The 72,089-nt window shown below is 38.8% G+C and overlaps 1 protein-coding gene across 1 annotated transcript; it reads right to left on the reverse strand.

The window, feature by feature from the left end:
• Positions 1-24,860: 24,860 nt before the first annotated feature.
• PI15 (peptidase inhibitor 15) lies at positions 24,861-52,951 on the reverse strand. Its single transcript, XM_026115238.2, has 6 exons — positions 52,592-52,951; positions 51,697-52,034; positions 34,812-34,930; positions 34,395-34,527; positions 34,137-34,252; positions 24,861-31,044 (listed from the first exon to the last, which is right to left on the reverse strand). Exons 2-6 carry the CDS (start codon positions 51,967-51,969, stop codon positions 30,909-30,911), a joined length of 777 nt encoding a protein of 258 aa, XP_025971023.1. The 5' UTR covers positions 51,970-52,034; positions 52,592-52,951; the 3' UTR covers positions 24,861-30,908.
• Between the last annotated feature and the right edge of the window lie 19,138 nt (positions 52,952-72,089).

The following is a 72,089-nucleotide window of genomic DNA, read 5'->3' on the forward strand; positions in this document are numbered from 1 at the left end:
CACAGTAAAGCTCTCTCAACAAATGTACAAATAGTGAATAGGGCTTTCCTTTTTTTCAGAATTCCTTCCAGTTGCCTCATTCCAGCAGATAATTTCTTTATCTTCTACTGATGTTAGTGGGAGCTACCTATTTTAAAAGACAGGCTTATTTACTGTTTATAAACTGCAAAGAGAAATTGTAATAAAAATATCTTAAGATTGTTTATAGCATTTTCGTATTTGGGAGTATGTTTTCTATGATATTTATAGCTCCATCATTAATCAGCAGATGAACTTTATAGCAGATACATCCACAGAGATCCAGAATGCATTAGAGTAATGGTTACATACAGGTTGTTATGACATTCTAAGGATAAATTCTGGCTTTGCTTTTCCTATATGCAATGCAAAAAAAAAGAAAACAAAAAAAACCAAAACCACCACCACCAACAAAAAATGTTATTACTGCCTAGCTTTTCTTGGTTTAATCTCTTGGAAAGTAAGGAAACCCTGTCTTACCTACATTTTCACAAAGAAAATAATATCTAAGGATGCCCCATTTTTATGTTCTCCCGGGGCTTTATGAGCTCCCCCTAGCAGCAGAGGACATCCATTCTTGACCTCCTAACATACCAGTTTCACACCAGAGCATGTGTGAAGACTTTCACTTGCATTTCCTGCAAGATAACCATAGAATTTTTCCCCACTTTGTGGAGAGATCAGTTTCTTTCATAGATGGAGTTTCAGCCTTTCTTCTTTTAGTACAGAAACACTGGTTTTAAGTTGTTTGCTCATTTCTTCAATTAGCTTTTATTCTTTAAATTATAAAGAACCCTTAAAGCACTTTATGTCCAATAGATGGCAGTGAAATACTGAAAATGCACCAACCTTTTTTTTTGTTTTTATTTTTTAATGCCTCCTGAAGTGAAAATAATAATACTGCCCAATGCTCCTTCTCAGTAGCAGGAAAATTTACACTTTCCCACCAGAATCCCACCAAAGCTGCTATTTCATAAGACTCTGAACATTTTCATATGCATCAGAATAGTCTTTGCTTTCTGACTTCTTGGGGGGATTGGGTTTTTTTTTTGCTTCTATGGGGGTTTGGGGGATGGTGTGGGGAGGCTGGCTCTTGCTTCTCACAAAGGCTGTACCTCTTTTTTGATTAGATGTTGATCACTCAAAGGCAAAGTGATGAGAGATTCCTCCTAGCACAAATCTCCTCATCAAAGTAACATCTACTCAGCGTCTACAGGATGGTGGCCAACTGACCTTCTCATGTATTTACAGAAGATCTCTCTCTCTCCCTGTTGGCTCTTCTGAGGAATATAGAAGCCTGTACTGCATTACCCAAAGTTCTGTATCAACTACATAAACCTTTGCAGTAATCAAGGGATGGAGTTGCATTTGGAGTTTGGAGGAGGAATTTTATTGTATGTAAAATTCTACAGTACAGTTGGTAGCTCCAGGAGTTTGCAGTTGACTGATTGTCCAGAAGGGTCTTGGTGTTGCCTTTTCACCATGAGACTTCATATTATTTATTTACATTTCAGCAAAATATTAGCTACAAAAATTGGTAATGTCCTATTTTCATTATCATGCTTTTGGTCTAGGGACATCTTCAAAGAAAAGTATCATCAAAGCAACACTTACTAACTATTCAAGAGCTACTTGAAAGGATATAAGGTGTGAAATTATTCCAAAAGGGTATACATATGATGTCTGATAGACAGAGAAATGATGCACCCACTTTATAAATATATTTATGATTTATGCTATACAACTCAAATCTTTTTCCCTCCCAGTGGAACATATGCATGCTTAATGAAGAACTTGTATTTATAATTCCAGTTACTAACAGAGTTGTTTTATGGCTTAATGCAGGAGTCTACAGCTTCTGGAAAGATTTGAGGTTTTGTCCTCTCTCATTTCAAATGTCTGACTAAACTTTATAAGAACATACTCGTGCACAGAACAGCCCTTGAAAAAAAAATTAGTATGAGAGAGGAAGAGAAGAGAGGACAGTTGAAATACTGTGGTAGAGAAGGTTCCTAAATAATGATTTTACCTCTCACGTGCTGAAATCCTCTGCAAAAGAAGTTTTCTATTCACTGATTTCATTGGTAGGCCTCTGTTGTCTCCATAAGGACTAAATTTAACGTGTAGCCTAGTGATCTGGATTGCTTAAGGGGCAAATGTTCTCTATGTACTCAAAGATGTAGAAGACCTACCACTGGCAGCATCTACCAGTGTTGCCATTTTAGCAGCAAAAGGCCAGAACACATCTGCTATTTCACAGTCTTTTCAGTGCAGCAGCTATTCCACCATTGCTCCAATCCCTAAAGATTATAGCTTGCAATAGGGATTCAGCTCTTTTGCTTTGGTAGTAAAAAAATTAATAAAACTGACCATGTCTTTGTTTGAAAATGAGCTACTATGCAGTAATATTTTCCTAACTTCAATATTCATATCTTTTTGGCCCACACCTCTTTCCTATAACAACATTGTAATGGGTCAGTGGTTTGGATGGAGATGATACATCTCTGAATATCATGTCAAAGATCAGCATAAATAGTTCAAAGAACTGTTCTGGCATTAGATCAAAAATCACTTGAAAAAATATGAACTTGTATTTATACAACACACTATGCTAAACAATGTAATTATGGTTCATCATGTCAACTTGAATAAACTTGAAAGGTTTTGCTATTTTTAATACCATTGTAAAAATGTACCAAAAGCTAAAACTGAATACTCTGTATTTTCTATTAAACCACAAAAGAAGTGTAAGTCCAGATAATACTAAGGGTCTCATTTAAAACTGCAAACTCCTGAGAATTTAGAGTTAAGGCTAAAAATATAGTCTTAACTTACTTTGTTGTGTTTAGGTATTGAGGAGGTGGAACTGCAATACCTACACAGAATGGGGTTAGTTAAGGACCCTAAACAGAGTTTGAATATATCCACAGACACAGCATTATATGTCGCCAGTCCCATTTATGGATACTGCTATAATAATGACACAATATTTGTTTTAGAGGCCACCAAACCTCTTTGCCAGATTAAACATTTAGAATCTGGATCCAACTGTAATATACTCTTTCAAATGGGAAAGCCACAAACAGCTATAGGCAACATCAGCACAGTCTCCCTCAATCTGTTAGTCTGTCAGAATTACAGACAAGGTAGAGCCAATAATAATAAGCACCTTCCATGAGAACATTAATTAGAATGTTAAAGTAATGAGACTCCTTGCCATGATCAAATCTGAGCTGGGCATGCTGCAAGAAAATCCCACACTCTTTCAACAAAAGATTAGCTGTAAACTGAGATTGCTCCAGTGAGATCAGGGCAAAGTATAAGCTCTCTTCTCTCTTTTTACTTCAAGATGCCCATGATCCATAGCTCTTGAATACACCTGACTTTTTTCTTCTCTTTTTATACTCCACTCCTTGCTTATCATTTTGGGGATGTCTATAAAGGGAATCTGTTCACTTAAATATAGGATTTAATTATGTTAAAGGAGTCCACCCTACTTAGGTGGAACTAAGGTGAATGTGTTATATTTGTTTTGAGCTCTGTAGCCATTGGATTTGGCTTTGTGATTCCATGGATTTCTGATGCCATGGCAATAAGGCAAATGGAAGAGGAGCAGGGATATGAAATACAGCATTTATCTGAAGCAACTTAACCAGTCAGGGGCTTTTCTGCCTTCTCTATTTGCCATTGAAAGGAATATGTTTGCCTCACAATGAAATTGTTTTTTATTTTTTTTTTACACAGATACATCTTGATTTTCATAATCCTAGCAATTGGAGAAGGCTTGAGAGAGAGGGAAAAGGGGCAGGGGTGTGTGTGTGTGATGGGTTAAGATGGTTGAAAGGAAGGGAGAGTAAGCAGGAAATGGGTTGAGGAAGGAGGCTGCTGGACCAAATGCAGTGAGACTTGATTACGCAGGGAAATAAAGCTTGAAGTTTGACATGTGCAGCATTTTTAGCATGCAGAAAAAAGGTGCAGAAGTGGAAAATGGGGAGAAGAAAGCTACCTGTGGAGTACCATGAGAGAAGCTTTTACCTCTGCCTAGTCTGAACATAGATTAGGTAGAGCAACGTCTATATCTGCAAAGTCACAGAGTTTTGGGTTGCTCTGATTAAATACTTTGTTGCTGTGACCCACGATTTACGGGAAGAGCTCTAAGTGGGTTGGGGAGAGGGAAGTGGTTATGTTATGCTAAGGGATTCCCATATCAAAATTTACAGTAACGAAAATTTCTCCTGATTTGGTGCTCGAAAAAACTTGCAGTAATGTAGTGCATTTCTCCATCGTTTGGACAGCATAAGCTCCATAAATCTTGCCTTTTCTACCTTACTCTGGCAACATCTGTATGGGGTGTCTGCACCCTTCCAATTCTCCAGATGGTACTGAATGTGCTCCAACCCTGAACACGCTCCAACCAGAGCAATGAAGTCCAGAAACTGGGAGTTGGCATACATAGATGTAGGGGCATTCTGAGCAATGTTACAGTGTTCTGCCTCTGTGTTTTTAGACTATAACTTCCTGATCCTCTCTGGGCTACATACTGAAGGGAAAACATCTGGAAGAGCTGAGCAAGACCAGTCAAAGTACAAAGCAATGAGGAATAACTGTTAAGGACATTCAGTAGTAAGAGTGGCTTCAGACAGATCCAGATGGATAGACACAGGGCCTAATAATACTTAAAAGGGATTTATTTCCTTCTGAGACTTGCCAGACAGTCTTGTACTTCGGGTCACGTAGCAAATGATTAGCACATCACACAGCAGCAGAAGGACTGGGCCAACACTTGTTTTCAAAAATAAAAAAAGATATAAATGCAAGGAAGCCTCTTTAGAGCATGGGACTCTGTGCTGCTAAATGGATCACTCCTGCCTAAAATTTCACCTGTTTTGAACAGAAGTGTTGTAAACATAATTCCTTAACCTTAAAGTGAAGAAACTCACTGCAAAATGGAATGTCTTCTATTTGAATGAAGATTAGAGCCCTTATTTACTTACTTTATTTGTTAAAAAGCAGTTAAGTTTAAGGAAAGTGTGTGTGTGGAAATAAATCACTTTTTAGTGAACTAATTGTAATTAATCCATAATAGATAAGTTTTAGAGATGGTTTGGGGGAGTTGAGATACATTCTTACAGTGTGTAATACTCTGCAAACACTACAGTATTGTGCAGTCCAAAATATGTTGCCACTACTGTACCTGGGTTTTTTGGCTGGTTACTTGGTTGGCTGGTTGTTTAATGTGGTTACTTTATTAATAGATCCATACCATGAAAGATATAGGTCCCTTGAAAGATTATAGCTGGAGGGAGTGGTGTTGATTTATAAAATTTGAGTTCTGTTACTGATTTGCCTTCCTAAAAATATCTTTAAAGGATAGCACTGAGAATCCTGACAGATCTGTAAATAAATCATCTTGTTTATAACTTTCCATTTTGTTCTTTCAACTTTTTGAGCAGCTCCGATAAGCAAAAGATTAGCAGAATCAAATTCTGTTTAGGTGCTTTGAGCTCAAACACATACATTTGTACGCAGTGGTCAAGAGGGGATTTTAAATGGGATGAATTTTAGAAGTACCTGTATGAAAAAAATGAAATCCCACTATTCTCTTATTTCTTCATCCATAAAGGATGCTAGATAGCATACTGGCATATGCCAACCCATTTTAACCACCTCACCATTTGAATATATCTAACCAGCAATTACAGAAAGTTGCAGGATATCCAGAGACTCATAAGAAAGCTTCTGCCTCTTCTGGTAAAGCAGATATGTATTCCAGCAAACTAATATTTATTCAGATCTCTGAGTGGCAGATGCTGTAGCTTCAGGTTACAGCTTGATCTTCAGGTTTGCAAAGCACATCTAGCCCACATTTACCAAATAAAAGAGTCTGCTGCATGTGCTCTTTGGCTTTGCTCTGAAATAGGAGCTCTATGACTTGATTCTGGCTCTTTTACGTAGAGACATAGGAATCAGTTATGTAGAGCTCTTTGATGATGTCTATTCATGAAATTCATTAACTTTTCTAATATTCAATATGAGTACAAAGAGCAAGATTTGGCCCATAGTCATTTTTTGCATGATCAGAATTTGACATTGTGTTGTGCTCAGGGACTGATCTGACACCTCTTGGAGTTAGTAGAAGCATTGTGATCTTTTCTATAACAGATGTTCTGAAACTACTTTATTTGCCATGTATTAATATTAAATACTAACTTCTTCTGCTGTTCATCATCAAACTTGAGAAAATAATGTATGTAAAAACATAAAATTCATAAAATGTGTAAAAAAGTTAATTTTCATAAAACGTCTTTTCCAAGCCAGTTATCATGCATGATCTTCAAAAGAGTAATAACGTAAAAATGCTCAGATGGTTCAGAAGACACAGCTGTGTTCACAGGTATAATTTTTGGTGATGTGCTATGAGAGTTGCTGTCTGCAGGGTGTAATGATCTGTGACCACAGACATACTGACCCCAGGATCATCAGCCAACCACAAACACAGCACTCGGATTTAAATGTGGGTTCCAAAACCACAAACCTCCACCCACTGAGCTAAAACAGCAGCTCTACTAGATCAGCTAATAGAGTGAACTGATGAAGAAACACATGAGGTGCATCATGTTTTTATTGCAGCACATGTGCACTCCAGTGAGCACATCATTAGCAGGTACCAGAAGGTTAAGCAAAATAAAAGCTCCTTACACACAGACAGAGGCAGTACAGAGGGAGAGCTATATTTGACAGCATCCTTGGATACTTGATCTCTTTTTAAATAGTCCAGCGTTCTCCCTGGCTAGCGTCCCCTTTGGAGCCTCTTCTCAGTCCTGCCTAATTTATATTGATTCAGTGTTTTCTATCTTTATAACTAGAGGTGGAGTGCTGTGATAGAGCCAAATAAATAGGAAAGTGATGGACTGACTGGAAAAAATGAAAGGTTCAAAAGGCAAAGAAACAAAGCTGCCTAAAGAGGGAGAGAGGGTATAATTTTGATAAACCAAGTATTGTCACTCAGCATTATCAGCTCCAACACTGAACTCCTTCCTTGCCAAGGTTCCATAAAAACTTATTAAAACTGGAGACAATAAAAATGCTTCATCTGGCTAGCCTTCATCAGGAGCCTGTGTCACACTCTTCAGTTCATTTCTGCTTGCATTATAATAAACTTTCCCAGTGACAATATTTACACCACAGGCTGTAAATAAATATCATGGATACAAATGAAGAGAGGATGATAAAAAACAAGTCATCTTCGGTGTAAACTCTGAGACATCAAAAAACTCCTGTCAGCTAAAAGGAATTTTATAAACTAGCCTTCATGTACTTAAATGCTTCATCTGATGAAATCCCTATAGGATACTCTCTGTGATAATTCTTTGCATTCACAAATGACATATTTTATGAAAGCAGGTGGCAAACTTTTGAATGATGTCATATTGCAGAAATGTGACTAGCTGGAAATAACTGGGTTAAAAAAAGTTGGAAATAAAAGCCATCAAAAATGTACTGACATTCTCTCTCTCCATTAAAATCTGTAATTCCAAACTATTTGAAATAAATCTGTTCATCTTGTTTAATTAGTTTTCTGCTTGGCTGAGATTTATTAAGAGAGATCTGTGTTCCTTAAGGGCATTTTTCATAAAGCTTTCAAGTGAGTTTAGTGAAAACATAATAAAGTTAAGAAAAGCTGGATCTTCAATGAGTTTAAAATATCAGAATTCTATTGGTCCTGTCATTCTGGAACAGGAGAAAATAGAAAATGCTCAGTAGGAGATATTTAAAATAAAAATAAAAATAAAACCAGACTTAATGTTTGTTTCCATTTCCTGTCCCAGTCTTTTGACTGCCTGTTAAGTTGTTATCTGAGCATTAGATATACAACGGCTGCTCAGTCACCTAAAATCCAGCAAAACATTGTTTCACATCAACACTGGCTGTCACAAAACTACCATCTAACACTATCAGAGCTGAACTCTTTCAGAGACTGTATTTCCATTACTCATGTCGTTATGGCACCAAAAACTTTTTACTAGGTATGTATACATCTGCCTGTCATCTGACAACAGTAAACTGCAGAGTTCCTTTCTCATAGCTCGACTCTTCAGGGTTCACAAAATATGCATTCCTCCACTTCTCTCAAAACACGATCTGATCTGGCAGGGGATCATGTCTATCAACAACTCACTGTGTCTCCCCTTCCCACACACGTTCCTCATCTAGCTGAAAGATTAATTCCTGCTTTACTTGATAGGTCGGTGATTAAAGTTCTCGGTGCTTTCAGCATTTTTGATCCCTCCTTCACCGCAACTCTTCTCCCACTGCCTGAAGAGAAAATAAATAGCAAGGCTGTGCTATATTCCAGGATGGTCTCCCTGTCCCTGTTCCTTTTGCTGTATTTCATGCAGAATATTTAATTTTATGTTGAAGGAGAAAAGACATGAGAAGGTGAGAATGACTCTCCATGAATTAAGGGACTCCCTGGAAAGGGCAGTCTGGGACCCTTTACTTAAACAAATACTGCTCGTAAACTGGAGCAGTTTCACCAAGGGAGCTTGGTGAAGATAGAGCCTTACACTAAACCACAGCATTAAAGCAGCATCCTAGAGCTGTGGGTTTATGCTCTTTTCAGTCAGAGAGGTGAACTAGACCTTGAAATCAATCTTCACATGTTCAGAAAAGGACTCTGAGAAGTGAAATAAATATCTATTACTAAAACCATACCTTCTTTTGGTGTTTTGGAAAGAACTGATCCACATCACTGGGTTTTAAATGAATTACTCAGGTGTCCACGTTTAGAAGAGAGCAGAGGTCACACCATGCTTCCCTTTGAACACTTCTTACTGGAAAACAGAAACCTCATTGTTAGATACTGAACTCTCTTCCTGTATTTTGGAAGAAAGCTAGGCATCTCTCAGAATGACCCCAAAGAATAAATGCTGTAATGCTGAGCCTTGTGCTGCTTTTGTCTCCTTGTGAATCCTATTCATCTATGAAGATCTTGAGTTCCTTCTGAGAGTCAGATGTCAGAAGCCTTCAGTCCCCCAACAACAGCATTGTCTTATGACACCAAGCAAAGTGGTTTCCTAAGTACAATATCTATTTGTTTTCATGAAAGTCAGAGAATTTCTTTTTCCATTTAAGAAAGGACACATTTTTCCATCATCACACCTGGGACTTCCCATTCCTTTTGTGTTCTTCTACTTGAAGAAAACAGATAACCAAGAATACAAATTGATGAGACAACCTGCTGAGCTCAGAGCAGTGGTCACTGCACAAAAAACAAAAACAAAACAAAACAAAACAAAAATTACTTTATCCTCTTGCCCTTGTTCCTGCTTAACACTCACATTCTCCTTTTCATAAACCTGAACGGTGAGGTTAGTGGGGCATCCTCTAGGTCTTCATTTGTATATTGTCTAGCCCAGAGTAGTCCTGATGTTGGTTAGGGCCCTGTAACTCTATCGTTCTAGTATTGAAATGAGGACTTCAGCTCCTCTGCTATCGCTAGTAATCCAGAGTATGGATAACATTTTAGCAATGATATGCTCTGCGCATATTATCCATTCAGACTGAATACCAACCAGAAAAGTCTTGATAGTTTATTTTTGCCTCCAGCTTATATTTAATAGTCAAGTTATTTTTTCCAGTAATAATAAAATCTTTTTTGGCTTATGAAGTTAAAAAAGTCTCCTTTTTCTGTTTTGTACCATTATAAAAACAGTCAATATATTCATTTTTGGATATTGTTTTTGGACAAAAGTCTGAAAATCACTCACCAAAAAAATTCATAACAATGATTATATGCATTGGGTAGTATACACAAATGTGTTTATACCATAACAAAATAGTCCCCCAAAACACTGGACACAGGAACAAAAGCAGAACTTTTTTTTTTTTTTTTAAGCAACTTATAAGGTTTAACAGTGAAATAGTTGGGTCATACTTTGCTTCTGGGTTAACAGAGGAAATGAAAGCAAAAACATTCCTTTGGAAGTTTTGAATGATATCTGAGAGGCTCCAGGAATTTGCTATCAAACACATTCAAAATCTTATGCAAGATGTTAGTAATACAAATCTGAGATCAAAAGTGTTTGACACTCAGGACTGGTCACTGTCTATTCCCAAGGGCAATTAACTGCATTAAATGCTGCTTTTCTACCTGTTAAACTGTAAAAATGTGATTATACAGCTCATCATTAATGCCTCTATAATGAGGTGCAGTTAACTCAATGCCATGGGAGGTCTGATTTCACTCGTGGTTTCCTGTTCCTGCACGAAGGATAGACATTTTTTTTTGGTTGATGAAGATTTTTTTCCTTTAATGAGTGGTGTATTTATGATGTCCTTCTGCCAGCCCCAGGGGATTGTAACAGCTACAAATTAATGGCATGATCTCAACCAGAGGTGCTGGAGCATTATTAAAAGAGCTGTCTTCTATTCAACACTACAGATGGAGTCACGCAGTGGAACTGTTGGGTCTTTTCCATCTCTTGACTGCCCGGAGCTCCCTCCAGTCTTGTGGTGAGGGGACAGGACAATCGTCTAGGAGCTAATCATCTTGGAGACAGGGGGAGGGGCTAGCAAGAAAGGAAATGCCCAATTAACATCCATTTAGCTTTTATTTAGCTTTTATAATAATACTCACACATAATTCTACAGTCTGGCATTAGAGGCATATGTCTTATTAACAGCATTAAATATATTTATGTATGTTTTGGCAATGGAGACTGAATCCTAGAATATTTTATAATGACAACCTTGCTGTTGTAAAAATGTTAACTTCAGCCTACATTCTTGCGATTGCACTTCATTCCAATATTTTCATTTAATTTTTTCCTGCAAATAACTCTGTTGGAAATACAAGATTGTTTTGAAACCAATTGTTATTTTCCTTTGAAAATAAACATCTCTTTGCATTTCTAAGTAGGGGACTTGCTTTGAGCTCACTCACGGTTTTTGAGCTGTTCCTGCACAACAGTTCAGGTCCAAGCTTTCCGTGTGTTTGCAGTTCACCCACAAAGCAAAAGACTTTAAAGACTACAGCAAAACATGGAGCCTCCAGCTCCTGCTCAGCTACCTCCTATCCCTATGGATCAGCAAATTTTCCCTAGAAATCTGGGTGTACTTAGAAGCTCTTGCATCTTGATAGAACTGAGCAGACCCCTGTGATGCTCTTACTGTGATTTCCTATTTCTGTCTCCTGTGAAGGATTTAATCAAGGCTCTTGGTGAGGATCTATGAGAGCACACCTACAGGACAAGGTTTAGCACAAAATATTGATGTCACAGATAGACAGAAATATCTTTGCTTCCATTTTATCTCATCAGCCCCATATTTAAAGTGTCAGCTGGAATGTGAGAGGTAAGGATTCAGTTTACTCTATTTGCTAGAGTGAATTTGAACCTTGAATAAGCACCTTGGTTTCTGAATAGCTTAAGATGGCCCTTTTCTCTCCTATCTCAACATTTGCAAATGGATACTTTAGAGGGTTTCTTACCCAAGTGTTAGCTGCTCAATAGTACCTGTGTGCTCAACAGCACTGGGTCCACACTCCACAGACCTGAAGTATGCCAGCAGCAATCCCCAGATTCTGAGTAGAGAGAAGAGAAACAACCAGAAAGACTCTTGCCGCATTGGCGCACAAGGTAAGTGTACGAGGCAGCAACAAACATGACACTCCTCATATTGTGCACTACTAAGCTCCTTTTCCTTCCATGGTGCAGAAGGAAAACAGCCCTGGACCTTGAAGAAGGTCACTGTCCTCTTTGAGAAGACAATTTCGTGTCTTTCATAGATACATGCTCCTGTGACCATTTTCCCTTTTTTGCCGCTCCGGCAAGCTATGGTCACTTTGGGCAAAAGATCTGTTTCGGCAGGTGCTAGCTAACACTAGTGTTAAAATTGCAAGATAGACATGGAAAGCTACAGTTCCTACATGCTAACAAGTTGTGGCAGTTCTTTCCAGAGTTGACATGTACCAGCTGACCAACATACAGATAAAATTATACTATCTACACCATGTCACAGATATTGATAAGCTAACAATTGTTCCTATCACCTTTTATCCAAGTAAAGTAGCACTATAGAAGGAGAAACTGAAAAAAGTCCTGCTTTTAATATTCTCTTCTACTGAGGATTTTCAAAATGACAATTTAGATTAAAACATAGTCAGTGTCACCCACCATTTCAAACAGAATGGCAATTCATCCATGCTGCAAGTAAACATTATAAGCTTACATAAGCTAATAGATATTAAACTGGAAATTAAACTGGCCCCAAAATTCTTTTTATTTTCCAAAAGGAAGAAAAAATTAGATTAAGATGCTCCCACAGAAAGACATGTTTCACCAATATGGAACTTACAGGTGCAACAAATTTTGCGGATGGCTTAGCTCTAACAGTTTCTCTATACTTTATGGGACCTCTTATGCTCACTGCATTTGTCAGAAGGATCACCTCGGCTTTCATAGGAAGGATTAGGCAAATTGTTCTTATAAGATGGGGTGGAGGAGCTTCAAGTTGGAATCATAAGGCTCTTATCATATCTCTTTCTCTTCTACCATATTAATACAATTCCTAGGTTTATTTTGAAAGAAATGGCATTCTACTTACAGACTAAGAATTAGGTTTTGTACAGTCTGTTTTTTATTGTATTTTGTAATATGTGATTATAAGATATGTTAATAAATAATAAGAGGCAATGTGCATCAGTGAAATTTGAAGATTACACAAGGATGACATAATCGGGAGAAATGCATCATCAACACTCCAACGGTAGCATAAAATAAGCTGCATTGCACAATCTGAACACTTTGTAGTATCAGTCCAACACAAACATTGCACAATTAAGCAAAGAGCAGCGACAAAAACTATGTAATATATATTTTGGCTAATATCACTTTTGAAATGATGATTCTTATACTATCTGACTTGCTGTGATGACAGCTGTAGTACTGCATCCCATGGATTTACACATAGGACACTGTTTTAAGGAAAAAGAGTGGGAGGTGAAATTACCTTTGGTTAGTCATCTTGATTTTTAAATGATCTTTGAGATGTTTTTGTACTCACATTTCATTCAGTAGGTAGAGAGCAAGAAGGCTTATTATGTAGAGAAATCTTAGTTGAAACCCTTTGGGGATTTTGTTCTTCGCATTTTCAGCTCTCATGGATGCTCTGTCTGCTAAAGATGCCTCACTGAAACTTTCACAGATGGACTCATGCTTATAAGAGACTATGAGATCACAAACAAAACACAAAATCAGTTTGAATAACCTTTTAAATTTAAACTATTAGATAAATAGCTCTTCTGTTTAAAGGAAGAGTATACAGAAAATGAGATATTATCATGAGCTACACAGACTTCACTGACACTTGTTTCAAATGTGTTCATATTCTCTTCTCCAACATCATGGCTCTCTATTTATCATTCTCGTAGTTCCCCAATACATGCAAAGCTTGTTTTTTTATTCACTGACTGAATTCAGGCTACTGTGATCTATAGGTACTAACTCTCCACATTCTAAGTGTAACTCCTTGTCTATAGGCAATGCTTCCCATCACTTTCAACTTTCTATACCCAAAAGCAGACAGTGGATGGAGGTTATGCGTGGCAGACCATCGCTGGATGTCACTGTAGTAGTGATGGCAAAGCCGGCAGTTTCTTCCCCGTGCTTAAACAAACACATGAAAATTACATGGTGAAATGGGAGGATCACAACACTCTTCCTCCCTCCCTGAAAATCTACCCTGGCAGGGTAATCATCTAAAAGAGATTATTAGAAAAAGTGCATTCAGGTTTGACCCATATTTTTTCTTTTTTTCCAAAACAACACTTGATTCATCTCTTGAATAGAGCCCCATTAGCAGCAAATTGCAATGACTGATATACAAGCTGGTGGTTCATGAACAATTTATTCTTGCTTCTCATTCTTATTTCCTGAAGGCTGGCCATGGCTTTGTACCACTAAAGCCAGTGACAAAGCACCCTTCCAGTCAGACTGCCAGGCCTTGAGGCTTTGTGGAAACACTCAATGCTGTCAGGTACCAGAACAAGGGGCTGGCTGCAAATTCTGCAATAGGACTGCAAGGAGCTGAGCAACTAGAAAGGCAAACAAAATATCTAGATCCCCATGTGTTGCTCTCCCACAGGTGTGCAAACCAGGAGCCTCTGTGCTGAAAGGAATGGAATATAGCTCAGCCGTATAAAATTGGTGTGAGATGGTGAGGAAATCAGCGGGCTAACCTAACAGGCATACAACTAATACAGAAACCTTAAATAAAAATGCTAAAATTTATTTTAAGAGGAGCTGGTTTTAGGAGCAAGGAAGCAAGAAAACTGCCCAGGAAAGAAATGAGAATTCTGAAGATTAAATTAGGTGGCAATGTATGTGATTCAACATGCATATAGGAGGGAGGAGCAATGCCTTAGCCTTTGCCCCTCTGGGGGACATATTTCAGTTTAATGCTTACTCCATTTTTGCCCATTGTTTTTTTCTTTACTTGATCATAGTCAGAAGAGCTATCACACAGTAGAAGTTAGAACTGGAAAAGACCTATTAGATCATTAAACTGCCTCCTTGCCAAGGCGGGATTGCTCTTCACAATATATCACTTCTTTTCTTTTGTTCAGTACTGTCTTGTGCTTTATGTGACTGACTTATCTTGTACCTTCACAGCATTTGGAAAAAATGGTGTGTATTGGAACTACTTTGCTGCACTTTTCTTCTGTAAAGTTTGGCTTCCAGGACCATTTTCTTTTAAAGCAGGGATAAAATAAATCTTCTGTCCCTGACTGGCTATTAGAGGGCTGAATGTTTTTCAAAATGAAAAGTTGAAATAATAGTCCTAATGATAGAGTGATACAGAATGTAGGATAAAGTTTATTTTGGTATGCAAAAGGGACCATAGAATTACCAGTTATAAGGATTAAAAATGATTTTACCAAAAAATGGTTTGTCTTTGCCAGCAGATAATTTAAGCTAGAGGTTTCTTATAACTGTCACTTCAGTTAAATCTAATGGGCATGTTTCTATCATCTTTATGATTATTCTGTCTCTACCTTTTGTGCAATTTCTCTTTCTCTCTCCTTCTCTGATTTCTTCCTTCTCTTGGCTTCCAGGGCTCTATGCCTGCTCAGTTCTCATCTTGCTTTGTTGATCAAATCCTGCAGTTGTATCCTTCAATGACTCGTTACTCCTACTGATCCACCAGATTCATTTTTTATGCAAAATCTATCCAAAAATTTATCTATGTGTAAACAAATCCCTAACTGTGTTTTTGATTTCTTCTTCAAGTTCTAAGTGCTGCATCCAGTCAGATTTACATCTTGTCTTGTGTCTTTAACATTGCCTTCTGGTTCCAGGACCAAGGGACAGAAATTGCACAAAAAAATCAGTAGGACCTTACTTTTCCCTTTTTGGTATGAATGGCCTAGGTGCATACTTCAGCTATATGCAAATCTTAAACTTTTGAAACACAAGGGGAAGTTACATGCTAAAGGAAGTGACAGATGTTTTCTTTAAAACATATCTAAGCTTGTACATGAGCACTCTTAGAAGTTATTCAAGAAAATAGGAAAGATAACCTTCCCCCTAATAACTGAAATCGTTTCTCTTCTCAAAAAAATTTAAGAGTCTCAAAAGACATTTCTGTCCTGCTGAAGGAGCAGGAAGCTATTCAGGAAAAAAGGGCCTGCAGGCTATTTGGTATAGCTTTGTCTATTTAATTTTCAGTGGACCATGTCAAGAATGAGACTGGCCAGATGCTAGGATCTGTAATCTCTTTCCTCTTTATCTACGTAACCTATTTATCCAGCTGTATTTAAGCAAGTTCTTTCTGATGCTTTCTTTATGGATGTACAGCTTTCCTAAGTAGTTCAGCCACTAATATCACCATGATACTGTTGACTATACTCACAGTGTGAATAGTTGCAGTTTTACCTCCTAATTCAACAGCAAATGACTGCTACAGACTTGAATTTTAAGTGGAAAAATTATACTATCCCATGGCTATGTCTAAAAGGAACAGAGGGAGTACACGTTAGCGAACTTTGCCTGGATCCCTTCTCTTCTACCACATCTCAGACTCTCATGGTTCAGTTGGAGAGCAACTGTTTTTCTTCATTCCCCCCCACACACAATAAAAGTGTTTCTTCAGGGTTTAGACTCTGACCATTTGTACTGCCATGTCCCTCATCTCATCTGTATTATAGGTACTGTATATTTGTAAGACATTCTGATTGTGAGTACTGATTCATTTTGGTGGCAAGGATTATTTTTTGGTTTTGTTGTTAGAATTAAACTGGCAGAGTCTTGGTAGATTTTTTAGCTTCACAATGTCAGGAAAGGCCAAATTAGTGGAGGACTTAGATCTGAATGTTGGTCATCTCTGTAAGAATGTTTTATTCAGGTCATTCCACGGTGGAGCTTGTACAGAAAAATATCAAAGGGCCAGGTATGGAAAGTGAAAGAGAACTGGTGTTTGGCTAGTAGACCTAAAGAAGCAAGAGTCCTTAAGTGTTGCCTTGTGAGGTCCCTCTTTCATTAGACTTTCTACCAAATAGGAGGGGAGTCAGGGTGTTAGAAGGAGGCTATGGAAAATCTACCCCGTGATTACACAACAGAAGCCCTTCAGCCTTGTTCTAGACCTCCACAAATATCATAAATGTTTTGTTAATGAAGTCATGTATCTGTGTTTCTTCTTCTGATCACAGACCCTAGCAATGGTGGCATGGCACATGGAATGAAGAGGAAAAAACCTGCAATGCTACTCCTGCTACATACACAGCTGGGTAGAGCTGAACCAGCTTCCGTTGAAGTCACTGGCAGGGCTTGCTGTCTGGACTACTGCCGGATCAGATCGATGGAGTTTTGCCTAATTGAAAGGGTTTTTTTAATATAATTAAGGGATAGGATAGAACAAGAAAGAACACCTCTTGTGATTGTAACATCTGCAGAAACAGGAGAAAGATCAGCTGCTGTTATAAACCTAGTGACAATAAGAATTAGTCTTTTAATGGCAGTAAAACTAAAACCATCCTGTTACAATAGTTACTTTATCAACAACATTGATAGCATTTTCACTTAGATTTTCTGACAGTGGTTCTTTTTTCTCTAAACACTCTTTACGGACCTGCAGCCTTCATAAACCCAGGTGCCAAGAGTAACAGTGGAATGAGCATCAGAGCTTTCATTGCACAACTTATGGGTATGTAGAGACAGAGAGAAAAATTTTCTTTGGTTTTATCAGACTATGCATTCATTTGGCATCATTCACAGAAATGGTTCACAAAATGTGGCTTGCAGAGCACTGCCTGGTGGTCTGCAAAGAATTAGCTCATCGCACAGTGCAGATTTTACCTCTATTCTCCTCTTCTCTAAGAAGACAGCTATGCCTGCATTGAGAGCTTCTCTAGTGTTCCTTCTCAAGGCAAACAAATGCTGTTCTACTTGCAGGAATGTTATAGGGTTCTGAATGCATTGGTTAAAAAAATCTTGCTCCTTCCACTGGCATGTCCTGAGAGCTAGCAGCTGTCCCTCCTTAACTATCTGGCAAGCACCTGGTACACAGCAATAAGAAATTATAATACTTGTATTCTTTTTTTAAAACATGACAAGGAGTCAATACAAAAACAAATCACAGTAATGCATGATTATTCCAGCCTTAGTTTGTGCACAGTCAGCATGCTGAGACATTCCTAGCCACGGGTTTTTTTTCCTTGCTTTTAAAGAAAGATTTATTCATAAGGGTGAAGAGGGCAAATTCCCAACATTTCAGCCCTCAGCTGGCTTTTGTCAAGAGTTTCTAATGCACACACATGGTGAGGCTTGGCTAAAGCACTGGGGAAAAAAGTTATGAAGTAAATTCTATGGACTGATATGTACTCTTTGTAGTAATGTTGAGATTTGCCAAATTTCTCATGGATAGGGAATCTGAAAGCCTAGGAATATATGCAGATCTGCATACATATTAACACTCACAGATAAATACTAGATACTTTGTTTTGTCACCATGCCTTTATCATTGCATTGTGTTATTCTGCTATTACATCTATTAAATTCAGGCAGTTATACTTCAGCTACACAACTGGAGTAAGAGTGACAAAATCTGAACTTCAGACATCCTAGCATGAGAAAGCCCACTTTTTCTTTTAATCCTACCATTCTAGTAGAAATATTAAAATATGTAAGATAAGACTCATGCTTCTCTAATGAGCAGTTCATTCATCTGCATTTAAAAACACCCAAGAGAGCATACTCACCAATTTAAATATTTCAGCTTATTTCCAAAAATTTCTTTTGGAATTTTATGCATAAATGGATAAGGTAAAAACATCTCACAGCCAACTCCTACCTAGCTCTTTTGAGGACTCACCCAGCCTATGTAAGAAATAGAGTAAAAGTGAAATCTCTCCTCACACGTGAGACACATATTGTTACTTAGAATAAAGTCAGTGGTTTGTAAGGTCTAGTCTGCGTTCCCGGGACTGTCCCATTTTACATTTTATGTTTAAAAAGAAATGCACAATGTTATATATATTACATGTTAAAATCATTGTCTACAGCAGTCACAGTCCTGACAGCAGGGGCTGGGATCCATAACTCTTCTAGTGAAGTGTCCAAACCACAGTAGGAGACTACTTTCCTTTCTCTTGGTCTCCTTGTAGTCGCGTGACTCTTTTGTACTTGGCTGCTCAGCTGTGGCTTCTCCGTACTTGCCTACCTGCCCCTGAACAAGGCTAACGACAGAGCCCAGTCCCCTGAGTGTGAGATGGGGCTTGACTCCCCTCAGAGTGAAGTAGAAACCAATTCTAAGACATCTGCTTCCCTTGTGAGTTGTCTAAAAAATAGGCTGTATAGAAAAAGACTAAACTTTTACGGAAGCAGAGCTACCTACTACCATTTTACCCTCCTTTCTCCTTCCCTGACAGCAAAGCAGCCAAGCTCAGTTTTCTAGAGCTCTTCTGTGCCCCTGTTTCTTCCTGTGCCAGAAGATGCCAGGCTGCAGCCCTTCATGAGTGGGATGGCAAAACTGAGCTTTCCTTTCACTGTTGGAAAGAGGTGAACAGGCTCTGCATATACAGCAGCATATGCAGAAATTGTTGGGAGGGGAAGAAGGTTCTTTATCACTTTGTTGGATTTAGGCACTTATATTCTGTCTAAGCAACCCTTTAAATAACTGAGTGATTTTTTTGGATCCTGACTTTACTACCCAGCTGCTTTGCCATGTGGTGCATGGACCACCATGTTAATACATCTCATAAAGAGAGGAGGAATATGATACTCATGAATATAATTGTGAGCAATTCTGAAAAGAGGTAGCAATACCAGTTTGAACTAAGAGTTGAAGCTAACTTAATTTATATTGTTTTGAAAAAAAACCATTTATATTATAATAAATAGTAAATTGTCTGTTGTAGTTTTAAGAACCAATATTTTCTGATTGGTTAGGACTCAAAAAGACTATTTTAACATTGTCAAGGATACCACAGCATCAGTTGAGATGGAGGCAAATATTTTAAAATAGTGATAAAAGTTAACATGTGTTTGTGGAAAACATGCAGCATAAATACAATATCATTGTAGAAATGTAAAGTAGGGATTCAGGATGGCAAGAAGAACTCATTTTTGATTCCACCAGTCAGGAGTAAAAAGCAGTCAGTACATAAACAGAGCACACAGCCTATCTGTTAGAAAACAAGGAGCTTTGATGGAGTTAAGTTTTTGACCCAAATCTAACATTTTACTTATTTTGTACTGTTCAGTTTAAATACTTCTAATGACTCTGTTGCTTTTGTAAACCCAGCTGCCAGGAATACAAAAATGTCTTTACATCTAAAATCAACTCCACATTATGATGTCTTCATTACACAAAACCTGAATAAACAGCGTGTGCCAAAAAAGAAATTTCCAAGGACTAAAAGCTAAAATTACATTTTCCATTTGCTTACTTTGATTCAGCTGGCGCTTTGTTCCTTCTGATATATTTTCTTTACTTCCTAACCCCTGTTTCTCTGGTATCTGCTTATATACCTTTTGGAGAAGTGGACAGAAGTGGATTTTAGGTATCTTTAAAATTTCTTCTCTCTTTAACTGAGGTAAAGTAATACTACTTAGAAAGGATTAGAAAAGCAAAAGTCCTCAGATTAGCATAGCTGAAATTCTAGCTGCACTGGAATAAACAATAAAAATTTCATAGACTTCAAAGGTTGCAGTTTGACTGCATATTGTTCTCCTTAGCTATATGTTTATATAGCAGTATATATAGCTAAACAGCAGTATTTAAGAGTAGAGTTTCACAGAAAATACCACTATGTGGGGTTCTATGAAGTTATTATTATGCACAACCAGTAAGGTACCGACTTAAAAAAAAAAAAAAAGTTGATCTCTTGCAAGCAGCAGTCGCAAAGTTATCAAATATGAAGATGATTCAATGACATCAGTATCCACCAAGCATTAGTGACAGGCTGTAAAGATGAAAAAAAGAGAAATGATATCTGAAATCAAGTAGATAAGCTGGTTGGGAGGGAGGGGAATCATTTGTGCCAAAGGCTATGTGAACCACCATAAGCCTCTAGGAAAAACTTGAAGAAAAGAGTGGCTTTAAGACAAAAAGAAATGAAAATAATTTGTGTGTAAGAATAAAAACCTGTCAATAGCCAGAAAAGGTGACAATCTCTCTATATATTAATGTTGCAGACAGCAGTTATACCTTCATTTTTTTTTACATGAAAAGGCACTCATAAAAGAAAAGATAGTCAAAAAAATAGCTTTATTTTCACCTGAAATACTCAAAACTTTGCAAAAGAAGCTATGGATATAACAAGGTACATGGATATAATTCAGGATGATTCCTACAAAATAATAGATGAATTAAATGCCTGGGTGAATAAATAATGGAAATGATAGAAACTGTAGTTGACCTGAGATAAAAAGCACATATTTGGGGATTAAAAGCATGTCAAGCTGTTGGTCTTATGAAGGAAATTCATTCTTTGGAGAGAAAAGAGCCAAAACAGTTGAGGAACTGCTTTTCAGGTGGAGTACCTGCCACTGCAGGGCATCATACAGCCGGGTTGTTCCACAGTCCATGTAGCCATGATAAATCCCTTCGCCATAAGCTGATTTTCCAGATGAACTAGATAGCATCACAGCTCTAGGAATCAGAAAGCAATAGAAAAGATGTTTCCCACCTGACACTTGAGTTGCAGTATAATCTGAAAGGTATTTAAATTCAGATCTTTGGCTGGAGCTTTGTGATACAAACAGCAAGGCTGTATTTGTGTGATGGTTTCGCAGACATGGCTGTGGGATGAAGTGAGATAGAGCCTGGAGATGTAAACGTTGCTACACCGTCATGCGGTCCAGCTGCAAAGCCCAGGAGCTTTCTTCAGCAAGGGAATAAAGGTACCTTGGGACTGCCAAAGATATCTGCCTGTGGTCGCTTTTGGAGCATCCCTTCCCCTCAGCCCTCAGAGCTATGTTGTATGACATTTTGATACACAGCCCTGGGTGGCCACATTGGGGATAAAAAAATGGATAGAATAGATATACTATTTGCAGAAATAGTGTCATTGTAGAAAAACAAGATGCTGGGTTTTGCTTATCGGCGGACTCAAAATAATCAGATATGTGAAAAAGGAATATTTTCCAATACCTGCCAGCAGAAAAATCCTTCAGGAGATGGCTAATGCCAAATATTTTCCCATGTCTGATGTATCAGCAGGGTTCTGGCATTGCCCATAGGAAAACAGACCACATGTCTGTACACATTCAACACACCCTTAGGGAGACACTTTTTTGCAGGCTGCCTTCTCAGTTATGTTTGGCACCTACGTTTTTCACTGGAAAGCAGAAAATTTCGGTGGTATACAGCATACTAAGCAGAATAAGCAGATATGACATTTTCTACTGGGGAGTAGTGAAGAAGATGACAAGAAGCTCATTCAGCTGTGGAAAGACATGGGGATTTTGAGGAAAGTTAAAAAAAAGGAAAAATGCCACTACTGTGTAATGAAAATAGCAGACTTAGGGAGAATTTAACATGGCAAGATCTATAGGTAGATCACAGTAAGTCTGAAGCATTTAACGATGCATCTGATCCAGAAAGCAAGGAAGAGATACAAAACTCTTTGAAGAATAATGCAGGGAAAAATTGTGTCAAGATTGAATACAGCCAAAAGCTGCAGCCCAGGGTTTCTACAGTGCTTACATGGATGTAGGGACATTGAAGGTTTAGAGATACTTAAAGCATACCACTGAATGCAAATACACATCAGCTCCTACAAGGATATTAGCACAGCCCTCTATGTTGTTTGGTGTGCTAGTACAACCGTACAGTCAAAACTGCAGACTCATCTACCAAAGCTGCTGATAAAATATGAATTTCAATACATTCAGTTACAGAGGAGGCTTTGGATGCAATCTGGGTGGAAAAATCTTCTGTCATTATGCAAGGCATGTGTTGGTTTAAATTAACCATCACTCACTGTTGCCAATGTCTACAGAAGACGGCAAAACAACACTCTAAGGCTGCAGCAACAGATGTGTTGACTGCTAATTGAGCAAGACCTGAGAGAGTCTTGGGCTTACAGACAAACCTTCAAGCTTTTTTGAAAAAAATTCAGTGAAGCAAAGCCAGTGCTAGATTTCACAGAAAAAAAAATCAAATAAATCTGACTTGTCTCAGGTAAAAGGGGGAAAAAGCTCAAACTGATGGAGCTAGAGCTCAGGACGAAGGGGCAGCTTAGAGGCAGTTACGACAAACTGGTATGACTAGGATTTCAGGCACTGTGTGATTTCACAAGAATGAAGCGTTCTGCCTCTCTCCTAAGTTGTAAATGGCTGGGATGCCACACTGGCATACCTGAGGATATATGAAGTTGTCACCCAGCTGGACACATGCTATGTTGGCATGATAGACATATTCTCAAGAAAGAGAAGGAGAACTGAATCTACTAGCTTACACGAGAGGATCTCAGGCTGACAATAACAACAGTGCAGTGACATAAAGGCAGCACAGATTATCATACAACTGTAATAAGTGGATTTGCTGCCTTCTGACAACAGTGATGTTATTCTCCCATCCAAATAAAAGTTTAGAGCACCCTGTGGACTCTGCAAGTGATTCTAAGTCCCCACATCCAAGATCATACACTCTGACCACATTCAGGCCCCATATTCAGGTGAAAGTCACAAACATATCAGCTCCTCCATGTATGGGTTTCTGTAGATGGAAAATTAAGGTACGGAGGCCCTAAAACCATGCTTAGAAAGCTGGGAGGGCATCAGTGGAAATGTTCAGTGGTCAGTTCAGATTCAGTCTCAGAACTAACTCCATCTCATTAGTTACTGTTCTAGATATATGTATCTGTAAGCTTGTTTTAGGTTAATAGTGTTCCTCTTTTTTAATTGCATTTCATTATTAGCCATAAGCATATCTATCATTCTGATGATGGCTGAATATACTATAGATGATTTAAACATGATATAACTTATTATCATTACTTAGTTTGTATGCTGAAATCCAAAGAGGAAGGAAGATGCAGAGAAAAGGACAACAGGGAGAGAAGGGAGAAAAATATACTGGATTAATTTGTCTTAGAATTATCTTTCCAAAAACTGCAGATAATTTACAGTTCAAAGAGCAAGATGGGAGAGAAGCAAGACAGGAAGAGAGAACAAGAAACCAAATCATGTCCATCCAGAGGCAAGCAACTGAACAAAAGCACCATTCTTTCAGCTGGAGTTCAAATAGTGGTAGGAACAGATTAAGCAGAGCTGAGCAACAATACGCAGTATTGCTGGCCATCTGCTTGCATTTGATATAACCCTACTGCAATGAATGAAAGTGGGCCAACAGCTTGGTCTGTGTTTATTCACACATACACATAATATTCATCTCAAACTTCAGTCCGCTTCTACATCACAGATAGGCATGATGAAGAATGCACAATGTCAGTAAACAAAAATGAACACACTAGAGAAAATGTATTATCACTTTCCCAAAGAATCTGCTCTTCCTTCTGTTATCCCCCAGTTTCTGTGACACAGTATCATCCCAGCTGAATCTCTAAATATCTCTTCAGACCTTTCCTATATCCAGGGGGAAAGTTTTCAGAAACTATTCTAATATTGCCTTCCCTTCCTCTTTCTTTTCTCTTTTTTTCTCATGATATAGCTTCCTTCTTTCCTTTGAACATGTATTTCTGGTGCTTTGTTTTCAGCAATAGCTTTTACAGCCTTGTTTCCACCTCAAAAGTCAAGTGGAAGAAGAATCGCTTAGGTGCTGAAGAATTAGTCCTTTTTTGACCACAACATAGTTCCTTCTAAGTGATTTTTAGGTGCAATTTCCGGACCCTCCAAAGGGTTTCCAAAATTCTCATTAAGAGTGCACAGTTTTATGTTAGGCATAATGTAAATACCACTGTGTTTTGTACTACAATAATTAGAGTGGAAGAGAATTTGGCCAAGTAGACAATGGTACTTTTTCACATATGAATTTGCATTTCAAATTTGTCTTCCTGGCCAGAGGCACATAAGAAAACATCCCTTGACTGCTAATTCTGCCAAAGAGTTCAAGCTCTTGATACCAGAAGATAGAATCCATCCTGGCATATGTCAATATCGTGGATACAAAAAGATGGATATCAAGGATATAATGGATCTCAGCTGTGAAGCATAATCAGTTATTTAGATATATTAAAACTGAATTTAAATTGGGGTTTAGATATGCCCTTTACTCGGTCCCTGAAAACTTGCCTTTTTCTATTAAGACAAATAGATTTCTATATAGAAAAAATTAACCAAATCAACAAAGGAAACAACAAAAGATGCCTCAAAGGAACATCAAGTGTAAACACCAATCATTTTAATTATTTATTTAAATGCATACATGTTACAAAATAGATCAAAATGATGTACATTTCTTTATAGTTTCATAATATTAGAAGTTGAAACAGGGATACAAATTTATATCTCAGGTATAACGTGTATAGCATCATATGACAATATGAAAGAAATATTATATTGGTAAGTTCACTGAAAGAAATGTGTTACACAACAAACTTTCTTCTCTGAAAAGCCAGAAACAGCCCCGCCCACACAATTATCAAAAAAGTATATGCAAGAAATCATGAAAATAATGAAAGGGGGAAAGGGACATTTCATTGCATAAATACTTAACATTGCTTTGGCTTGGGTTCAGATAGAAAGAGTTGAAATGTCATCATTTTCCAATCCTTAACATTTTTCAATCCTCAGAAAAATCCTATTTCCTTATTGCATATGAAAATAGAAAAGCAGCTGTAAATGGTTTGCTTCTTAAGTGAAGCCTGCCTTTAAGCACCTTTTCAATTACATTAGAGCACCCTACTTGAAGCAAAGATGTTTAACTCCTCAGAGTTATTAGAATCCAATATTACCATTCACTCTCAAGGAACAAGTTTATTACTCTAAATATTGTTTCTAAGATACTTCCTGACTTCTATGATGATGTATTGAAGATCTAGTGAGTTTGCAGCATGATGTACAGCCCAGTGATTTGAACAACTGACAGTTATGAACTAAAGATATAACCTGAGGGACATTCCCTCTCTTCTACTGCCAGCCAAAAAACACCCAACACATAATTTATATGGATTGACAGTAAGAGGGATTTTTACAGAATTTGCCACCTGATTGCCAGATGATAAGGTGCCAAAAGCTGAAGGAATTATAAAATCTTTTTCACTTTGAATTTTGTTTTTTGGCAGAAGACAAGAAGATAATATTGAATTGCAACCATTTCAGTCTGTTTTTCTCTGCAATACTTCACAAAGTGGAGCTCAGCAGAGTGTGGGTTGTTATCAACAGTTCCATATGCCTGTTCCATTAACTCGTGTGAATTTAAAAATGCTCATGATGTGAGCAAAAGCTCTCCATTAGCAGAAAATAACTGTATCCTAAGACAGATTCAGTAACTGAAAGTTAAGCAGCATAAAGTCTTGAAATTATGATCAGCAATGATAAATTAAAAATCTGATCTTGAATTAACCAGATGGGAACTTGTTGTTGTTATTTCTTCTTGCTTTTTAAATTTATTTTCTTTTGAAAGAAAGCTATTTGAGAAGGCTGTGGTTATTTCAGATTGCTATTGAGAGAAAATTAATGTTCCCCTTATGAACCCAAATGTGAAGGTTTATATACTTTAAGATAATCAGACCAATTATGAGCTAATGACCAGAGCATAAGAATTTTTTATTATGCACAATTTTAAAAAAACACCATAAAAATGCCATGTGCTCAGATTCTATGAGATCATTTCATTTTAAAAGAGGAAAGCAACAGTTTTGTCTTGAAAACTTAGCTGTCATAAGCAAATTTCAACCCTTATTTGGTCTTTATAAAAATATATTTTATTAGGCATCATTAGAATTTAGTATCTGAGTAATTAGGCTTCCTATCCCCTGCTTTTTAAGAACTGTATCTAATTTACACCCCCTAAAAATTCTTCTGACATCGTACTAGCTGTTTTACCTCATACTCCAGAAACTGCATATGTTAGGTAACAACAACAGCAAATGCAATTGTTATTGAGTTCTGTACATAAAACTGAGAAATGGAGGAGGTATGTGAAAGGCCTCATATCTCAACGAAATGGGAAAGACTAGTTCACATATCTTTAAAGCAATGCCAATAACTTTACAGAAAATAAACAGAAAGTTAACTATGTGTTTGTTTTTAAAAAAATTCTAAAACCTTTTGGATTTATAGGAAATCAAACCTAAATATATTAGCACTCTCAACCACAAGAGGGCATCCATGCTTGCAGCCTCATCCTTGAAGAATACACACACACACATATATACGTACACACATGTACACACATGTACACACACGTACACACACACACATTCCTCCTCTCATTAGGTCCTAGCTGTGATACAGAATACTTTTGCTGTGGGAGCTTTCCTCTTTCAGATTCCTACAGTATTTCCCAGTGTTGGTAGGACATAGCATGCAGAGACTAATTTTGCTGTCTGGGGAATCCAGCTTTCTCACTCCTACAAAAGATACATCAAACCCGTAATAGTTTTCAGTGAGGCCTGATCAAGCTCATCTTAATTTCAGAGAGGAACAAACTGATCTCAGAGAAAGGGAACATACAGCTTCCCAAGTGTGCAAGGTCAAGCTCAGGTTTTCTGAAGTCATTTATTACCCCAGAGAGAGAATTTGGGATCACTAAAATCTGCTTAACATCAGTCTGAAATCATTACTGTCAGAGGTCTTACTTTGCCCTTAATTTTTTTCCACAGGCTGCTGTGATGAGGGGAGGTTCCTGTTTGTTTTGGTTTTGAATAGGAATACATTTTCCCTTCTGATGCATGTAAAACTCTCATTAGAGCCTGAAACAACTATAAAAAAGGACTTTGCAAGCCAATCTGACTTAGTGGTAAATTATATGCTTAAATAGAAAAAAATCTCACAAACACTGGAGTGTATATGGTAATATCAGAAGTAAACCTCGTCTTTCACAAAAATAATGTATAACTTCAGCACCAGAACATATAGGTTAGCACCAAAAGGCATCAATTGCTACCCATCATCTTAGAAGTTTAAATGAGCCAAAAAATCACAAGCAGTTATTACGGTATAAACAGCTGCACTCAATGATTAATGATATCAATTACTTCCTTTTTACTCTTGTACCTCTCATAATACTTTGACCACAAATATTTTAACCTTATTTTAGCACATGTAAACTTTTATAGTTTTATATTTAGAGCGGAATGAAAGTCTGAGCTAATTTCTCCAATGCTCAGGCTATCTTTAAAGGCATGCTCCTCTGCTTAGAAGGAATTGGTTCAAATCTTCAATGCAACCAGGGGCAAATTGCCTCCTTATAACCTTAAGCTCACCAAGAATTTGCCTCAGTGTGTATCAGGGTACAAATGATGCAAAAGACATATGAAGTCTTCAGCACATTTCCGTACTTTTGTTGTTGCAGTGCTTTGTGTCACATAACCGATCAAGCAGCACTGACACTGGCAATCAAAGTAGACGTTTGCTGGCGTTGTCATTATCCAACCCAAGAAAAAATGATCATAGAAATTAAAGGGATTCAAACAGAGAATACAGAAAGGCCTACAGTAAATTACTTATTAAAAAAGTGGAAGGGCAAATTTCATGTGGTAATCAAACGTTTGATCAGCTGTAATCTTCTCTGTTAAATGAAAAATATTCAGCTGCATGCTTGAGTGCTTGTGGCTGGTTCTATCAGGAGCTGCTCTTATGAAATAGTTTATACCCAGATTATTTTTACTGCTGTCAACTACAGTGTGATTACAATAGATAATCCCTAGCACCATTATGGGATGTCATGAAAAATCTGCATACCTGTTTGTTAAAAGCTAAGTTTCCTATACCCACAGAAAACAAAGTATTCCACAAAATCAAGGTATTTGTAGAAACTTAAAAAGTAACAGATACAATAACATATATACCCGTTATAATAATTTCAGCTGAATTACAGAATTATAAATTAATTTACAATGTCTAGTCCTGTTTGGAAAGTGTACCATACAACACACAAGTTGCAAGTTCCAAAGTGCATAGTTATATATTGGACCTACTGTTGTAGGTTCTACAGCTTAACTTGAACTTTTATTTATGCTCTAGTTCCTATGTTGTATTTAAAAAAAAAAAAAGAAAATACTGTAAATACAAGGCAGTGTAAAGGTGCACTGTTCTAACCGTGATGTCTTTGCCTCTAAAAAAGACCTGTTATGCAGAACAAAAATGCATCTGTCCCATGCATCTTTGTCCAAAACTGCTCTGGCTGAGGGCTGGTGACCCACTTGGCAGTTTTGTCTCACATAACTCTTTAAATGTGTACATAAATGATGCAAAGAGGTTGTGTTTCACTCCCAAAACAGGACCGGATTTTACTCAGCCAAAGAACTTCACTGAGTGAGCACTGTCCGAGCACTGGCCCCTTTCAAACTATAAGGAAAGAATTCTATATTGTAATTGTCAGGATAAAAGTTAGCAGAATATCACAAGTGTTGTTCTTCTGGAGCATGGACACATTTTAAGACAATGTACTTCTTTATTTATTGTCCTGTCAGATACGGGAGTGTCACTAACCGGAAGAGCTACAGATGAACTGCTGACGTTCTCAGTGATCAGTGATCAGATTATGGATAAATGAAGATGGGCTGTGACATTTCTTTATACGTACGTTGTAGAGCCCTTTCCATCCATGAAGGTTATCTCGTTGGAAAAAAAGGAAGAAAAATATATGAAAAATTCCTACTTTTTTTTTAAATCATCAATATGATACTTCATATTCTGGTGACAGACTGTCTTAAACACCCTCTTAAGCACTGAATTAGTGACTTTAAGAAACATACATGTGTAGTACTCGTGAAACTACGCTCTACTGTTGTGTTTGTTCTAGCTGACATTGCTTTTCAAAGTTCACGAATTTCAGAGGTCTAAACTTAGCAGTGCAAGCAGAGTAAACATGTATATTTAATGTGGAGTACTTTCTGCCAAATAATATAAAGCCAAAACTCGAGGCTATTTCAATGACAGTTGTACATAGTAGTTGTGGCAGATGTTGGATTTCCTCTTTTTTACGATCTGCTTTTCAAAAAAACTACCTTTACAATGTTCTGGCTTAAAGTGTAGGCCCTCTTTATAAATGTTCTAGTAAGCACCCATAAGACATTCAGTTTTTGGCAGGAAGAGTGTGAATAAATAGATTTGCTTTTTATAAATTCATACAAACATTTGGGGGAAATAGCACAATATATTTTAAAGGACCCTGGCAATTCCTTTAGAAATTTGGAATTTTTGTCACAAGCCTGCATTCAGTTTTAATTAAGCCTGGTAAATTTCTAGTCTTTTATTTGGAAAATGCTCTTACCTACTTTTAGGTCTGAACTATCCTTGAAGGTTTCACCTGGCTGAGTTTCAGCCAGTGGGACAGCACGTATACTGGTATACATAAGTAAAAGACTTAGTGTGGATGTCGTGTATCGACTTAAAGGTGCTTTGTAGCAATATATTTCTTTGCCTTCCTATACAGAAGTAAATATACTGCTACAAAGTACTTTTTGTACTATATGATTGTGTTCTGATGGACAAGCGGGTAGGAGCAGGAACTAAAAATGTGACTGTGTTGATTATACCAGTATATTTGAAGTGATGTAGCTGTCTAGTCAGATACGACTTCAGGCATGTGAGTTAATAGCCACTGCGTGTTGGCCAATGTGGTTCCTTATTCTCTCTATTCTTCCCATCTGCACACAGGCATTATCGATGATAGCAGCAGCCGTGTGCTGAACTCTTGAAGTGTCATAAATTAATTACTGTTGTGCATGAGGTAGGTAACATCCTGCAGTTCTCTTGCACATATGTTTTCCTCTTCTCAGAGTCCCACTGACACTGCAGATGAAAGCATCGGTGTAAATGGGAGTAACCATTGGTAGTGTGAGGACAGTTTGTCGCTTTTGCATGTTACACTCCATTTTAAAGCACAGTGTTGAAACAGTGACCCTTCTCTTTCTAGACCTACCATTTTAAAAGGGAAGTCATATTTTCGATATAAATTGTCAATATGTCTCAATGTGCTTTTAATAGAACCTAATCTTCAGAAAGCTACACTTGCTAAGGTGAAAATCAGTTTTCTCTTCTTTACACAATGTTAATCCAAAATGGTTAATGCGAGTCATAAATTCCAAAGTGTTAAAAACAAATTCATACTATACTTTGAAAGCTAATTATACAAAGCATACAAAAAGAAAACATCAGGGTGTTATTATAATATCTCTCTATATATAATATGTGCAAAATTCAATATACAAGCTTCTTGTTATTCAGCCATTTAAAAAAAAATGTAAACATGTTAACTTATTTAAACCAATATAAGTAGTTCGATGTTACTCCTGGGAAACAAAGATTGTTGGTACAAGAGCCTCCATAACTTGGAGGGCAAGCAGAACATGGGACTCCTACTTTATACGGTGCTTCTCCAATCCAGTTCCCCCTGAAAATAAAAAAGGAACAAGAATGCTTAATCATTTGAGAAAAAGTCTATTTTATATTGAGGAGAAAAATCTATTCATTAATGGAGCCTGTTCTGAGTGATTAAAGTTAATGTTTTGAGTTACAGAAAACGTGTGTGACTATATTTCTGTAGCTGGTTACTCACAAGTATTGATCTACTAAAAAAACAAAACAAAACAAAACACAGATGGAAATGACCATGTCATCCCATGCCAGTGGTCCATTCCATATCCTTCATGGGCCTGTGGTAAAGTATAAGTCCCAATCCTCTTGCTTTTACTACCATCAAATGACTTTTGACTCTATGAGTCTGGGACATAATAATCAACCAGCAGGCTCTCTTTCATGAGGAATTAGTGGCATAAATGTTGGTGCAAGGTTTTCCTTGAACATTTTTGTCCTGGCAGTTATCTTAAAAGCTTGTAATTGGAAGGTGGAAAGACCAACCGAGTGAAATCTTATTATCAGGTTGTACTGGCCTGGGTCCACTTTGTGAAGTCCTGAGGCTGAATTCGTGGTTAAGGAAAAAGGGAAAATGAAAACTATTCACAACAGTACTGTCTTAAAAAGAATAATATTTGCGAGTTTACAGGGGTCTCATAGGTAGTAGTGGGAGGAGGAGGGACATGGGCTCCCATCTGGTAAATGGAGCTATTCAGTTTCTAATAGAGCTCTGGGGAAAGGGGCTCAAGCCTGGAGAGTGCTCACATGGAATGAGGTAACTCTGAAAGATCTGGGAACATCTGAAAAAAGCATTGAGACTTTTAGATGCTTATATAAAACCCCAGACTTCTGGAGATTCATGTATCACTCATGATGCAGGCAGAAAATAAGTTAAAATTAGATTTTTATTTAAATGTTATGTCTCACAGAGCAGAGAACTTTCCTCTAGTTTGCATGTGACGTGGTATAGCAGTGAGTAATGCAATTATTTATGAAACATTTTCTCATCCCCCATCTCCTAGCCAATAACATTGGATCAAAAGCCTTGGTCTGGGTTGTGCCTTGGAAGAAAGTAGGAATCTCTCAAATAATTTGCTCATTCCTACTTCTCTTCCAAATGGGTACAGCAGACTGAGTGCTCAGGAAATATGTTTAGTTTGATAACAGATATGGAAATCCAGAAAGAGTTCCCTGAAAGCTGATTTTTGCTTTATTCCCTATACAACATGTGGCTGGTGTGTGTGAGTACGTATTAGTTAACCATATACAGGGTCTTTGTAAACCTTTTAACTATCCTCCTTAACTTTTTTTTCCCCCAGATTTCAGAAACACAAATGTTTTTCAGCATTACAGCATTACAGCATGGCATCATTTAGAATTATTGGAGATATAACCTCCAAGTCTTTGCCAAATTCCAATTTTAATAACTCAAGGGGTGTAATATTCTTGTATTCTGATGTTCGTGCATGCTGATTGCCAGGAGGGACATAGCCTTTATTCATTGGCAAAGACATGTCTGTATGTGTGCCCAAGAGCCCTAAACCTTACATACTTAACCCAACTTTATTGATTCTTTGGAATACGACCTTAAGCCAGGAAAGTCCACTCAGTATCCTTCTGTGACTGTGCAAGGAATCTATGTGAAAATCCCTATTCAGCTACCTGTAGATCAAAGTTCTACCCAAAATCTCTTCCAGAGAAGAAGCTTAAAACTCCAGAGAAGCATAGCTGGATTTTTAGACTGAGAAAATATAAAATGTTACTAGTACTTTGTTAACTGATAGAGAAGTAATGCATTCATTTTCAGTAATGCCTAATACACAACATCATTCCTTCGCTATTTTGGAACACAATGAGAGAAGTATCCTACAATGTTTGTAATTCTTTTCATAATTTTTACAAATGGAGATACATAAAAAATAGTATTTGGGTTATTCCTATAAACGTTGTTCACACCTTATCCGGATTGTGGAGCTAGAAGTCTAAAAGCTAAAAGTCAGAAAGAGTTTTTGCTGCCTGGTACCCCTCACATTCTTTTCTTACCTCTCTTTTCTAGTAGATATTAAAGGGAAAAGAACATAGAAATCTTTATGATTTCCTAAGGAAAAGAAGGGTTTTTTTCAAGTCAGTTTTCTCATCAAATCCTATTTTTCAGCTGCAAAACTTTTAAAAATTCTCATACTCATGGAGCAGCTAGAATAATGACATGACTCAAATTCATTCTCTTGCATATTCTTTACCACAAATGGACCTGTGCCACTGAGAGTTTATGGAAAACATGCTCAATTAATTATATTTAGTTTCCTATACAGGACTATGGCTTAGCCTAGTATTATACAGTCAGAGAAACCAGCAGCTTTTTACACTGTCCATGCTATTTTTGAAGTACTGGTCCAAACTAAACCTCAAAAGCAAGCTCTCCTCTATCCATACTTTACTGATTCATTCTGCAGCCGTATGTCAGCTTGAGATGATGTCCAGGAAACACTTGGAGAAAATTCAGTTCTTCAGTTCAATTTAACACAGATCTCTGCATGGCTAAATGAAATAGAGCCATCAATGTGTATCTATGACATATGCTTTGAAGGACTCTAATACTGCAAGATGAGATAAGATTTGCAGACACTGAGCTTAGATAGATGGACTTTATAGGAAGTCTATGCTAGGGCTGCCCTTATGCAGTATGGTCATAAAGAAAGGTATCCTGTGGGCAACAGTGCCAGTTCACAGAGAATCAAGATGCACAGTAAAGACGTCCCCTAAGGCCTGATCTGCAAAATGATCATGTACTTGAGGAAGTCTATCTCACCATAAGTATCTATCCAGAGTAAGGAAATGAGGAATTGAAAGTAAAGTGGAGTTCAGCACAAAGGATGAGAATTGCAGTAAAAATAATAATAACGATAAAAGAAAACGTGTTTTTGTTCCATACACCTCAAGTTATTTCTTTTTCTTCCTTGTATACTAAAGGTGTGTATTTGTTAGATGTAATGTTAGGATGAATGAGCAGCCCACAGAAAAAAGCGCAAATATAGGTCAAGCAGCAGAAAATGGAGTAAGCAGTCCTATGAGAGGACCCACACATGCATGAAATATAAAAATAAACAATATTAAAAGAGAGCAACTCACTTTGGGGCATAGTTGCATACCAAGTAAACAGCTTGTCGCCAAACAGATCCCCAGACGTTCATATTGTGGCATGTGTGGATTGCGCAGCCTATACGATTGGAAGTGGCCCAAACCATCTGAATAAATATTCGTTATTGGTGAAGTCCAAATTGAAAAGAAATATATATATATACATTTATATGAAAGAAAGCTATAAATACATCACAGAAAAGTCCAGCTTTGGATAGTAGATTTTGAATAGAATGGAATTTTTATAACCTGTGTGTAATGTGTGCACATGGGTCCGTAGCATCGCAAGGGGCACCTGGGGTTGCAGTCCTGAGGATAAGGGAAAGCATAATCCTTCACTTCATCGTACCATGGCTTTACCAGCTGGAGAATGGATCGATACCTAGGTTTGTTTAAAAGATAGAAAGAAAAATATGCCTTTTCAGATCTAGAAATTTTGGAACTTTCTGCTGCTAATCCCTATGGCCCAAGTCATCTAAAAATACATTTCTCCAGACATCACTAGGGGCCATAATATTCTGCAATAATACTCTTAAGTCAAATGAAAATCTTTTAAATTACAGATGCATATCAATTATTCCTAGACTAATGGAAGAAGTTTGCATCGGCCTAAGATTTGGACCTCAAAGATTGATAAAATAACTGTTTTGTAAGATATCTGCCTACCTGCCAGTTCTTACAGAGAGGTTTTGGCCCAAGAATCTCAGTAAGTAGGAAGGTCCATGGTCCCAAATGCATGTAGCAGCCCAAGCCTCTGCAGACTTGGCAAGAGTTTCATCCCAAACCTGACAAAATAAAAAATCCTTAGCAGTAGTACAGACAAAACAAACACACAGGACAGTGCAAGAATATAAGAAACAGATATTTTAAGTCCTGTACACTAACATAGCACGACAGATTTGTAACCTAGAAAGAGGCCTCTTGACTTCCCAAAATCCTGGACCAGCATGTACAGGACCTAACAGGATCTGTCCTAAATCAGCTACACCATCAGAAGAACTTAAGTATTCAGATCTCTTTATTGTTGGCTGGAAAGGCCCTCCGTTCTCCTACCATTTTCCCTCTGTGTTGATGAGATCCATATGTGGAGAGGAGCAAAACACTGGATGGGACTCAGATGGAAGGCTAAAGTGAAAAAGACACACACAGGGTGGAATAATTCCGCAGAGGTATTACATACTCCACAAAACCCCAACATATTTGAAATGGGATCTCAGGAGTATCTACAGCTAGAGAGAACACTTGGCAGCTTTTCATATTTGAGGCCGCAAGGTCAAGAAAAGGGGTTCCACAAGGCAAAAACTATGAATACTGTAGTTTCCAGGTGCAGTATAAGTCTCATCACTTTATTTTGCATGGGAGCTGACACTGGTCCCTGATTGGAATAAAAGGGAAACAGCTCTGTAAGGAGGCTTTTAACCATTTCTACTCCCTAAGTCATTCCCTAATGGTAGGAACATGACAAGTGACCTTAAACAGCTTTTCTTTTTTAATATGATTCCTGCTCATTTGCATGCTTGGTTAGTAACTCCACTGTTTTCTCCACAGCAAATAGGGTTGTCTCAGCAATAATAAAGATATCAGCAATAGAACCTACTGCAATCCCAGAGCTTTAGGTAAGGAATATTTTGCTGTTATATTACAATCCTGCATAAATCCTAATATATCTTAGTGTTTAAGTGATGTCCAAGTAGACTCCAGATCCTGGAATTAGATGTGCATTTTGAATACCCCAAGTGGAGTGTTTTGGTGAATTGTAATTAGAAAGACAGAAACAGAATGTAGTAAAATTGCTTACCCAGCCCATAGCATCTTTTTAAATGCAAAGGCAAGCTCATAAATCTTGAGTGGCTACTAAATAAAGAGTATGCTCTGTGAGGTATGAAATAAGAGGCAAAGTCAGAAATAAACTTATCAAAGGATAACATGGCTCACAACACAAATATTTTCTGCACTATGAGCTAGTACAGGTTTCTAAAACACTGAATTCATAGTTTTAAGTTTCCACACCTGAAGAAAGGGCTGACCACAGATCTGGACTGACCACAGAACAGGACAGTAATTCGTGTCCCTGACTCTCTACGGTTGTTTGAGAAATTTCTCTAAGTGAAAAGTATGGAATTTAATAAACTTTATGAACTTGCTGTATCATTGAATCAGGCTTTTGCTAATATGGAGCAGATGAGGTAGATCCTAGATTAAAACTGAAGAAATACAACAGAGACCATGACCAATCATTAACACGAATGATCTTCCATTCAAGTAGAGTCACCTTAGGAAAAATATGATGGATGGTGCTTAAAGCAGAACAGACTTACTTTACACCTGCTCAGAACAGGTCCCAGAGTGAAGTAAAAGCAAATCACCAGTAACAGCACAAAAGAGAGAAATGTTAGGAAGAAGCATACTAAGAGGGAATATTGTCCTTGAGCCAGGGAATTTTTTGACTTTGGCTCTAAAAACTGAAGGGAGTTTCCTGTAGGAGTTAGAGGTAAGACTATAACTTAGAACGAGAAGACTGGAAAGACTACTAGGATGCAAAAGAAGCACCCTGGAACTGTTAAGACACTGTCCAAAATCCAGAAAATGCTCCAAGGTCCAAGAGGAAGAGAATAGTATATAGACATTTGTTCTGATTTGTATCTCTGCTGTTTAGCCAATTAGCAGAACATGACCAACATCCAAATAACTCTTTACAAACTCTGTGATATTTCAGTGGTTCCCAAAAGAGGGCTTTTTGCCTTAGGGAGGGGACAACAGTAGGTACAAATGTAGAAGTGGTCCTGGGAAGTGTTCCTGAGAGGCTAGAGCCACAAACTGACTGCGTTTGGAGCCTGCCCAGACCCAAGGGAACTTAAAAGTACATGAATTCAACATGTGGGTCCAAACACAGCTGGCTGGTGTGCATACATAAGGGGCAGTTCAGCCAGTACTGTGACACCCCATAAACACCCTTCTTTGCTGGGATTAATCATGCTTCTGGCATGAATGCTTTCTGCCAGGAGGCTGAACATGAGGTTTGCGTGCTTGCTCCCAAGTGACCTGGCTGCAGTCCCACAATAATCTGAATGTGTACTGTATTTGTACAAATAGCATCGAGCTCCTGATTTTGACCCAGCATATTTTCACATGCTAACCTGCTTTTTAAAATAGTATGTTAGGTGATTAAAATAACTGTGAAGATTGGATTAGGTTTCCACCATTAATGCTATCTGTAAACTAGGCACTCCCCCTGCCTTGGACAGTAAGACAATTGCTCATCCACTTTCATTTCTCTTCAAGTTCTTTTTCTGGTTCTCAGGCATCATCTGTAGCAAATGCTTGTGAAAGCCTCAGGAGGCTGTTTCAAACTCAGTTAAAAATTTGTGGATAATGCAGGAAAGCATTACTGTGATACATGGTACACCCTGTTTTCCATTATATGTTCACTCTTGGCCACTCTCTGGACATACGAAGTTTTTGGCAAACAGAGAGAGAGAGAGAGAGAGAGAGAGAAATCACTGAATAAGAAATAAAAGACATAGAGGGGGGCATCTGCAACTTCTTTTCATTCCTTCCACTCCTCCATCTGCAGGCTGGTGAAACATCCTTGTATAGAGTCCCCTGCAGCTATGTAAATCATTTGTATTGCTAAGGAGAAGATGAAGTGCTTCACTAGGATGTTCCCTACGTTTCTTTCTGGTAGAAAAGTGATGGTCTCACTCCCTCCAGGATAAGCACTAGATTATCTCCACAAGAAAAGGCAAGTAATTAATATAGGCCAAAGCAGAAAAATGATTATCTCATAATGACATAAAATCTTTTCAGTCATAAGAAATTGTACCACTAGTTCAACCCTTTCAAAAGAAGACTGACCATGGGCCCACACTTGTATTTACTTTTTATCTCAGTTCAGTCTACTGTGTTGGGCACATTGGAGAAGACGGCAGGGAGATTTCAGACTTCATTGTTGTGCATAAAGTAATAGGATATAAAGAAATAGAAAAAAATTTTAAAGCAAGAAACTGAAATAACTTGAAAGCCCGAGGGGCAGTTTCTGTATGAGGAGATATTAAAAGGCTCTAGGTAATTAGCAAGGGAGGAAAAAAAAAGAAAAAAAGTGATAAAATAATGAACTATATAATGATGGCCAATCCAGCCTTTCTATTAAGCATGTTAAAGAAAGCTGCCTCACAAGAAAACTGCAAAAGGGAAGAAGGAAAACCATTTGCATACACAGTGGATCAAGATCTGAGGAAATGACTCATCCTCATGCATTAATCATGCAAACTCCCAGTTGCCAAACAGTGCTCATTCTCTCCCTGGGGAAAACATATCTGTTTGCTAGGTCACCAGTGTTTGGGGAAGCCGTCACCTTCATTCCACTCAAAGTAAGGAGCCCCCCGAACTCTCTAGACTCCTGATTTGTCCACAGTGGAAATCCTCCCCACCCCTCACCCAAGTCTAGCTGAGCTGTGATAGAGTTAAAGCATATCTCACCACAGTTCCACTGGCGACTTGGAGTGCACATCCTTGGGCCAATTTATTTTTGTTTCCTCAGTCAAAAAGTATTTTCCTAGAAAGCTGTCTGACTGTAGTGTCTGCACTGTTCTCTGCTAAACTACACTTCAGACGTGAGCTTGGTCAAGTGGACTGAAAACAGGGAACAGGTATCGATAAAGGCCAGTGTTTCCATATGGGGAGTTTCAACATCAGAGAGCGCAGGCTTTATCATCTGGCTCTGGGGTGTTCTGTGCACTCACATAGCACATGCTGGTTGAGTGTCAGGAATAAAATCTTAGCCTTAATAAAGTCAGCAGGAGTTTTGCCAGTAAGGCCAGAATTTTACTCAAGGTTTTTTTTTCCCCCACTCTCTAAGCAAATAGGGAAATAAAGTCTGTGTTTTCTATGAAGTATTATAAAAATGGGAGTGTAAAAAGAAATCTCTTTAATGTTGAATGAAATTTCTTGAAGCCCACCAAGTGTTTGCCTTTTAATGTTGTGTCATAGTCCCTTTGTGCCTCCTGACTGTCTATAGCCATTTCCTGTCTCTCAGTTATTCTTAGATAATTTATATGTAAAGGGGATGGAGCTGCCTTTTGTTCTTTGTTGAAACAGCTTTTAATACTACAAGGTCCTAATAACTATGGTGTTAGGTACTAAAAGGAAGTTGAAGCAACATTCTGATGATGAAAAAGAAAAAAATAATCAGCTACAATTCTACAAAGACCTTTCCAGAGCATTTGCTACATGATATTTGGTTATTCTCTTCCTATATTGATAGCTGCACCTTAATTCGAGAAGTGCTCTACATAATCATTAAAATAGAATCCGAATTTAGAAACAAGGTCCTTCCACTCATTTTCATTACGGTCAGAATCGTACTTCTAATATCAATCATTTAAACGGAGTGCCTTTCTCTTGCCACCCTGCTCAACACAAGTCTTTGGGGACAGATCCTGCTGCAGAATGGGAACTAAAGCTGAAAGCACCAAGGTACCTCAAATAGCAACTGCACTACTTTATCTGTAAGCAAAACACATTAAGCAAATATACTTGAAATAAATTTGATGGAGGTCTCTTAATCTGATTCACATGTTCTTACCGTAAACTTTCTAAAGGATGGATGAATTGCTGCAAACATATTGCTACTCCAGGTACCTTTACCCCCTGGTAATTTTTCAAGATTAAACATCAAGCTTTGTTGATTATTTCAATTTTTCTTGAAAAGTAGAATATGTCATATTCATAGTTTTAAATGCATTACTGCAACATTTAATAACACTGCTTGAACATGAAAACTTTGTGGAGACGTCTGTGAATGATGGATTATGAAGTCACAGTTAAACGATACTAACTAAAACAGAGCAGGTACTAAAAGCAACACTCCTAGTCTGAGACAGTCAACAGTCTGACAGACAACAGTCTGAAGCATGGTGCTGGTGTTAACTCAAACATCAGGCCTCAGGATTTTGATGGCATGAAGGGACTGTGTGCCATTTTGGTTCTGTACCTTTATTAATTCAGGAAGGTCTTGTATTCACTACAGATCTTCAGTGTGACTACCTATAGTGGAGCACCTCTTAGTTTCCTTGTACAACACGCTAGAGTCCTTGTAGTCCAGTTTCATATTACATGCTCTGTTTTTTTTTTTCTTGGAAAACAGCTGCTGGCTTCTTCCAAACTCATCAGCAACATCTGTCAACACTTTACTGTATATATTTCCCTTCGGAACAATGTTACAATTGTTCTGATTTGGGGGGGGGGGGGGGGAGGAGACTAATGACTTACTACTCCAAAGGTAAAAATAAAGTACATGCAGTTAAAATGTTTATTTCACCTTTTTCATGGGCAGACAACAAAGGACTCATTTCAAGCAGTGCAACACATCTCAAGTAAAACACACATGAAACTAGTAACATCTTTAGAGATAAAAAGGTAGATTTAAACCTACTTTTAAATTGCCCCCATTAGAGATGCCACAACTGAGAAAGAAGAACTGACACTGTCATCTGAAATTCCATTCGTGTCAAAGTTGTTCTTAAATTTCAGAATTTGGAAGAAGTCAGACTCAAGATCCATTATACATGGCAAATTTGGGGAATGAGAAAAAAATATCAGCCTACCCTTTGGCAGTCAGGTTCTTCATTGTATAGTGTTTAAAAAAGAAAAAAACATTATTCTGAGGGGAAGATTATCTATCAAAAGAAGACTTTTTATGAGAAAACTGAAATTTTTTTCATTTAGATTTTTCCTAATTTCCTGATTTTCAAAGCCAAAAGTAATTCTGTTTTCCTTATGGGGCAAGCAGATAGCTTCCCTGCAGTTCAGAACACAAATTACCACAGACAAAGAAAATATGAGGGAAAAATTCTTGATCTGACTTAGTATTCTGATATTTTTGCACATGCCTTGTTGTATGAGAGCAAAAAGTCATTAGCAAAGCAAAGAGCTCTCTTCTTGTCTGCAAAGATTCTGAAAAAGTTATTAATGGCAACAGGCAGCAAGAACTTGTGGTCTACAGAGAAACTAAGCAGAAGACTTAGTGATACACTGTATTAATACGCTTCTCATTCTATAAGGATATCTATGCATAAATGAGAAGATTTTTAGAAGTATTTAAGTTTACAGCTCTCATTGTCATGAAGAAAACTTTAAAAACATGAAAAATAGGAACTCTATTTCCCTGAGGTTGCAAACAGATTCTATACCTAGATGAGATGGGCTAACTGGGGAACTCATAAAGATGTGCTTTTAAACTGGGAGCCTAATGGGTTTAGGGTAGATGAGAACATGATGCTAATGATCATTTTAAAACATTCAAGCAATACAGACGTGTGCTTCCATTCTTCTTTTGCTATCATAACCCTTAATCTTTCCTGGCTCAGTTTTATTGCCGGTAGCAATGAAGCTCCCCTCACATGCACAAGGGTACAAGAGAACCCCAGAAGAGCATTGCTCTGAACATTAAATACTAGCAGCAGTCCTCAGTAGTTTAGCCTAAAACACTGTGGGCTTTTTAAAAATACGAGGTATCAGGCAGGATAAGGTGCTACATATTTCTCAGTGACAAATCCAGTAGTTCAAGTGCTGCATAAACCAGAGAGCAAAATATGTACCTCCCAGTCACTCAGGATCCTCCTAAGAATACCCCAGAGTGTCCATCAGGTGTGGGCTGTCACACATGCCTGCTGCTGCCCAAGATGCCAAGAGAGCCGTGACGTAACTAGTCCCACAGCTGGCTGCCAACAACAGTCCAGCTGGACTGTCAGGCATCCAGTGCAGGTTTTAACACAAACTGAGAGTGAACAGCTGAAGAAAGCTGTATCAACCACTCTGTTCTTCAAAAGCTGATTTACATGACTATAATTGCATGATGAGATTGCAGATGAAATGTTGGGATATGCAGCTTGAATACAGTTGCATGGCAATAAGTGGTATTTTGCAACAGTAAAAATAGAAAATGCCAATTTCTTTTTCAGTTTTGTGGTCTTATTTGTCACTAATATGCTTACTGTGGTCTCATATTAGTGTCTTTAGATTGTTATTTTTTACCAACAGCATAAACAAAATCATAATGGTTCCTATGGCCCTCAGAAAGATGGCCAGCAGGACCTACTTTTAGCAGTGATCAGTCGAAAATTCAGCCTTTTTACCTCAGCTTTCTGATTTTATTCTCCATTAGCCCTGTGCTTTTGCTTGTTTGTCCTACTGGAGATCAGAAGCACTTATTTCCAAAACACAAAAAAGTAGGGAAGAAAAAAGCCTGGAGTCAAGCAATTTCTTCCTGTGAGAAAAACTTTGGGATGCTGGGGTTTGAAATCCTAAGTGTCCAGCCCATCTGTGCAGCTGGACTCCACAGCTGCTAGTGCAAGTCCCAGAGTGGATTAGCAGATGTAGGCTGCTACTCCCCCAATAGGCAGGTCTTGTCCTTCAGGGTCATTCAGCGTGCAGCCTTGCACCAGCCTTATTGTTTGCACATGCGGTAGCCTTTTCTCTGAAATCCCACAGCAATATGCAGGGTAGGCCGAAGTCCCCTGCACAGCTTCTCTCCTGGTCTTTTGTATAGTGGAACCCATAGGTTTTTAATGCTCAGTGATTTTCAGTAGGATACCCCCACTCCCCCCACTCCAAATCTGGCACAAAGTTTAATAAAACAACCACCAGACCTTCTTCCTGCATGCTTTTTCAGCAGAGTGACTGAAAGAGCCCCATCTCTTTGCTTTCACTTTTTTTCAATACATACTGTGTGATGAAAACATATGATCTCATTGGAATTTATAGACAGATTTGGCAAACTTTATGTATTTATTTGGGCTGTGAGATCATCTGGATTCTAGGCCATCTCTCTCTCTCTAAGAATAAGAATTTTTTTTGCTCTCAACTGCCACCTGTTAGAAATCTTACTGTGCATACTGTGATTAATGCCCACTGCATATGTAAATCCTTTCCCTAATGCATTAGGTACTAATTAGAAAGTTCACACAGCAAATTCCCAAAGTCTATCCTCCAGAAAAAACAATCATAATGGGAATTGTTGTTCCGTACTGTATTCTTTTGTAAATAAATATGGGTTTAATATATCAAACTGCTTGTCCAATACTATGCTGCAATTCAAAGTAAAATTGTGCAATGTTTAACAGTCAATTTACTCTCATCTATCCAAACCTCCAAACATCTGATCCACACTTCTGAAGCACTCAATATTAGAAGATCTGTTTTATACTCTGGGCATCACCAGATAGATGTCCAAAAAATCTCATTGCCAAAAATTCTTTTTTTATGAAAACTCAAGTCACTTTCTAGTCTACATTTCATATAAAAGCTTATATTTCTGGGCATCTATTTTGTCCAAATTCAAACTCCTACCATGTGAAGCATGACCACTGTTAATAGTCAATTTGTTTCTTCCAAGGATTGTCTGCATTTCTTCTCATCTTTGGCACCAAGCTTATAAACAATAAGAAACAAAGAAAATTGGTAGGCTGTCAAATTTAATAACAATAAGCTTCCCTGATATGTTATTATTTGTTTATCTTTTGGAAAAGTTAAATATCAGAGCTACATATCTTAAAGTATTCAGTGCTTTCCTAACCTACTGCAAGGCATATTTGAGTTGGCAAGAGCTTATCTCAGAAGTGGCAACAAAAAGGACCTAACTTTGTCCAGCTCCATGTCACCCTGACAATTTGCCATCAGTCTGATGATGAAGGTGACTGACCTCTTTCATTTTAAATATGATCAGTGCAAATTGCCTTTTCTCAAAAACACAAAATGTGAATGGAAAATTTGTTTCTTGTGTAGTGTTTTGTTTCTTTTCTAGGAGGAAGTCCACATTCTTTACTTTTTTATTATTAATCACTGACTTTTTCATTAAAATGAAAACAGTTCTTAATTCCTTTAAAAATTTTCAAAGAAAATACTTATTATTTTCTAAGTAGTTCTACCTGAAAGATATGGCAGCATGACACAAACAAAAACACATTGCAGCTTCTTCTTTCTGTAGGATAAAGAATAAGAACAAGAATTTTTTATTCTTAGAATAAGAAGACTCAATGTAAGATGCACTGTCCTGATACAAATTAATAGATAAGCCTGTACAGATGGAGACAAAAAAAAAAAAAAAAAAAAAAAAAAAAACAGTCATTCTCATATGAATTAAAATAGATCTTAGACCCCATCGCAGAGTACCTAGGGATGCATTTGCACGTGGAGGTGCCTGTGGTGGTGACAGTAGTCTGTGTCCAAAAGGCAAGCGGTTATCCTGGGGCAGTTCCATCTTTTACTGTCTTTAGGATATACATTTCCATACACTTGAACAGCCTATTCTCTTTTTCAGATGTGGAAAGAGAACAGAAAAGTTGAGAGGTTTAGGGTTACTATCATCTCCATTCATGTATGAAACTAAGTACTGTGTACTTTGGATCACAATTCTTGTGAAAAATGCCCTGTCTCTGTTTTTAGCCAAAAAGTTCAAGAGGTGCTACATTTAATAATAAAGGAATGTCTAATTCCGAGGGCTCTGGGCAGGCTGATTTTCTATCAGAGACTTTACTAGGTTGCTTTTTGTTTGCTTAAACTCCTAGAAGGCTTTCTGCTAATACTAAATTTAAATAATGTAAATATTCTCTTTTAAAACACCATCAAAATGGATGTTTAAAAATACTTATGCCTAAAACAAGGGAAAGGAACTCTAAAACCAAAGCAAGTTTAACACAGTCATTCCTGACAATATCATTTCTGAGGAAGTTGTTCAGATTTTTCGAAGGTTGCTTTCCAGGAAAGGTCCCTTCTGTTCATTTCTTAAACCAGTCTTCTATCACTCTGAACTTACAGCTTTTGTACTTGACATAATCACTTTGATTTGAACCTAGCTGAACACCAGATCTGTTTCTCAGATTGAATGGTGGCTCCTAAACTTGTGTAGCTGAAATTCTGTTAGAAAAATTGGCAGCATTCTGCACCTTACTGATAAGTACTGATTAGTACTGCATTGCATTATTGACAGTGGTGCAGTGGGAAATAGATAAGCGGATAAACTCATCTGTTAGGCAGAAGAGAACTGGGTAACTCTATCATGTAAACTCCAGCTACTCAGGCTTACTTTCAGCTACTCTATCAGTTACCATGTTCTGTCTCTGCCATGGGCAAAGGCTGAGTATGCTGTAAAACAACTGTTTCCTTTCATTCCACAATGCAGTCATGCAGATGGAAACTCCCTAACTGTACGCATGTAAACCACTTCAATTCTTTCTATTTTCTTGTAATTTTCTGAAAGGAATAATATTCCAGAACTCACTAGCCTATGATCTTCAAACACATGGGTTGGTGGGTTATGACAATAGACAGAAAGGACGTGACTTAGTTGTCTAAACATAGACACAAGGGTTAGGAGGGAGAAAGTGGAGCCAGTAAACACATCTCATCACTAAACCCCTTCTCATTTGTTTCCACTTCACTTGCTATGAATACCCCATGTAGAGCAAACAAAAAGCTACGGCAAATTGAGATAGGTGAATTACACTGAGGGAACTCTGAGCTCCTCAATATTCCTCTTCCCAGAAGACTGGATGGGCTATACTTAGATTTACTTTGTGCTCTAAGCATGATGAGAAGCACATTAAGATTTTTGTACCTGCAGTCATCTTCTGATTGCTTTATTTCAACCTTCACCATGTATATAGGATTTCAGGGAACACTACAATTCAATGGGCATGTAGGCCACCAGTACCTCCTAGAGTAAATTCTCCATTGCGTTATGGGTCTTGTGTCTTTAAACATGTATAGTTAAAATGATGGGCGTAATTTTCTTTAACTCTTGAGGATGCTCTTCACTGATCTAGTAAAGGAGCTGTAAATGGAGTGTAACTGTAATTTGCCCCAACATACAGAAGTACTGGAAGGAACATATATGGAAATTAAGGAAACATTATATGCAAACATACATCTTAACTAATGCCAAGAAAGCTGTCAGAAAACATGTAAAGGGTAGTGTGTGAAATTAAACAAGAAGAGAAATTCTATTAGGCAGTTAAAAAGTGCATATAAAGTTTAATTATCTGAGTTTTAAAGAGAAATATTTAGGTTAGACATTTGGAAATCATTTCTATTCCTAAGGTAAAATATTTGCCAAGAGATGTGACTGAGACAGCATCACTCTATGTTTTCAGGAGCAGACAAGATGAAAACCATATGTATTCAATGTAGAAGAAAGTCCTGCAATAGGGCGTTCATAAACTATATGAATTAAGAGATCCTATCCAACTCATTAGACATAAATCTTGAAGGAACTAGTCCTGCAATCCTTACTCACAGACATAGATGATTTCAGTGGGACCATACAGATCAGCCAGGGCAAACAACTCAAGGAACAAAATGTCCTCTAAGATTTAGAAAGGTTTGTAAGAAACATAACATGACAACAGCAAAAGTAAGTAAACAACTTGAGAAGCTTTGTACTTATCAGAAATGCTTTGAATTGGAGAACAAAACAAATTAACTCACTTTTTCCATGTCCATATGAAAGGCTTTCAGATATTAAATAAGACTCTGGAAAACTTGAAATTGCTAGAAAACACTTTTTTGCCATTTGTCTTACCCATCACCTATTGCATATTTACACAGCATTTTTAAGATCATCTGGAGAGCCAGAAACTTTTATCAAGAGTTTCACATTAGGACCGTAATTGCAATACAGCTAATACTATTGTGACCACTAAGTGGGTTATTTTCTTGTTTCTCTGAATTGATTTTGTAAGCTCTCTGCAGGTTTTTGTGGACAGGAATTAACATCTCCAACCTCGTTACTTCCACAGTCATCTTGGAACTCACCTCAGAAAAGTGGCTCAAAGTGGCTCTTGGGCCTTAAAAAGTGAAGAGATTTCCCCTATGACTTTTCTTAGCTCATGTGACTACAGGAATTACTTTTGTTCATTTTATCACAGTCTTTCATGTAGGATTTACTAGTGAAGATGAATAAGCTCAGCTTGTCAACTCCCTCTCACCACTTCTCCTACCAGCTCATGGTAAACTATCGTAAGATATGTTGCCATGGAAAAACTCCTGGATATCCAAGCTATTTCTTGGTAGTTTGGGAATATTTCACTATCCTGAGTTCTACAAAGTGACATATTCCGAGGGCCAGATTTTCGCAAATATAAAAGTGTATTTATGTAATCACTGAACAAAAAAAAAAATGTGTAATCCTGCCCTATCTTTACACTTGCTACTGCCAGTCTACTACTGACTATGTACTGGACTCAGGACTCATCCTTGCAGGACCCCACATGATTGCTCTGCAAGTGAGCAGTGAAATACTCACAGCTACTCTTTCAGTATGGCTCTTTAATAAGTTATGAAAATCTCCCTAGAATGCTATCATCTATTTCCCTAGGTTGCCTTTGGGAATCCCATGCAGGACTGTGTCCAATGCCCATTTAGGTCCAGCTACATAAGATTTATTGCTTATGCTTGGCACTTGCAAAACTGTGATCAGCATGCAGATGTGTACACTCAAACTAGGTTCTGCATGCACATAGCAACACGTGTTATGTGGAAGGAGAAAATGGACTTTTAAGCAACTGTCTTCAAGTGAGAATAATTGTAGAGAAGGTAAAAATAATAGTTGTTTCTCACCAGAACAGATATTTCTTTAAAGAATGTTTTGGGATCCTACAGATAGTACCAATGGGTACTAAATGGTATGTTTTCAGAGACTCAGATTTCAGCCAGCAGGACACTGCAAGTCTTTACTGGCCTACCAAGTAGCTGAGATGTTCCAGAAAGGCAATACAGGTTTCTACAGTATAGAATTATCATTCAGAGAAAGGGATTTGTTTGTTTCTAGACTTCCCCTGGATTTGAGGATTTACATACCTTTCACACTAGACAGCTGCAGGAAATTTTACACCTCACTTTTTCTGAATCATGAGTTTTATGGAATCTTTTTGCTTTCTGCAGAAAAAGTGTGCAAAGCTAAGTGGATGATTTTAACCCAACCTCTGCCAGATCAAAAGGATGGTGTCCTCTTTCTTTCTGTGTGTATGGCATCAGCTTTTTTAAACAGGAGCAGACTTGAGAATGATAGTCTTAGGCTAAGAAGGCATGAAGATGCATAATAAGAAGACTTTTATTAAAAGCAAAAGTCATTATTGATATAATATAGGCCTGAAAGTTCTTGCTTCCCTTTTCTTTCGCTTGCCATATTCAACGACTTTAGATTTACCCTTTCAATCAAACTTAAAATTGAAGGCATCAGCAATAGCGGCACCAGCACTAGCACCAAAAAGACAACTACTTTAAAATGTGACTCATGGGGTGCTAACATCCTAAGAGAAAGATGAATCAAAGTCTCATTGACCCATTGTGCATAAGATGGGCCAGTTCCTTTCACTAGTGATTCACAACAGAACAATGTCTCACATAATTGCTTTTGACTCCCCAGTTATCCACTTAGCATCAGGGGCTGTATACAACAGAAGGTTGGAACAGCACTCTGTCCACCTCTCTGGAACTGAGACACTGTCCCAACACTGTTACTGCAGTGCTCATTTGAACACCCTCTGCCACTCAAAACTATTCTTTGAGACCTCTCAACAGAAGTCCTAGAGCATACAACTTTCAAGGCAATAGATGTCTCCACAGGTTAGACAGAATAATGCCCAAGGAATTCAAAATATCTATAAATGTACTGAGCATGTGAGAGGCAGGCTACTTCAAGGGAAGAAATAGAATATGTCAAGATGAAAAGCAAAAACAAGGTCAGGAGTGGAGAACTGGAATCATAAGAACCAAACCATATTGTTAAGTCCTAAACTGTTATCAATGAAAGAGAAAAAGAAAATGGAAATATGCAGAGGTGAGAATGAGATACAGTCATTTTTGAGAAAAACATAGTGGAATTAGGAAAACAGAGCAAAACACAATTTAGACGGACTGTGGATAGAGAAAGGAAGATAAAATATCTTTTTCTTGTGTTTCCAAATTGCTTAGTCCTCTATTTCAATGTACTTACAAGCAGTTTCCAAAATCTACTGCATCGATAGCTACTTTCAGCTTCTCTAACTTGTGACATCCTTTTTAATCATTGTTAGGTGAATGGGAAAGGTCACTTTCATCACTACAAGTGCATTTTTCCATAATTTTCAAGACATGAACACATATTTGGTAACATTCTTTCAGCACAGTGCACATTGTCTTCCGGTGATGACGATATGCTTGTTTTCTTATTTAGGGAAATGAATATTGAATGAATAACACAACAACTTTTATATATAATAGCAGAGATCTTTTGTCCCCATAAGATACAACAGATGCAGTACCATACATTGAAATTATACAGAGACAAAAGAATGGATTCAGCATCCAGCCAAGTTCAAATGGTCACTGCTGATAGCAGGGGTCCCCAGTCTGTGGCTTACCAACACTATGCCATCTTCAAAACCTTCCTACCAAAACCTTCCTGTAACCACACAACTGAAAAGTTAGAGAGGCTGCCATCGCTACAAACCAGATGGCAGAGAAAGCTATGTGTTAAGTTGCCTACTGGACTTTCCTTGCTCCATGAAGTTTCATAAGGAAACACAGGTTGACTAAATTCTGCAACAAGGTTTGTGGCAACTGACTTAACTGCCACTTGAAGATCCAGGTTCAAGTTGTAAACTATGCATCATTACCTGAAGACACTTTAGGTGGTGCTCTGAACTTTCCAGCAAGAATAAAGTACTTTAGAGCTGGGAACCAAACTTGAAAGAAATCTGTAAACCTTGTCCTTGTGATTACTGATGGGGCTAATACTGTCAGGAACACAGGGACATCCTGTGTTGGTTCTGGTAAAGCAACAGTAAAAATAGCAATGAAAAGCATAGCACACAAGCTGCAAAGAGTGTGGCTCCAGTCTTGATCTTTGTATCAAACCTTGCACAGTAGTACTGCAGAACAAAGCTGCAGCAGAATACTCAGCCAATGTAGATGATAGCATGGAAGTGTATGCATATGGGTATATTAAAAAAAGATTTAATCAGGGAAGCTTTTCCTCTTTTCAGAGTCTTTTTACTGAACTGGCTAAGAGCATTGCACTTACAAAACTCTTGGGAATATGACAGGGTGCTGGCTTCACTTAAGCAAACTGGAAGAGAACATTTCTAAAAAACATAAGCCAAAGGAAGGGCATGGTAGGCTGCCATTCCCTCAGACATTACAACAAAGTTTATTTATGCAGAATCAAAGGAAACGTCAGTACAGAGCTCAGCACTGAAAATGATGACTGAGCTTGACTTCTGACCTCTCCATTTTTTCTGTCTCTGACCTTTCCACTTAACCAAACTTCAAACCCAGATTACAGTATGGCTGCAGGCCTTCATCCTGCAAAGCTGTGAGCACACTCAGCTCTTTGAGGTGCTACTGGGATATGCTAAGCAGATTGTATGATCAAATCCAGATTTAGGTAACATCTGTGATAGAAAGATGTCCAAACTGTTAGTCAGTAGCTGCTAAAGAGGAGGATTTGTTATTACTATTATGCCCTTTTTATGTCAGGCTGATGGTGTCTTGTTTCTTGAACCTGTTAACTATCTGTTGTCATCTGAGATGCTCTGTGACTTTAAGCAGATATTATGCTGCTAACACAACTTGTCTGTGCTTTTAAAAGACTGTGAATGCCTTACTTAGAAGGTACAAAAAGTTTTGCTTAGCCAACCTATTTTTAACATTAGAGCTCCACAGTATGCATGCATCCAAAGCTGGAACATAAAATAGCAAACACACACTGGCTTAGCTATTATCTTAGTGCCAAGTATGAAATCACACTGAGTGAATAACGTTTATCATACCTGCAGGAACAGATAATTCACATAAAAAGCATTTGCCAATAAGGGAAAAAGGTACTGATCACAAACAGAGCATGCTAAGCGTACTGAAATTCCGCATGGAAAAAGAAATATTTAAAATAAGTATTGTATTTGACCAGAAATTAAAATTATTAGCTCCACGCAAACAATATGCAGGAAGTAAAACACACGATTATAAGCCAAACTGTCCATCAGACAAATTATTTTCTAAACACGGTTTTACCAGATTCTCTCTGAAAGTGCTATGTGTGAAAGTATTTAGCAAGGTTCTTTGGCAACCTTTTTGGGGTACATCAAGGCAATGACTTTCAGCCTACTCCATAACAGTTTTGCAATGGGACTGCTAATAACTAGCACCTCAAACACACGTGATCACACGTAATCACATAGCCTTCCTCATGTCAACAAGCAGTTAATTCGCAACTTCATTTACTTGGGCCTACAGCAGCTTCATTGGGACTACTCATGGAAATAAAAATTCAACAAGGTGAATAAAAAGTTCAGTGTAGCATTTAGCTTTTGCTTGCTTAAGTTAATTCAGTTTAAAATACAGAAGAACATTTTAGTAAGAAGCAATAGTTAAAAATCATTTGTGTACTTAACTAAAATCCTCAAACCCACAGTTTGTTCAACTTAAGAAAATGAAATCACTGATTTATACTTTGTTATGTATTCCAGCACTTCTAAGACATTACCCTTCTCTGAAGTAAACAAAGTTCACTTACCATGTATTCCATGTTGGAAGCAGGTGGGAAGACTTTGCCTCTAACTTGATTATGATAATCAAGAATGGCAATCATGTCATTCTGTGAAATGTATCGCTTCCGCCTGGCTTTGGGAATTTTTGCAGAGTCCAGATGAGCTGCCAAAGCTGTCTCAATGTCAGTGAAATTATTGTTTGACAGGAGTAGGTCAGTGGAGTTCGGTAATGCTATTGCACTTGTTTCACAGAGAATGGAAAATAAGAAAGCACAACTGATTGCAGAGATTACTGTCATTTTGGGGCCAAAGAGGAAAGGCCACCGAGATGTTCTGCTTTAAGTCAGGACAGTGGAAAACAGATCTGTAGAAAAGAAGATGTCAGAGGTGTGATTCTGTACATCTGGATAGCAAGACTGAGTGAACCAGCAGACTGTGATCAGACAAATGATTTTTGTCTATCAGCCCACTTTCAAAAACAGTTCAGTCAGAACACGTGTTATTGAACAATTTTCACTATCCATATGACAATTAAATGAAAACATGCTCTTACTACAAACATACCAAATTAAGTATCATTATACCATGAGTGCCATGATCAAAGCTAGTATTCCTGAAATAGCCATTGTGCTATCACACAAGATAATTGCATAAATGACACTGTATATCATAAATGGGGAGACTGCTAGAAACCTCACAGAATGTTATGTGCTGAAAATGAAAAATACATCCCAGGTTATGCCTTTCCTATATGCCTGGATTGTTTTGATAATGCCACACAGATAAACCAGTACGCAAAAAACATATAAAGCAGGAAAGCAGGACATCTTAGAAATAATATTCAGATCTTAAAATCAGCAAAATGTGATGAGCATCAATAATACTGCATGCAAAGCAAGCTTATTGAGCTGAATGGCTTACCTCTGGATAATACCAAAGAGAATACAGTCTATTGTTCTCCCAGTATATATAGCACTCTCCTATGTGGTGATATGAACCTTTGTGGAGGAATGTCTCTTATTACAAACCCCCAAAGAACAAAGCTCTGCCAGTTTTGGAGCTTCTAGCCACAGGAGCTGCTAACAGCTTTTATATGTCTGTATGATCCAAAACAGGCAGTTTCTCTGAAGGACTTTGCTTAGCCAAAATGAGAGGGGAGGAGTTCTGCGAAGCACACACACAGCGATTGGGTGGCATCTCAGGAGTGTAGGTGGTTCGGATGTTCAGTCACACCCCCAGTTTCTATAGTACAAAGAGACAACATGCAAGACTCTCTTTCAGTACTTCCTACCTTTATTCTACTTTTTTGTTTTTCCTCATTTCATGAACATCATGTTGGCTTTGCTAATGTTATTTCATGTTGCTTTTTGAACATAAAAGGAGCAGCATGAAATATAGAGAATTTAAAAATCTTATTCAAGTCACGGGAAACGGAACCTATGCAGCGCTGCTACTACCACGGGGCAGCATTGCAAGTGAGCACTCATAGCAGCCTATGGGAATTAGTTAAGAGAGTGATTTCCCACTGGGCGGTATCTAGCAATTACAGGGCACGCTAGAGGCAGCACGCGCGAGCAGCGTTCACTTCAGCCATGGCTGAGAGCAGCAGATGCTCAGAGTGCTGTTCTCTTTCCTCACTGGTTTGCCACCCACTCTGTCTTCCTTCTTCCTCCCTCACTTGTTCACATTCACGTGAGCACATGTACACAGAAGCTGCAGCACAAAACTCAAGGAAGGTTGTGACTAGCAAATACGTCAGTTACCTGAACATCTGCTTGTGTAAACTACAGGAACAGCAGGACTGAAAGCTTTTGCCAATGCCTGGGAAACATCTGTTTCACATTAACTAGCATATAGCTGGAATTACTTAGGCACAAACTGGTCTAGCCACTCGCACAACAGAGCTAAGGGCATAGCACTGAGGCCATGAAGAAAGCTAGCAAGGCAAAGCAGCAATAGCAGCCAGCAATTGTATACTGGGGACAGGGGTAGGAGCAACACAATGTCAGGCTGCTCCCCACCAGGGCTAGGCGACCTGGGGCAATCTGTAGGATGAGGCCCCTAAAAATACAGTAAAATTATTTTGTGATGTCGTAAAGGAGACAGGAGAGAGAAGCACAACCAGTTTAATTTTACACCAAACTTTATCAAATGTTCAAATGTTCAATAGTTTCAGTAGTGCTATTAGAGAAGCAGTATGGGAATTAAGTATTAAGGAAGTGAAGTCCAGTAGTTAGAGCATGGGGCTGGAAGCCAACACTCATGCTCTCTTTTTGGCTCTGCTACTCACTCGCTGTGTGGCCTAATCCAAGCCATTTAATCTCTGTGTGCAATCTGTACAATGGTATAATAGTCTTTTACAGACATGTTCTAAGGCTCAAATAATTAGTACTTGATAATGTATTTTGTGATGAAAGGTGTTAAAAAAGTATAAAGTATCATCACTAGTTTTATTACTGCATGTATACCCAGTCTGTCCAAAACTGATGCCTATACTGTAGCTACAGGTATTCCTTTACATGTTTATACAAGAAATTTTAAAACATCATTTGTCTTTGCAGGAGTAGATGTTGGATGATTCATCTCATCCAATTTTCTTTCTTCTGAAATGAGGCACATATTTATTTATGTTAATGTTAAGAACTGTCATCCCATTGTTTGAATACAATGGGAACAACTCTCAGCTTCTTCGAATTGCCACAGGTCCTTGATTTCATCTGAGCTGCAACAGCTTATTGAAGGGAAGAGTCCAATTTAACGTCTCAGAAAGTTCAAAGGGCAAATTTTACTAGTTAGTCACATTTTAGATTGCTATCATTATTTCCTCAGAGTCATCCTGTGGCAGTACTTAAAGGCTGTTATGACACAAGGCTGTACAGTGTTAGCCACAGAACAATTAGGATATATGAGTAAATGCTGTAAAATAGCCATAATGTTCACAGCTGTAAAATTGAGCTGTACTTCCCTAAGAACAGGCCAACTCATGCGATTTCTATTATTTCCACTACTTGTGGTTATTGCCTAATTATTTGTTTCCATGTCTTAACAGGCAGTCAGTGCAACTACTCATCTAAATGTAGAAAAAAAGATTATGAACAATCAATCCTAGCAAGCACAGTAGCAAAAAGCATATTGCAAATATGAAAGGTCATAGGGTGTGAGTGCCTTGTAGGGCATGAGAGTGCCTTGACCCACTCCTGTTGTAGTAATAAGTTCTCAAATAAGAAGCAGTGGCAAACAACAAAGGAGCAATAGTAGATCTCAAATGTGATAACTAAGGGACCTTAGGCAACCATACACATGTGTGCATTCGGTTTTCTTCTGAAGGAAATGAGTCAATGACTTGAAATGCAGTGAAAATTACCAAGAAGGACCAATGAAGCCACACTAAGTAAAGTCCTCATTAAAGTCCATGCCAAGGAAAGAAGTGGATAAAATAAGGAAGAATGAAGGAAAAATCGTCAATGATGTTTGCAAGCTTTTAAGGAGAAAAATGAAAAATGAGTGGAACCATCTGCAATATCCAAAAAAAAAAAAAAGAAGAATTATTATTTCTAGACTCTTCAACACACTCAGAAAAGTCAAAAAGAGAACAACACTCAGACCAGCGACAAAATATTATTACAGGCCAGAAAGAGGCATTAGTGAGACCATAGAATGAGTCACAATATCTGTAAACCTAATTAAGAACAGAATGTGCCAGCAGAGACAGCCACAACATGGTTACTGAAGAGCCTGAAAAAAGATGGGGAAATCTTCCTGAACTTAATGATGGCAAATGTTACCAATGAAAAAAGTTGTACAACCAAGACTGAGAAAGAATTTAGAAGAAACCAATAAAAAAAACCCCTCGATTTACCTTCTGAAAGACTCTTTCAGTTCTAGGAAATGGACTAGATTTAAAGGGTTGACTGGAACATATCTACCTTTTGACTGAGACAGTGTTCACATTTATCAAAAAAGCAGAAGTGACAATATGACATATTAGTGTAAGAGCTAGATTTTACCAGGGAGATAGGCTGTACAAATGCATGTGTCAAAGAGAACAAGATATAAGTTTAGGAAATTTACCATCTTTGTCCTTCATTGCACAACAGAATTGATGACACTCAATACTCATGGTTCTTCTGCAATGTATAGATTTGATTAAGAAGATAAATTCCAATTTGAATGCTAAAAGTCTGTTATTCAGTGGGGGTGCTCCATCCATTACTCGACAAAGTAGCAGAACTTTACTGTTTTGACTGATGTTTATTTTAGCAAATAAATCAAAGAATGACAGTGTATAGAAGCTGAACTGTTATCATACACATTTAGACCATTATAATTTTACGTTGGTTCCCAACATTATATAGTTAAGCTTGAAACATTTAGTGTAACTTATTTTTTCCTAACTGGTATTAAAAATGGCTGCCTGGGATTCCAGATACTTTTGATATAAAAATTTTAATACCAGACAATTCATTTATAACATTAAAAAACAAAGTGTATCTTTTTCCTGTTCCATATCTCCAGGAATAGTAAAGAGCAAAAAGTCTTATATGTCCAAATTTCTGTCGTGTATTTCTGGTAATTCATCACACTGGTATCCATCTGTCAGAGTCCAGTGAAGCAGTGAGAAGCTAAGTAACATATCTATAGTCACCCAGGAATTATTTGGAAAGCAGTAACTTGAGTTGAGCTCTGCCAAGTCCTAGACTCCAGATCTACCTCTACCACTGTATCATTCTGAGAAAGAATAGTTTCATACTCTATCTCAGCAACAAAAAAGAATGGCCTTTCTGTCACAGGGTGAGGGGAGAGTAGGAAATCCAGGGTCTTCACTCAAGAATGCTTTGGTAATATCTACCTCCCTGTGGCATCACGGTGATAGAAATGCTATCAAATACAGCAGCGTCACAGAGAGAGAGATGAATCCCTCAGTCTGAAATCACAAGCCAGTGTAGTTTCGGTTTCAGATTATAACACCCAGATATTCTTTGTGCTCTGTCCAGAGCGCTATCTAAGCTCCTGACAAATTAACAACAGTTGAGGGTCAGGGTAACCTGGAAACTGATTCTGCTCACCAAGGTTGACTACTTTCTGTTCCCAAACATAGACTTCCAGCTTCATTCCAGATGCTCTGGTTATCTGAGAGATCTTCATGGCAGATATGACACAGGACTCAAAGGAGATCTGTGACCTTCTGGAGTACAGCAGGTGGCCAGACCAGGACATCTCAAATAGCGCCAGACATTCACCCTTACTGGTTGGCTACCTGAATAACTCTTTCAACAACTCTGACTGTATTGACCATATCTCCCTTGACTACACAGGGGCCTTAAGCACATAGCTCATATATAGTTACTACTTTTGGTGTCTTCCTCTTGAACTAAATCCTATCAATTATATCAACAAGTATTAGCTCAAAATTCTGCCCAGAAATCAAAGCCTTATCCAAAGAAGATACAAGCACAATATGGGCAACCATATTCTCAACACTAAACATTTTTCCAACCAGCCTGACAGCCACATTTATGCACCAGCTTGAATTTCCAAACAGTTTTAATATCTAGCTTCCATTAAGTACAAGCGTTAATATACTGTGGAGCCTATGGCAGAGAGTTGGGTGGTGGCAGCAGTAACAAAGTTGACATATGGAAAGATCATGAAACAATTTGCTGAAGTTTGTCTATTGTTACTGGAAATGCATCAATGGCCTAGAAAGAATTAGTAGAAAATGAGGAACAATTATTTATAATGGGAGGAAATGCTAATTTGATGTAGCAAGAACCCTACTTTTCCAAAAGATTTCTGCTGAGCAGAGTGGATGCTAAAGTGTGGTGCCAGGCACAATATAACATTTCTTAGAAACGAGGTAATTAGCACACTTCGAGGCACTGATAAAATCAGAATTCTTCTAATACATCAGCAGGAACCATTGCCCTGAAGAAGAGAAACCAAAGGGTTAAGCATTTACTAGGCTACGTGTACTTGTCATATTAAGCATACATTTTCCAGATGTGCTTTTGGTTATTGTGTCACATTTCACTACTCTGGGCATTGCTATGATGTTCTTTTAGGAGTCTTATCATAACCAGAATAATGAAAACAAATGAATGCATCAGTGCTTAACTCCTTTGGATAGATAAATTATAAAACAAAACCTCCCAAACCATTAATGTAGTGTCTGCAGTGCTTGTGGATTTACCATGACCAAAGCTAAGCATTTTTTCTGTGTTCTCTCATAGCTCCTTGATAATGTAGTCTTTTTATATGGTCCTTTAAGTACCTTTATAATTGAAGATGCAGTTGAAAAATCCAGTGTAAGGCATTACTAACAAAAGCACCATTTCTCATACCAAGCACATAGGTTTATGTTTCATTTCTGCTGGACTGACAAATCCTTTTTAGCACTGTGAAGAATACTGAAGTGAAAAAGAATATTTGGATAGATGTTCTATGTCTGTCAGCTGCAAATGAGATTCTGATTCTAGTGCTATTTCATTACTCAACACTCTTAATATTTCTTCTTTTTTCATGAAAAGATGTACAGCAACTTGGCATCAGCTTTGCAGAATGGGTGTGTATGTTCTTTAGTATTTTTCCTGACCTTTAAAGGATTCATCTTTCTGCATGTGCAACTTCTGTGAGCAAAAGAACCTGCAAAATGGTGTTTAACCTGAAAATACCCCCAAATTAGTTTTGCTTAATGAAACTATATTTAAACCTGAAAAAGTGTCTAAATATTTACTTTGAAGGCAATATGATCTAGTGATCAGGTCACTGTACTGGAAGCAGAAAATATAACATCAGTTTCTGGATCTGTTACTAACTTGCTTTGTGACTCTCGGCAGTGTAGTTCATTGCTTTGCAACTTCAGGCACGAGCCTAAATCTGTGACTCTGCATGTCCTTCTGCCTTTTTTCTATATCTCATCTAATTGTACTAAGCAAGTAACCTTTTAAGGCTTGGGGTAAAAATATAGAACTGTTGCAGTATTGTGATTTTTACAAATTTTTTACTGCAGTAGAGGCCTACTAATATCTTTTTCTCTCTCTTTCTCTCCTTCACAACCTCTTTGCTTTTATGTTTGCTAGCTTGCTCAGCATTAAAAAGATGATATTCTGATGCAAGCTCCCCACAGATCATTACCTAAGAACTGTCACAGTACCAGAAATGGAGGAAGAAACAGCTTCTCAAAACAAGAAAGATGAAGTGGTAAGTTATTAAATTGCTAATAGCTAATAAGCTAAACATTTCAATGCTGTAAAAATTCCCCAGAAATGCCACAGAAAACTTGAGCAAGAATTTTTTCTCTTCGTAAGGATGAACAGATCAACTTAACAATATAAAATGAGTAAGCAAAAGGGTTTGTTTTTTTTTTGTTTTGTTTTGTTTTTTTTTTGATACTGTTGGGTCAGAGATATGAGAAGCATGTATTAGTCCAGAAAAGTGAAATGCTGTAAGGCAGTTATCAGACTGCACTACAGATACTTTAGGAAAATTGATCTCCTAGCGAGAGAGAGCCTTTTAAAAGATATCAGTTTCCAATGAAAACTCAAAGAGAGGATGAAACTTTTGAAATATTACAGCAGATTTGAGACTGTTGAGTTAAACATGCAATTTTGAGGTTTTACAGAATCCCTAATTCAAGACTAAATTGTAATAAAAATCAGAGACCTAAAGTAAAGAATGAAATTGCTAGGAGAATGTGACTCTAACTTAAATAAAAACAACTAAAATATGCCAGATTGCAGCTAACAGGCATAGCAGTTTGCAGAGTAGTTTATGAGCTCTTCTTCTAGGTCTTCTGGGAGCAACTTCTGGGATCTTTGGACACTTCTGGGAACTCTTCAAGCAACTTCTGGGTGCCCGATGCTGCTAGGAGAAGGAGAGCTATTCAAGGCTTTTTCTTCTACAAACTCTAGCAATTTCTAAGGCCATCTGTCAACTATTCATGTTCAATAGGTGCTTATATCTGTATCTTCAGCTGCCTTTTGATTAGGAGGTGTCAGGCACCCATTCAGCTAGTGCTTGAAAGAGACCTATATAGCTGTCAATCCAGACAGCAGCTCCCAGAAACAGCAATCTGTTCAGAATGGGGTGTGGAAGGGGGCTGATAACTGAATACAGTGCAGGACTGATAACAACCACACAGCACGGTCCCCAGCATCATCTGGAGCAGCTACGCCTGACACAATAGAGGCCTTGACTTGGGTAGAGCTCTAGAGAGAGGACACAGTCATTCAGGTCCCAGGCTGCTGGCAGTGGCTGCCACCTCTCACTGGGTGGGGAGGCCATGTGGGAGGCCATGTCCTTGCCTTCACGAACCGTGTGCTGGTTGAGGACTCAGGTCATCACATTAGGGAGCTGTGGGAAGAAGTGTGCAGACTGCACAGCATCAGGGAAGATGAAAGTGAGATTAATGAGATCTTCACAGAGACCCTGCAGAGATGACAGCTTGCACCCCAACTGAGGAGAAGGAGCACCAGACTGCCTTGACTGAGTAGTAAAGGGAGAAGACAGAGAATACTGGAAAAATAGTCGAGAGGCTGGAGGAATGCACAACAGAGACTCAACAAGGACAAAGACCAGATCCTGCATCTGGGAAGGACCCCTTACAATTATACAGGCTGGGCCCACCAGGATACTGGCAGGGAGCAGCTGTGCCAAAAAGGACCTGGGGGTCTTGGTGGACAAAATGAACATGAGCCAGCAAAGTGCCTTGGCATCAGAAAAGGCACCTATAAAGAAAAAAGATCAGAAACGCTCTAAACATGATGATAACAATTGCAATACTGGACACAGCTGAATGCAGCAGCAACCAACAGCATCTCTTCTGCAACAGTCAAGAATTAGTGTGGAGGAAGTTACCTGTAGAGACTGGAATAAAAGTTAGATCATGAATTGAAACCTTTATTCATTATAAGTGAGACCCAAGGACACAGATGACAGCCATATATGATACTAAAATAAGAGTTTGAAAAAAAAATCGAATCTTGGAACACAGGTAAAATTTAATCATTTTTGAGGAAGAAAATTCCTACTAACTAAATGTAAAGGCAAAAATAATCTCAAAAAGAGAAAGCTCAGAATTCTTTCAGAAGGTCTAACTGAAAGAGATTATAATAAAAAGTCATGAAGACAGAGAGAAAACAGTATGGTTAAAGTAAGCTAAAACCAAATGAAGGTAGCAAACGAAAAGCCAAATGGGCAAATGCCATAAAATAAATCTAACCCCCCCCCCCATATTTCTAAACTTCTGTACAAATTAGGAAAAAGCTTCGCAACAAAGTAACATTTGTTTAAGCACATGATACAGAAAAGGTAGCCTAAGCACCAGTGTCTAATTATAGCTTCTATGAAGATTCTCCTTCTTCATGATACACGAGCATAAGACAAGAACTTGACCTTCAAGTTCAGTAACTACAAGACTGATGGCCTCCAGATCCTTCTTCCTTTCATCCTTCTTATCTATGGAGATGATCTCACCATAATATTACATTAATATCCTTCAATTTCTGAGCTGTTTTTGCAGTCCTCCAGCAATGGAACAGACTCACCCTCAGAAAAGAAGGGAGAGCAGGGTCCCTAACTCTACTCTACCTTTAAGAAAAGCACTCATTGCTATTGAGCTGTTACTGACACTCACCATTAGCATTTGTTTTGCTAAGGGAAGGTCACAGATATTGACTTTGCCTGACTTTGAACTTCTTCTCAACCCTATGATATATGACACTAGAACTCAGGAGAAAGAACAGTCTATCTACAACAGGCTTCTTCCCATTTTAGGAAGAACATGTTAACTCTCTTTGGACTCAGTTCAAGTTACTCTGATTTCTAATATGATTTCATGTGTTGATTCCCAAAACTTTTGAAGAGCTTGTTTCAGTGCAATCCTTTAAACAGGGTAAAATTATTTGTTGCCAAAATGATATAGTTTAACTTTGGCTATAAGTAGTTAAATGGTATTAAAAACAATTCTACATTAAACTATGTTACATTTAAAACACCAGTCCCATTTGTTAGTTGCAGTGAGAAAGTATAGATGTCTTATCAAGCAATGGCTATATTCCATGAAGTTGCCATCTAAAAGGCTTTCACAGCACAGAGGAAAAAGCAAATCTGTTTGTTTCATTTGACTTCAGTGACTATAATTTAGCCTAGTGTGCATACAGCAAAAATGATGAGAAATGTGAAGACTTACATTTTACAGATTACCTTAATGATTCTTTGGTAACGACTGCACTCATGTAAATTATGTAATTTTTCTTCACTCTGCAAGTGGGACTGAGTCATTTCTAAGGAAGGATTAGCAATCAGAAAGCTTTTTAATTTTTTTCCCATTTATGAGGTGATATTGTCCCTACTTCTGTCATTCTCACATAAGGATAAGACAGGCCTAAGGCCAAAGTACCCCTGCAATCACAGGCCTTCCAGATAGGGCATCTTCCTTTGTAGATGTCTGAACTGTAGATATCTGCAGCTTATGCTATATGCTCTTTCCCCTCTCTTTGCATCTGCTTCCCTATGGTTCAAGAGTAATTGTGAAGAGAAAAATATAACAACATTCAGCAAGATAATCACATTTAGATCAGAAGAAACATAGGTCTTATATTCTCTTCTTCCCCTTTCTGGTTACATCTGGTCTTCTGCTCAAAAAAGTAAGCTCAGAAAAAAGTCTAGCCATTATGACATGAACAGATAGAGAAGCTCAGTAGCATCAGACACATGTTCAGTATTGGTTACCTCTGGAATTTTTGCTTTACCTGACTTCGTTCCTGAATATTGACATTTTTGATGCAGAAACTGCAAACACTTTGGCTGCTGGATAAATCAGCTTTTCTGATGTGGTTTCTGTTTTCTATACAAACTGAAACATGCAGCCCTGTCCTGATCCAATATCGGGAGGGTTTCGTTACGATCCCAAGGACAAGATTAAGACGCTAAAACCAGTCAAATATCGTACAACCTTTTAACTTTATTTTCCACGAAGTCGGGGGAAAAGGTGGGGAAAGGCAAAGAGGAGGAGAGAGAAAGAGAGAGAGAGGGGGGGAGAGAGAGAAAGAGAGAGAGAGAGAGAGGGATATCACCACCCGTGGATCCAGCGGCGTCCCGCTGGTCCTCTTCACCCTAGGTGTAAATTTTAGCGATGCGAGTGCAGTAATTACAACTCGAGCAGGGTCCGACCCTGGGTTCCCGCTGACAAGTTCGGAGCCAAATCAAGGCAATGACACGTGTGCAGTAGTTACAGCTGAAGTTGGGTGCCTCCGAAGAGGGACCCCGAACAAAGAAATCCCTGGGCAATTATACTTTCCAATCTAAGCTCTCCACCCCTCACACAGTAGTTTGGACCAATAGTAATATTTAGGTCTGGGGTCTCCTGCTCCTTATTGGGTCTCATCACTGTCCCTAGGTAGGCTGTTTACTGTTGCGGTTTCTGCTGACAAATGTGTCTTCATTCTTCGGGTCTTGCCCTTACCTCTCAAGGCCCTGACAAAGAGATGTTGTTCCAGCAATTAGCACTGCCCCAGCAGTGATAGTAGGTGTTATCTCCCAAGGTCCTGACAAAGGGAATATAATCCAGACCCTGAGATAGTCCAGACCCCCCCTAATCAACACTGCTTCAACAGCGAGAGGAGGCCCTGCCCCCCAGGGTCCCGGCATCCAAGCAGGCCCCACTTCAAAGCCTTGACATCCTCCCTCCCGGAGCGCGAAGCACAGGAATGCAAACTGCTTGCAACTCCCTTATCATTCCAGTTTGAACCAGCTCTCAGGCCCCTTTTCTTACTGAACTAGGTAAAAGTTCATTATTTTATCTAAGTGCGGCCTAAGGCTTCAACAAATTTAGCTACTCATGCTAAGCAAGTTTTATAGAAGTTGTGCTAAGCAGCAATAATTTACAGTCCAGGTCCCAAAGTCTCTGCCCGATCGTGGTCTGGTTCAGCGCAGGCTCGGTGTGTCCTGGGTGGTCGCAGGGAGACCATTTCGGGGGTCGCAGCAGCTCAGTCCTGTTTCTACCGGGAACAGATGGCTTGTTCGGGGTTATGGTTTGCTTGCACCTTATGTACCAAGAAATGTTTAAGGCAAAAGTTCACTCATCTGTCCGCCACACCACCCCGTGACTTAAACATTGATTGGTACGTCTCCTTCCTGAAGTCTTTATAGCCTTCATCCACGGTGGTGATATGAGATAGAGAGAGATCAGAAGGAAGTATAGAAAAGGTAGAAACGCGCACAGTAGTTATGAACAATTTTTAACAAGTCACGGGAAGAGTAAAAGAAACGATATGGGTTTGGGGGGAGAAAAAAGATGCTTAACAGTGATTAAACAGAGGTGTTGCTCAGTGCAAGCTCATTCTTTAACGAGTTTAACAACATTTAACTTCACAGAACAAACATCAAAACTGAGTTAATGAGGAAAGTGATTGTTACAACAGGTAACAAAGCAAGGAATTACACAAGTTAAGAACATTAAAGCGACAACCGCACATAACAAATACAATATTACCTGTTTCACCCACGGTGCCCCCGGTAACCAGGACCACAAATTGCCACTCCAGCCGTTCCAGGTTTGGACGGGGACGTGGGCTATTTTTCTGATATTGTTGGTTAACTGGAGAACTACTTCACCTACATCATCTATTTCTAAACAACAGTTGGAAATATTTAATTTCCCACACACTCCTCCTTCTTCAGCTAACAGATAGCCTAAAACCATGCGGTGCTGAAGGATTGCCATGCCCATCTGTTGGGACTGCTGAGTTAAAAGATCTATTGTATCAGCAGTTTTGTTGGTAATAATTTCTAGAGCCGCTTGTAGTCTGATTATTTGACTTAGGTTATAAATTGGTTCTCTCGCCCCCGATATTGGTTCATTAGGATTCCAGGTTGCAGGCCCGTAATGTTGAATTATTCGTTCAGGAGGCCACTCATTATTTCCCCATTTCTGCGTCCCACCCAAATCTACCTTAATGGATTGCATCTTACAGGCAACACTTCTTTCTCCGAGGTTATCATATACTTTTATGCCTAACCAAGGTCCGCCTGTTTCTGGTAAAAGGAAAAACAAAGGTCTGATAATCCCTATATAACAAATTCCTGACCACCCCGCGGGTAAAAATTTATATGCTGTGTGTCCGCAGATCCAGTAATGCCCCTCCTTATCTCCAATGCCCTGAGCAAATGGCCCGTTTATCCCTGGTAGGAATTGAAAGTAAGTTGTGTCTCTGTCACCCAGAGGGCTGAAAAATGTGGTTGCCCCATCACCTATTCGGCCGGTACAATATCAAGCCCCAGAAGTGTCTTTCCATTTGCAGGTTTGCTTGTAAGGGGGATAATTGGGTTGTTGGAGAGTTAAAGTTTCGTTTGTATTTGACCAGTATCCCTCAAATCCCTGATTGTGCCCCGTTTCATCAAGCCACGTCCATAGGTGGAGATTCCTGTCTTTATCGAGTGGCTTACAAGTGAGTGTCCATCGACATTTACTTTCCCCCACTTCGATCCCTCCCTCCTGGGTACAATTTAAACAATATTGCTCCATGGCTGGAAACTGAATTGGCCAGGTCCCACTGTCGTCCCACGTGTCGTCTGCAGTTTCGCTATAATTGCTTACGATCTGGTCTGGGGTGAGGGGTGTGGACGTCCACGGCCAGCTTGATAACCCTAGCGGTCCTCCGCAAACCCAGCAGTGGCTTAAATTGAAAGTTTGGCTTACTGCTTTCACCAGCAACACGAACTCGTTGTTCTCGAAGAGATTAAATGAGTTGGGGGGAGGTAGAGGGAGTGGTCGTTCGTCGCCTTCATGGATGCATCCTTGAATCAGGATGGTCCAGAGCAGTAGACGCATCTTGGCCAGACCACCGCCCTTGAAAACATAAATAAGAACAAACTCGCTCCTCAGGTCAGGAGGAGAGAATAATCCATTTTGTGTGAATCTTGAGAGTTTTCCCACTAGCATCTTTTGCTCTCCAAGTATATTTATTATTCCATTAACCTCCCAGCCGTTTTGCTCCCAAAAAGACAGCCATTCCGTGCAGTCTTTGAACACCACATATGAGTCCGTGTAGATGTGTACAGGGGAAGTAGCCTGGCTTTCGCATTGGAATACACTCCACACTGCAACCAGCTCTCCCACCTGTGTGCTGCCCTCTCCCTCTGTAATGATCTACTCCTTAGTCCCCACTTGGAGCGCCACAGCCTGGTATCTCCAGGTTTTCCCTTCCCGCTTTGAGGAAGCATCTGTGAACCATGCATTTAGGATGTGATTGGAAAATGGGGGAGCTACTTGAATTACAGGGGGAAGTTGGGGGGTTTCTTTATTCAAGTCTGCCTCGTCTTGCATATTTAATACTTTAGCGGCTTCTTCCATTACGGAAAAGATTTCACAGTAATGCTCTATTTGTGTGTACCATTTTCGTATGGAGGCTCTCTGAGCCACCCCGTCAGGGGGCGGGGTCCCTGCCAGGACCGCTTTGGTCACCTTAAACGGACCTTGGAAAGCTAGTGGTTGCTTTCAAATAGTTTGTTCAGCCTCCCTTAGAGCGAGGCTGACTACAAACAGCCCCTTCTCCCACGTAGTGTACAGGGTATCCAGGGGAATGCAGGTCATCCCCCCCTTCCACCAGATTCCCAAAAATTTTACTTCACTGGAGGGAGTTTGGATCTTTTCAGGCAGAATTGTCAGCCCTATCTGCTCTAAGCGAGCAATAATGTTGCACTGTGTTTTCTCAGCGTCCTCTACCTGGCTCCCTCCCACGAGCACATTGTCTATGTACTGATAAATTTTGACTCCTGCCTGTATGGGGACAGTTTCGAGCTCTTGTGCTAGCGCATGATGGGCTAGCATAGGGGAATGCTTGTAGCCCTGAGGTAATCGAGTAAACGTGTATTGCTGTCCCTCCCACGTGAAGGCAGCACGTTCTTGATCCTCAGGCTGCAAAGGGACCATAAAAAACGTCTTTAACATTGATTGTTGCCATCACAGGGTGGGACTGTTCCTGGATCATCGCTATTAATTCAGCAATGTTTGCCACAGCGGCCATCAATAGGCCTGTATTGTTATTTAATTGCCAATAGTCTACAGTTAGTCTCCACTTACCGTTTGGTTTTCGAACTGGCCATACAGGGGAATTGAAGGGGGACTGTGCCGGGATTACAACTCCCTGCTTTTTCAGGTCCTCAAATACTGGAGTAATACTGGAGTACTGCCCTCTCTGGCTCCCAAAGGTAACGGGTAGGGTTTAACATTAGTCATCCAGGAAGGGGGGAGGGGAGACGCTGCTTGCAGCAAGCCCACTGCCACACTGAAATCTCCGGTTAGTCTCCTAACCTGAGGAACACCGAAAGACCACGAATTCCCCTGGGTATCCCGCCACTGTTTCCCCTACAGGACGTCTATGCCTAAGAGGTTCATTTGAAAAGGCCCCACAGCCGCCATGGTGTCCACGGGACTCTCTTCCCCTGGTAACCACACTGTTACCGGGGTCATGGGCACAGTTTGGGTCTTCCCCAGAGCATTTAAAACTATTAGGTGTTTGGACGGGACCGAGCTGCCACACTGTTCCGCCTCACTCCGTGTTAGCGCTGTAATTTGGGCCCCCGTATGGATTAAAAAGGTTACGGGCCTTCTCTTCGACCCCACCACTATGGTGATTAACAAGTCTCCTTTGTTATTGCAGGTGGGTTGTCTTAAAAACATCCACCCTCCGCCTCCCCCCTCACCCTGAGGGGGCGGAGGATCTAGTTTCCCGCCACCCTTTCATCCCCCCTTGAACTCCTCCCCCACATTTAACACCGGCGCGGAGGGTGGGTTCAGTCTGGGCAGGGGTCCCTGTCCGGACCACCTCCATACCAGGAGCTCTAGTTTTTTGATCGAGAGCCCGCCCATCAAATCTCGGGGTATGCCTTTTTGCAGCCCCAATTGCCATAGTCCCTGCCAGGTCAGGGATCTTTCTCTTCTGGCTAAGTCTGGGCTCCTCCCAGAAAACGCCCATGGCTTGTTTGCAGGCTCTGCCGCCCGCACAGCCCTAGTTTCCACCCTTTGGTAAGTCTGGCCGACTGGCCCGTATTTCCTCCCATAATTGATCAATTCCTGGGCTATCTCCCCCCAGGTCCACACCTTTTTCTCCAGCCACCGATGCTCGGGGGTTACCATCCCCTCTGGGGCAGCCGCGATTCTCTCCTTGCGGGGCACATCTTGGATTCTCCCCTGCAATTGGATCCCAATAGGTTTCAGGGAATCAGGAAATCCCCATATTAGGGGCATCATCCGCTGGGGATCTACTGGCAGTAACATCGGAGAGCTCAGGTTTGGCTTGAGTTCCTGATCATACATCATTTGCAGACAAGCTGCCTTTTGTACACTTTCCAGCAATTGATCAACGGAACCTGTTATAGCTAAGGGATCCCCCTTTCCAAAGGGTTCACCCCCCCTGCCCAATACGTGGCCCTCTGAGTCAGGGACCACGGGACTGTATTCCGTTTTGACTAGTGGGCACATATGCGGGGGCCATCTACAGCCTCCTTTAATCTTTTTAGGTACCTTTGGGTGTAAATTTGGCGTACCCCTTTTCTCTCGACCAGCGCCTCAGTTTCGGCGAGGGTGTCTGGCTCCTCTCTCAATATCAGACCTTGGCACCTCTCCTCCTCCAGCACCCACTTGGTTTCCCGTAATTGTTCTTGCAGCGGCGTTACCGCCGCTTGCAGCGCGGCAACCACAGCCTCTGTCTGACAAGGTGCCTGCTTCCTGTCCTCCACCGCAGGAGGACAGAGCCCCATGACCAAATGTGGTTCACAAAGTGTTTTCTTAAACAATACATAAAAGCCCTTACTTTCAACAGAAAGGTGAAAAGAACAAGCAACGTGCAATGTTGCAATTGAGCTAAGAGTGCTTTCATTTGAGGCAAGGTATGTGGGACCCAGCTGGTTCTTAGGTTTGCAGCATCTTGATATAAACATTCATTAGGGAAGAAGAGGTAAATGACACTTTTCAGTCGTCAGTGAGCCAATAACTGTAAGGACTCCGGGGAAACCGTACGTTGTGAGGCAGACAGGATGGGTAAAAGGCACTTCCTATTGCTGATCTGAAATAGTGACAGCAGTTTTATTAAGCCTGTTCCTAATTAAAATCTACATTGAACTTGGGCAGAGGTATATTTTTTGTTGTTCACTTGTTAGGACTGATTTTGTAGCGCTTATTCCTTGGGGCTAAAAGATTTGAAAAAATGCATTTCAATTATTTATATCACCTGAATTAAAAATATTTTCACTGGAAATGTAACTCGTTTGCTGCTTCATTTTGAGATCTCTCCTGTCATCAGTAGCTTTCCTGTAAACACATCTACATTCAATTTTGGAAAAACTGGCGAAGACTAAAGGAGACACCTTTAACTCATGTCAATCTTCTATGTCCTGTTAGATTATTTACACTTTTATGAATACAGGCAATACAATGGCCTCTTTGACCTCAAGCAAAGATCTCTAACAAAGATCTCTGGTAATACAACTAGACAAAATATTTTAAAAAAGGGGAATGGTGGTGTTGAGTTTGTTTTTACAGCAGGTTTGCCAAGTGATGCAAATGCAAATTGGAATTCCACATTCTGTATTAACATGAGACAGAGCACAATATTATTCTTTGATGCCCTTCTAAATGTTTTTTTTCCAGCTGTATCCAACAATGCTGATCTTTTGGTAAGAAAATGGCATTCCTTTCTTGATCAAAGCTCAAGTTTGTAAATCTAATCAATTCTGATGTTAAAATCCTTTAATTTAGTAAAACAAAGTCAAACATTTTGATATTGTGCTAATCAGATAGATTGATTTCACAGAATTATTTTAAGCCGTCACATAAATGAGTTCAGCTACAGTAGAGGCCTACTGCTCATATGAAATCAATTAAATTCTGCTAATTACACCAAGGTTTCATTTTGCCTCTGTGTTTGCATGGCTACTGTGTACATCCTTTTAATTAATTTGCTGATAGCTATTTTATATTGCATAATACCCCTTATCTAGGATGATTATAAAGTGTTTTACAAGTTACATGCAGGAATAGCTTATCTCAACACTGAAATGCTGTATTTCAATCATCCTCCTGTTGGGATTTTTGGCCCCTGAAATCAGGCACTTAAACTGACTGTGAAACCCCAGGCTTTTAATAGTCAGCACTGCATGTGTTAAAGTAAACAGTGATATAAAGTGACATGGAGGGCCACATATGGTCTACCTAAGTAATGCTGAAAGTACAGACATCTCTTGTCATTTTAAATTCCTATAGTAGTTCAGTCACCATATAATAGCAGCTTCCATTTGTACCTCAGGCTACTCCTTGAACCTCCTTGATTATTACAACAGCCATATCCCTTTAACAAGTGATCCTTATACACTTGCTGCATCTTGCAGAACATCTTTTCTCTGATCAGAGAAAAGTTAGAGCAAGTATTTCCTGAACACTAGAAAATACAACTTATAGTCATTGATGCAGAAGTTAAAAGAATCAGTGAACTGTGACCTGTTGAGACACCTCTTGCTCATCTCATACTCCTGAAGATAGCTAAAGCCACAGGGATCATTCATGATCCCAAAATGTTCTAATGCAGCTCCAAGGCTAGCTGAAATTATAACTTAATTTGTCATAATGCAAAGTTATTGGCTTCTCATCTACTTTCACCCTCAAGAGATGTTTAAGACTGTAAAGGAACACTGAAGTTAGGAAGACATGATCTATCCCAACATATGTTAAGAACTGTAATCTTTATTTCAACAGAAGGCTTCGAGAGAGAGTATCAGATCAGAAAACTCCATCTTAAACATGTTTTACAACTCAGATGGAACAACTTAACCAATTCTGCAAAATACACAAAGCTGATGGATCACAGTCTGTGTCAATATGCTAGAGAAAAGACAGAAGCTTTATTTAAGCAAATTTCATACTAGATATCAATTGAGAGTGGCTTTCCCTGATACAGGATATATTGCAAGCTCAACCATGTTGCCTTAACCTAACAGTGCAAAAAAGTTCTGGACAACAGTAATGAAGGAAAGTTTTCAGAGGAACGGGGATAAAGGATCTTCTTCAGTCTTAGAGAGTCATCCCAATGGGCATGTTACAAATATTTTAGCCCTTCAGACAAATTATTTTGTCTAAAGTTTTGTTTGCAATTCAATGAATTGGCAGTTAAAGGTGTCTAAATCACCTGAGTTGCACTGAAAATTAGTTAGACTAAAACATCTAACTCAAATACCAGTACAAATCACAGCATTTAGATCTGCTAGAAAGCCAGCTATTGGCTAGCAGTTACTTGCAGGTGCAAATTCCAGATACAAATAGGAAGATGAGCATTTTATTTTCATTAGATCACTAACCTCAACTACAAATCTGACAAAGAGGCTCCACCACCATTATCTTAAAATGATTTTCATCTCTTTGTGCCAAAGCCATCTGTGCCCCTGTCAGCACAAAATACTCCCAACAGAACACAACAGAAAGAAAACAAAAGATGAAAAATTCGAACATTTCCTGTCAATCAGCAGGGGAAATGTAAGGAGGCTGAATATAGGCATCCAAGTTAGAATACAGACAGGACATTCAGGAAAATACCCCTACTCTTCTGCAGAGCTCAGTGTGCTTTTTAATGACTCTACTCAGTCAATTGCTCAGTTTCAATTTTTTTAGGAAAATGAGTCCAAAATGTTACTGGGTCAGTGGTTCATCACTGACTTACAAGGATGAATGTCACTAGCTAAATCACCATTTCATGTACTGCTTAATCTTACTTTGAAGCTTTTTTCATGCCTATGCACTTGCTCTAGCAATGAAAAAAACATAATGGTAGCAGTTATATGTTGACTATGCAGGTTCCTTTAGTTATTTTAAAGTCTAGGGTTACAGGATGCTAAGCAACCCCTTTTTAGTCAAGATGCCCTTATGAATAGGCACAGCACTGGTAGATTGTGGTGGTTCAGCTCAAAGATAGTCCATCTAAGAAGCTCAAAGATAGTCCATCTAAGAAGGTCTGAGGATGGATGAAATCACTGCTGATAGGAATAATTAAACTCTTATTGGTGCGTTTAAAGCTGCTGCACTGTGCCCATCAGTGAACTGTGGTGCAATAAGTGCAGTGACATAGAAAATGAGATTTTATGGGCATTTTTCTTAACCTTTTCCATTCCACAGCATAATTTGAAATGATGATCATATTAAAAAAGCATTTCTAAATTTTCGGCATGATTCTAAAAGAGTATACAAATAAATATGCTGCAGCATAAGTTGAGAGTATGATGGACTGGCAACTAGGGAAATCTTTGATAAGAACTCTGGGTATGTATCTTTTTTCTTTTCAGTTTTAGTGTTCTCCGTTAAGCAAATAATCACTACATACAAACACACACTACTCCAGTATATTCTGTAACATATCATTAGCTTCCAAGATGT

This window comes from Dromaius novaehollandiae, chromosome 2, assembly GCF_036370855.1.
Source record: "Dromaius novaehollandiae isolate bDroNov1 chromosome 2, bDroNov1.hap1, whole genome shotgun sequence".
Classification (NCBI taxonomy): Eukaryota; Metazoa; Chordata; class Aves; order Casuariiformes; family Dromaiidae; genus Dromaius; species Dromaius novaehollandiae.

Excerpts from the sequence above, each read along its gene's own strand:
- PI15 (XM_026115238.2), bottom strand. The coding sequence starts at position 51,969 with ATGACAGTAATCTCTGCAATCAGTTGTGCTTTCTTATTTTCCATTCTC. Across the intron at positions 34,931-51,696 it reads CTTCCAACATGGAATACATG|GTTTGGGATGAAACTCTTGC; the intron begins GTAAGTGAACTT and ends TTATTTTGTCAG. Across the intron at positions 34,528-34,811 it reads CTCTCTGTAAGAACTGGCAG|GTATCGATCCATTCTCCAGC; the intron begins GTAGGCAGATAT and ends AAACAAACCTAG.